Source organism: Vigna umbellata, chromosome 11 (assembly GCF_029865625.1).
Source record: "Vigna umbellata cultivar VRB3 chromosome 11, Vumbellata_1.0, whole genome shotgun sequence".
In the NCBI taxonomy this organism is placed as follows: Eukaryota; Viridiplantae; Streptophyta; class Magnoliopsida; order Fabales; family Fabaceae; genus Vigna; species Vigna umbellata.
In genome coordinates this window covers 7,626,584-7,698,672 of record NC_142175.1, presented here as the reverse complement: position 1 = coordinate 7,698,672, position 72,089 = coordinate 7,626,584, and the positions used below count along the sequence as shown (strand labels likewise).

General features: G+C 34.8%; 4 protein-coding genes and 1 pseudogene across 5 annotated transcripts; all 5 read left to right on the top strand.

Annotated features, from left to right (window-relative positions):
• Positions 1 to 14,570: 14,570 nt before the first annotated feature.
• LOC124821027 (WRKY transcription factor WRKY24-like) lies at positions 14,571 to 17,775 on the top strand. Its single transcript, XM_047292824.2, has 5 exons — positions 14,571 to 14,830; positions 15,227 to 15,403; positions 16,008 to 16,573; positions 16,690 to 16,857; positions 17,128 to 17,775. The coding sequence occupies exons 1-5, from the start codon at positions 14,642 to 14,644 to the stop codon at positions 17,504 to 17,506; spliced, it is 1,479 nt and encodes a 492-aa protein (XP_047148780.2). The 5' UTR covers positions 14,571 to 14,641; the 3' UTR covers positions 17,507 to 17,775.
• Positions 17,776 to 20,312: 2,537 nt separating this feature from the next.
• LOC148190909 (putative disease resistance RPP13-like protein 1) lies at positions 20,313 to 25,360 on the top strand. Of its 2 annotated transcripts, XR_015782975.1 has the most exons (3): positions 20,313 to 24,199; positions 24,710 to 24,847; positions 24,967 to 25,360. XR_015782975.1 is itself a non-coding variant. In XM_088101997.1 (2 exons), the coding sequence occupies exon 1, from the start codon at positions 20,439 to 20,441 to the stop codon at positions 24,177 to 24,179; it is 3,741 nt and encodes a 1,246-aa protein (XP_087958123.1). In that variant the 5' UTR covers positions 20,313 to 20,438; the 3' UTR covers positions 24,180 to 24,199; positions 24,710 to 25,360. The 2 variants fall into 2 exon arrangements, 1 of the variants encoding a protein (XP_087958123.1); XM_088101997.1 differs by having other exon boundaries at positions 24,710 to 25,360.
• Positions 25,361 to 47,497: 22,137 nt separating this feature from the next.
• Positions 47,498 to 49,665, top strand: LOC148190908 (putative protein phosphatase 2C 74). The gene is made up of 5 exons (XM_088102442.1): positions 47,498 to 47,734; positions 47,964 to 48,302; positions 48,395 to 48,512; positions 48,736 to 48,959; positions 49,089 to 49,665. Exons 1-5 carry the CDS (start codon positions 47,579 to 47,581, stop codon positions 49,275 to 49,277), a joined length of 1,026 nt encoding a protein of 341 aa, XP_087958568.1. The 5' UTR covers positions 47,498 to 47,578; the 3' UTR covers positions 49,278 to 49,665.
• A 3,333-nt stretch (positions 49,666 to 52,998) lies between these two features.
• LOC148190907 (putative WRKY transcription factor 33) lies at positions 52,999 to 53,577 on the top strand (annotated as a pseudogene).
• Positions 53,578 to 65,862: 12,285 nt separating this feature from the next.
• LOC148190906 (uncharacterized) lies at positions 65,863 to 71,508 on the top strand. Its single transcript, XM_088101208.1, has 4 exons — positions 65,863 to 68,386; positions 68,510 to 69,386; positions 69,572 to 71,285; positions 71,410 to 71,508. The coding sequence occupies exons 1-4, from the start codon at positions 65,863 to 65,865 to the stop codon at positions 71,506 to 71,508; spliced, it is 5,214 nt and encodes a 1,737-aa protein (XP_087957334.1).
• Positions 71,509 to 72,089: the final 581 nt, after the last annotated feature.

The window sequence follows — 72,089 nt, the reverse complement described above, 5'->3', positions numbered from 1 at the left end:
TTTTCCTGTAGAAGTATTCATTTTTAAACCTTGAAGTTTATTAACTTTTAATTTCCATGTTAAAAAAAACTACATAACTGTTAGAAAACACAGGAATTAAATAAAAAAAACCAAAAAACAATGGAGAATGTTTTTGAAATTCATAACTGTTAACATTTTCCTCAGGATTTTACATGAACAAGAAACTACATTAAAAAAAACACAGGAATTAAATAAGAAAAAACAGAAAAACAATGGAGAATGTTTTTTAAATTCATAAGTGTTGACATTTTCCTCAGGATTTCCACTGTGCCTTCATCATTAGAAAAGAAATGTCTTCATTTAGTAGAGGAACTAATGGCAATCCTAAGGAAAAAGTTAACATGAGTTTGGTTACGGAAGCTCTGTAGTGTAGGTTTTCAAAGGGCAGTTCCAAAGGATCCGAAACTGTATTTAAAGAAAATGCTGGGAGCCACTAATGCGCCGCCCAACTACTACGGTGCCCATCAAGTCAATCCTTACATTGTCAGAGAATAAAACGTCGAACCCTGTAGAAATTCCTCGTTGCTGAAATTATTTTATTGGGATATATAAGATTGAAAATTATATTGTCAGAGTTCCGCATAATAAAACGTCGAACCCTTTAGAAATTCGTCGCCCATCAAGTCAATCCTTATATTATCAGAGTTCAACTTCAACCGCAAAATAAAACGTCGAACTCCTTATAAATTCGTCGTTGCTGTAATTATTTTATTGGGATATATAAGATTGAAAATTTTAGTTGGGCCTGAAATTGATAAGATTTGATGCACAACTTTATAAATACTAGATTTGAAAACGCACTCAGTGTTTTCTAAACTGAAGAGTTACAAACCCTAGAAATGTGAAAGACGTTCCAGAATCTGATCAGAAATGGCTTCTTCATCATCATTAAGAAGAAAATGGAAGGTTGTCCGAATTGCAAGCAATGCTAATCCTACAGGTTGGATTAGTGATGAAGACATGCGACGGAAGCTTTTTAGTCTAAGGAAGATTAAAACCGTGGTTTCTCACAGATATATGAAACTGGTGAGCGTGTTCTACTCCAACTTAAAGATGAGTGATCAAACATTTTGTAACAAAGTCAAGGGGGTTGATATGAAGCTGATCAAAGAGGTTTGAATTGGGATTTCGTTTATCAACCGATCAACAAAGAAGGCTTTCTCTTTCAAATTTGGATTGGTCATCAAGGACTTATTGGATTCACCAAGAGAAAAAATGATGATCATCAGCAAGTTTATCCCATATCTGATTCTTGGAGTGCAAACAAAACAGATTCGACAAAAACTGAAGAAGATGAGTGGGTAGATGGTTATGTGGTGAAAATAGATTGTATGTCAGAATCGCTCAAAAAGATTCTTTGGGCTCAAGTAAATTGAAAGCTGACTGCAACATAAAAATATGGATTTTCGTTATTTGATTTTAATTTTGTAATCAGTGGCTTCTTAAGCCACTTTTGTTTTGCTGGTTGTAATCATCTTTTGTATGTCAGAATCGCTAAAGAGATTCTTGGGGCTCAAGTAAATTGAAAGTTGACACAGTCATTGACAAAAGACTCTAAGGATTGAAAAATCACCGACAAAATGGAAAGGAAGGTGATGTGAACAACCAGAAAGTGATCAACAATAATTCTGCAACAAAAGAATATGGATTTTCGTTGTTTGATTTTAATTTTGTAATCAGTGACTTCTTAAGCCATCTTTTGTTTTGCTGGTTGTAATCAATCATCTTTTGAATATTAATAAAATTCTCTTTTTGCACTAACATTAGTGAATGGTGATTGAATTGTTTAAATTGATTAAATCACTTGTATGATTGTGATTGAAATTTTTAATGTTACATCATTACATTAAATATACCATTGCACTCTTTTTATTTTTTTCTTTTAGAACACTAATAGTACGTCGATTAGTAAAGCTAATCGACATTAATAGAAAAGTTATGAAACGAAGAGGTTAACGTCATTTCTCAGACTTCGACGTATTATTGTCAGCCAGATTACTCCCTTTTTATTTCTTTTTCCTTTAAACCAACAACAAAATGTCCAATTTCTTGGGCATGTGACGTATTATTCGTTAACCAAACCCAAAGGACGCTCCCTTTTTTTATTTATCCTTTTTAAATTCAAATAGAACGTCCAACTTTATTTGGGAAAACGCAGTTGGTTGGGCTTGATAAATGTTGTGTTAGAAACAAAGAGATCCACGTCATATACTGACACCACTCGACGTCCAGGTATATGGGAAAAGACTATTGGCAGGGCATGATAAATGCTAAATTAAAACAAAGAGATACACGTCAATATTGACACCACTCGACGTCCACGTTATTTAGGAAATACGTAGGGACGTCCACGTTATTTGGGAAATACATAGGGACATCATTTTCCTTCAGTATTCGACGTAAAATTATTTGAAGGATTTCTAAAAGAAATCCATTATTACGTAGGTTCATAAATGGAAACGAAACAAAGGAAAAACATAATAACACTAAACATAACAAACAAAATGAAAATCAAACGACGAAAAGATCTGCGAGATTGTTAAAATGTAGAAGGATTTTTGTGAATGGAGGTTGTAGCGTTTTGAAAGGGTGCAAAATCCAAATCTTTCAACCTTTTTCTTTGGATTTCTATCACTCTTTCAAGCTCTTCGCCATGACGCACTCTTTCAAGCTATTCGCCATGACAAAGAATCAAACCACAAGGAAATTACTCGCTTTGGTGAACTTGAAATAAATGATAGAGAAACAGAGAAGAAAGTTAATAGATTGTTACGAGATATTTGGTGAATGGAGGTTGTAGTGTTTTGAAAGGGTGCAAAATCCAAATCTCTCAACCTCTTTCTTTGGATTTCTATTACTTTTTCAAGCTTTGCACAAAGAATCAAACAACAAAGAAATGACTCATTTGTTTGACCTTGGAAGAAATAATAGAAACACAAAGAAAAGAAGTTAACAGATTGTTAGGAGAAATTTTATGAATGGTGTACAGGTTATCGAAGTCTCCGAAACTGTATTTATAGAAAAGAAAAGAATAACTGCTTTTGTTATAGAATTAATGCGCCAAACTACTATAATGCCAATCACGTCAAATTAGGAAGCGGTTCGGCGTTAATATACAATGGGACGTCAAGTTCTACAAGGGTTCGACGTAAAACTTCTTTTACATGGAAAAAAAAGAAAAGCATAATAACACTAAACATAGGAAAAAAATGAAAATCTAACCACGAAAAGATCCACGAGATAGTTAAAATATAGAAGGATTTTGGTGAATGGAGGTTGTAGCGTTTTGAAAGGGTGCGAAATCCAAATGTATCAACCTCTTCTTTGTGTTTCTATCACTCTTTCAAGCTTTTCAACAAGACAAACAATCAAAACTACAAAGAAATGACTATTTTTTGTCACCTTGAAAGAGTAGATTCACGTCAATTATTAACAAAATTGGACGTCCGCTATAGAGTCTGTTTTAAATTCACAAGTCTTAACATTTTCCTTAGGTTTGCTACCATGCCTTCATCGTTAACAAAGAAATGTCTTCGTTTAGTAGAGAAAATGGCAGTAAACCAACGAAAAAAAGTTAACACGAATTTGTTTACGAAAGTTTTGTAGTTTAGTAAAGGAGGAGTAGCGTTTTGAAAGGATGCGAAATCCAAATCTTTCAACCTTTTCCTTTGGTTTTCTATACTCCTTCAAGTTTTTTCGTGTCCTTGATGGAGATAACAGAAAACACAAAGAAAAAAATTAACAGATGGAGTTCATAGCAGAAATTTTATAAATAGATGTCTACAGGTTATCTAAGGCTGTGAAACTGTATTTATAGAAAAAAGAATTACTGTTGGGAAAGGCCTGATGTGGGGTGACCTTTGGCTTCAATAATAAAAGGTAGTCTGAAGGCAAAAGGTCGCTCCTTTTTTTTCTTTTCCTTTTTAAATTCTCATAGAACGTCGAACTCTAGGGGACTTCGACGTGAAAGGATTGTGAGAATTCATTTTGTGCTGTTACCAGAGGTTTTGAATTGACTCTATAAATATAATGCTTAACTCTATACAATTGCACAATTTGATCGTTTTTGAATAACTCATTTTATCGGATGTTTAAAAGAAAAAATTAAAAACATAATTTCTGGCAAAAAAAAGTCGTTATACGCGTGACGTTTGTCGTTCCTTTTATGGGCCTGATATGGGCTTCAATAATAAAAGACAGTCTACTTAAATGATATATGGGAACATGCAGTTTGCTGCTAGAAACGAAGAGGTTGATGTCAATTTCTTCAGACTTCCAAAGTGTCTGTTTGGTTTAATTATTTTTTATTTTAATCCAACACTAAACGTCGGATTCCTTGGGTATCTGACGTATTATTCGTTATCCAAGGCAAAGGTCACTCTGTTTTTTTTCTTTTTCCTTTTTAAATTCCCATAGAATGTCTAACTCTAGGAGACTTCGACGTGAAAGTCATTGGAGTGGTTCTCTGTTTTGTTATGGGATGTCGAACTTTGACGTTATATGCGAGTACGGCACGGCAAAGCCAAATACCCACATAATTTGACTTCGCTTAATAAAACGACGAAGCCACGAGTACAAAGATGTTTTTTCGTTTGGTTTAGAAGAAAAAATTAAAAACATAATTTATGGAAAATACAGCGTCCAACGCGAAGAAGAATTCGATGTTCTATGGTTGGTTTAAAAGAAAAGAAAAAATAATAAAAAAAGGAACTAAGTAACAAATCGTCTAAGCCAGTTTAAAACCGACATTTTATGGGTTAATTTAAATGAAAAATAAACAAATAACTGCTAGCTGTAATATACAACTTCCTTCTTTTGTTACGGTTGACGTCATATTAATTAAATCAATATTTAGTATTTATTTATTTTGTATTGGATGTCGACTGCTTCCTTATGGACGTTATGTGATTACGACCAGCACGTTGATACGCTGTCATTGAAGCTATCAAATTAATACTACTTTTCAAGGCAACTTCAGTATTGCCAAGTAGTATTTTAAGAAAGTAGATAGGGTCAAAGTAACCCTGAGTCGTCTCCCTACGAACACAGAATTGCTTTCGAATATCTGACTCTTATGAATGTTATGCAATGCTTATGAATAAAAGTAATGTTTGGAGAATGTTTAAAGAACAAATAAGAAACTTAAAAACAATTATGATGAAATAGGCTAATTCCACTGCTTTTCCAAGATAGATTCATCATTGGTTATTCACAAATCATTGTTCAATTGATTATTGTTCAAGTTTCAAATTAATTAAAGTACATTCTTAATTAATTTAAGGGCGATCATGCAATTAACCAAAGTAAATTCTCAATCAAATGCAAAACCTTTCTAGATTATTCACAATAAATTCAACCAAAGTACATTCTCAATCAAATTATATTGTGTTTAATCATGTCTATTCTTAAATCTCCTAACCAGGTTAAAAGTTAATCAATCAAAGTAAATTCTCAATTGATTATAGTTGAAATTATTACTACCAATCAAAGTACATTCTCAATTGATAGTAAAAACCATTTAATCATATGAAAGTTCCTAAATTAAATCAAAGTAGATTCTTAATTAAACCTAGAAACCCTAGAATTCATATAATCAATATGCATGTAGATTCAAACATATTATGATGCAAAAATCTTTGCTTTTAATTTGATAGAGAGATGAAAGACATAGAGAAAGAACAACTTAAATCAATAATCAAAATAAATAATTATATTAACTCAACCTAACCTCAGAATCCATAATAAAATTACAGTAGAATAGCCCTAGATGCTTAGCTCTCAATGAATGGAGTTGAATACATGATGAAATAAGAGAGAGAGAAGTGGTGAATGAATGAATGAAGTCCCCTTTTCTGCCTCCCCTGGGTCTCTTTATATAGGACTTGATTGGGCTTGGACTCTGAATATTCAGTTGACATAATCTTTTATCTTATATCTTCCAAATAACTAAAAGATTTAGATAATTATAACATTATTTAGAAGATATTTTCTATTGATATTCCTAAATTAAATTACAACAACTGAATTTTATCTTTTAGCTTTTCTGGCTTTCCAAAATTGCACAAATGCCCTGAAGTTTCTTCTATCTGCACTTTAGCCCCAACTGAATTTCTCAAAATTGCACCAGAACCCCTGTTTGACCAACTTTGACCAAACTTAAGCAGTGTTGACCAGCTTTGACTGAGGAAGGACGTGGCCAATGAGAGCTTGCCACCTGGCAACCCCCTTTCTCACCCAATTAGGGTTTCAGATTGGGGAAAGGGCTTCCCCCTTTGCTCCTGCTTCTACGCTGCGAAGGTTGTTCCTAGTGACTTTGGATTCGGCGTGGGCAGCCATGGCGATGCTAGGGAAGATGAATGGAATTGATGTCCCCTACGATTCTGAGTGGTTGGTTCACGCGAACAGGGAGGCGCGGTTTTGGGGTTCACAACGAAGGTTGATGCGTGTTGATGGTGGTTCGAAGATGCGACTCGATTCTCGTTGGATGCGAACTTGAAGATGATTTGGGCGTTTAGTGTTCACTTGGGTTTTGATTCTAGTTTGGTGATTTTTCCTTGCAGGTCGCGAATGGAGAAGACGACCATGCAAGGAGGAGAATGGTGGCCGTTGATGCGAAGAAAATGATGAAGTTGATGGCACGATTCTGCGGCGGCTGGTTGACGGCCATGGATGTGTGAAGTTGAAACTGATTTACAGGTGTGTTCATGGCGAAGAAGATGAAGATGATGGCGCGATGATTGATGATGAACTCGTGATGAAGGGTGATGCGATTCTGGGTGGCTCTACAACGGCGGCTGGGTGGTCGACGGTGGTTGTTGTGCGACAGCGGCTGTGTGTGACGGCGCTGGCGATGAGGATGGTTGTAGTGGCTTGAAGGTTGACGGCAAGGTTGATGGTGGCCTGGGTTTGGTGGCGGCGGCGCAACGTGGTTTGGGAATTAAGGTTTCTGTGGGTGGAAGATGATGATGTGTCAAAAGTTGATGGGTCTATTTGGTGTGTAGAGGATTAATGACGTGACAGATTCTAGATGGTCAGATATGTGTGTGAGGATTTGGACACGTGGCAAAATCTGGTGGAATCTGATTTAGGAGGAGTGAGAGTTGGAAATTAGGAAGGTGTAGAAGAAAAGGGTTACTATTGGGCTTTATTATTGGCCTGTTTAGAAAAGAGGGGTGTATGTAGGGAAATTTAGGAGGTCGCAAGGGTAAAAATTGCCTGGTTGGCCCATTTGTATATTATTTTCCAAACAAAATCTGATTTTGGGCCTTAATTTGCAATTTGGACCAATAAACTTGTAATTTCAGCTGCACAAATAAATGTAAGAATTTCCAAGAATAATTTATGCAATTAAAATCACTTTTTAAACCTCTTTTATTTTCAAACACAATAAATTCAATCATCACAACTCCTCTTCAAAGAACCCATTTAAGCACAATTATCCCATCAAAAATTTGAATTTTAAAGCATAAATGTGGGCATAAATATGCACTCATCACACGACCAACCCCAACTTGTTCGACGTTCTATATTGTTTTAAACGTCGACTCCATAAAGTGTGGGACGTTCTGTTTGGTTTATAACATAAAAGAAATAAAGAATAATTAAGGGATTTACTCTTTGGCTTCATGCTGGCATATAAAACGTTGAATATTTGTCATGGTTGATGTCAAATGTGGGTAGGAGTAATACTACTGGAAGCAAACCACTATTTCGTTATTCTTTTATTTTAAATTGAACGTCAGATGTTTCTTAAGTTGACGTTATGTGATTCTAAGGTCATTGTTTTACGTCGATCTTGACCTTATTTGACGTTAATACATTTTAGATTACGCCGATATGCTTCTTGTTTGGCGTTAATACATTTTAGACGGCGCACTACTTTAGTAATGGACGTGGAGTGAATCAATTTATTTACGACAATGTCACCGGTCATTTTTAACGTTGGATATTGAGTGCTACGACGTTGAACGCGTGACGTTATACGTTGTTTTTGTACCAGTGACTTGGTTGTCTTAAACTTGCAAACTTTATTATATTCACCTTTTTTTTTTCAAAATCACGAATTAGACAATACTTGGCCTTTGTTTTGGTTAAGTTGTGTCTTTATGATGACTACCCATACTAGAAGGATATGTTGGCAGCCTTATAAAAGATATGCTTCCTCAACAATGAACTAACCTTCCATCCCAACCATGTTTGGATCTTCCTTCTACACATGGTGAGCACTCAACCCTTTAGAGACCGAGGTTTGATACCAATTGAGAAAACGGATCAAAATATAAGAAGGGGTGGTTGAATGGTATTTTAAATTTTTTCACAAAGTTTCATTAGATAGACACTAACAAATGAAGTTTATATAATAGTATAGATATAGTAAATATAATTAAAAAAATTAAATATTGTAATAATTATTAAAATTAAAGTTATTATAAAAATTATAAAATAAATATTTTTTCTTAATTATATAGTATTTGAGGATAGTTATTATTTATCTATTAGTGTAATAGCGCCGTGTATTATTTTAAATATCTACAAATTATTTAAATTTTAAAAATAGAAATTAAAAAATTAGAAAAACAAAAAGTATTTAAATATAGATAAAATAAATTTTATTTATTAAAATAATATTATAAATAATGTTGTATAAATAATTTTTTATTATCAGAAATTATTTTAATTTTAAAAATTGGTTGATAAAAGAATAAATAATTATTTTATAATGAGTAATTATTTAAATTAAAAATGTAGTTACTGATAAAATTGAAAAACAGTTTTTTTGTTATGAATTATTACTTAAATTTAATAGTAATTAAGAGAATAAAATTGGAAAAATAAAAGAGATACCAAATATGTCTATTCTTTTTATATTATAAAAAAGGGAACATGCGCATCTGTGAAAACACATGGGCATGTATTTTGAGTAGTTGTATACAATAAAGTTAGTAAAATGAGTTATACTACTTAGAATAAAATTGATAGAAAATTTTCATAGTTATAAACTAAAATATTATTTATTTGTATTTCATTACTAAAAAATATTATTCTGGTTTAAATTTAAGTACTTATATGTTTGTTATAGTTTGAAAAATCTAGAATAGTTGTTAACATAATAGTAGATATAGTTTTTAAAATATGAGAGTTAATTATTTTATTACTAAAATATTGAATTATAAATAGCTTTTTATAGTCAAGTTTGATTTTATAAAAATATTATATATTTTTTATAAGTATCCTTAAAACTTCGTCTATATTTCTTCTAGATTTATGATCCAATTACTATTAATTACGATAGAGAGTTCTTCTTATATGTTGGATTGTAATTGAAAACAAAGTATATTTATTTTTGCTCTACTTTTAGAGGCATTTTAGTGTTTTAGGGTACATAAGGTAGGATGACCATACATGTGTCTTAAATGTGTTCAAAAAGTGAATTTATGTTAAAATTTGATCTTAGTGATATATTTAATTTTTGGATCTGTGTAGGTAGTTAGATGATCCTGTGTGATTTAGGGCTTTAGGAGCATCTATAGAGAAATAATGAGTTTTTTTTACAAGGAAACTAGTGTTAATTTATGATCATATTAATGAATGATGAATTATGAGTTATGTGATGATGATTTGTGATGATTTAGGTGAGTGATGCCTATTCTAGAGTGATAAATTGCATGTATGAATTGTTTTGTTGAATTTGACTTATTGGTTTGTGATTTTCAGATGTCTACCTTAATGTCATATGTGAATTTAATTGTGTAACCTAATTGAACTTGTCTAGGGAAAGTTTGGTAAACTTATGAATGTTCTAATTTAAAATAAGTGAAAAGCCTAGATAAGTTGGTTAAAGATATTGTAACATAAACTGATTTACATAATTATGTAGATTCATTAGGCGAGCACATGGCTCGCGGAGTGAGAGTGCATAATTTGCAACTCAAAAAGCTCTAAAATTTCAAACTCGTTGCGTGAGAAGGTTTCACTCAACAAACTTATAAGGAATTTAGTCTTATTACTCTCTCGCTAAGTGAGCTTGTAAGTTGCTCAAGTAGAAGATTTTAAGCAAAGTTACACAGCATCAAAGCCTTCTCGTTAGACGAATATTGTGGTTGCTAAGGGAGTCTCCTCCAAGGTGATACTCATTAGACGAGACATGATTTCACTAAGCAAGACTTACTAATTTGAAATAGTATAATTAGTTTAATTTTGATATATCTATTAGGATTTATTTGAATTGTTTAAAATGAGGAAATAATGATTCCTATTGTAAGAATAATATCATGAGTTAGTTTTGTATGGGGTGCATAGGGACTAAAATGAACTCATCTTGACTTTATTAGTAATTGGATTCATATAGATGAGAATAATTAGTTATGAGAGTCAAGAGAGGTTCATATCTAGAGTATCACTAGTTGTCAAACTTGTGAGATATATAATTTGCCTTGTTGCGCTTTATGGATCAGGAACGACCTGTATATAGTATAGCTATAACTTTTGAGAGATATAAGTGATTGAATAATGATAGGTACATAGTCTTAGAATACTAGTCAATACACCACTTATTCAAAGATTGAGTTTATAGTTTTTGGTATATGAATAAGTTATGAGAGTTTTCATACTTGAATGTTGATTGTATAATTTGTAAAAACTATGTAATCATTTTCTGAATTGCTAAATATACTATCTTTTTAATTAAAATTATAAGTTTTAAATGATTTCTAACTTAACTTGTATGTATTTATGTAAAATTATTATCCATCTCTTATGATTGTCAACATCACGAAAATAGAAGATAATGTAAAATATGAAAAGCAAAGTCTATATCGAAAGTAAAATATATAAATAAAGTAAGTAAAATATATAAATAAAGTAATGTAAATATAGTTTGTAATAATATTATGCACTAGTTATTATTGAAATACTATATATTCTATTTAATGTTAAAAGAAGATTGTACATAACATTATTAACTTTATATTTATTCATTTGATATAATTATGTTATTAGCTTTTGATAGTAGTTTTGAATACTACTATTGAGTTGTTACACTACTCTATTTAATCATATATATATATATATATATATATATATATATATATATATATATATATAAACTAAACATATGTACACAACATATTAACCTTATAATTATGTTAATATTAGATTTTAACTTTATTATTAATTGAACATATGGAACGTCCCAGATTATATAGAAATATAATGTAGTAGGTCCACATTTTTATATAATAGAACAATTAGAATAGACTTGCAAATAAGTTGTTAAGGTTACAGTCATCTCAAATTAAGCCATAATTTAAAACTTTAATGCATTAGAGTATTTTCAAATAAACAGGAACAACTAGGAATCCTAACTAGACTAGGCGGCATCGTCATCTCCCTCCAAGGCCTGCTCCAGAGGCACCTCATCCATCTCTACTCACATCCAAGTGGATGATCATTGCAAAAGAAAAGCACACACAAGCAACACAAACACAAAAGCAAGGGTGAGCTAGATATTCAAAAATCATGTTATAACAATCACACACAACATGCAAGTTTAATTCAAAGTTAATGAACCATACAACACCTCTTGTTACACTTTACACTTGACTCGTCTAGACTTAGAATGATTGCTGAGCTATGGCGGGTCATGCACTCGTGGTGGCTTCTACTGCTTTGCAAAGCCATTGCCAATGGGTTTCACCCTACCACACTCACGAGGTTAGTCTGTACCGCGCCTTGGAGCACACTGGGAGCCTCCAAGACTAAGACCTCCTGCTACTGCTCATGACATGATTCAATCCTCTCTACTTGAGAATGATTGACCATTGTAGTTTCAGGATAACCCCTAAGACTGAGCTTCCATGCAAATCATTCTAAACGCACTAAAAAGGCACCACCATGTATCCCCCCTTGAGGATCATGGAATTACGTCCAATACTGATACTTTTCACTTTAACACCAACATGATAATGCATACATAAGCCCTTAAAGCAATTGGAACAATTAATTAAAATAGCATATTGGGATAAATAGAAATATAGGCCGAACAGAACACATCAACACATAATGAGCAAGACCGAACACCCTGTGAATGGTGGAGACCGAACGGTATCTCACTTCCCAAAGGACAGGACCGAACGGTCCATAAAAGATAAGATTGAAGAAGTGGCCGAACACTATTTAGGACCGACCACTAAGAGAGACCGAATACTTCATATTAAGATCAAACCGAATAGAAAACACCCATAACATGTAAATATGACCGAACGATAATTTAAAGAGTAAGGCTCAAACATGAGCCGAATATAGTCTAAGGTCAAACGCTACCAAGACCGAGTGCTACTAAGACCAAACGCTACCAAGACTGTGTGCTTCTAAGACCGAACGCTACCAAGATCGAGTGCTACTAAGACCGAACGCTACCAATACCGAGTGCTACTAAGACCAAACGCTACCAAGACCGTGTGCTACTAAGACCGAACACAAGAGGAAGACCACCCACACTTAATACCAAACGGTCATGAACTGGTAAGGCTCTAAAGAGATCGACCCAGTTATGACCGAGAGCAAAACAAGGCCAAACGGTCAACACTAACCATTTCAGCGTTCTGCATAATTCTGTAGAGCTTCTGCAGAATTATGAACAACACCTAACATAACCATTTCTAACCATTTTTACTAACTTCTAACACCCTTAATTCTTGTTTTATACTTAATTAAACTTATCTAGGTGATTCTAAACATTCCTACTACCATTCTAAAGTGATTAAAACTCAATTTCAACTTTAAAACACCAATTTTCCCCAACTTAGGGATCCAAAACCCAATCCTACTACTTTGCACCTATTTTGATCAATTTAGTGACTCAAACAAGTCACAATACACTAGCTAAGACTGGCCCAACAGCCCAATTGCGCTTTAGGCCCCAAATGCCCAAAATCACTACCTCACTTCCCCCAATTTGCCCTAAAACACTATAATTTCACTTAACTTTCCATTTCATTCAAGCTATAACAGATTTATCACTCCAAGCACTTCCAACACGCCCAATTACAGCAGCTAGATTCAACCAATTCAGTTTACAGACCTCACGCTACAGTTTCATACACCACACGCATCAACATGTATGACCCAATTTACTTTAGAGCTTAAACAAGCAAACCAAACAGCACACTCATTAAATAATTTAACATTCATACAAATAATGGAAGCAAATTCAAAATAATATCTAGCTCCCCTTACCTTAGGGTTTCACAACTAAGCTCACAACTTGATTCAACAGTGCCTGACTTAGCAAGAACTCAACCAAACCCTACAAATCACCCAATGGGTGATAGAACAGCTCTTTAGATCTATGTTTTGACAAGAAATTGAAGGAGAATGTTTCTAGTTACATGAAATCAGTAGAATAGCACGCCCTAGGTTCCAAAACAGAGAGGAAAAGGGAGAACTACTTACCGGTCCGAATGAAAGAAGTAATCGGTTCAAAATAAAGCCCTCTACACTATGGACACTAGGGCACCACCTAAATGGACATGCATTAAGTTAGTGAGTGTGAAGGTTAGAGAGAAGGCAGAGGAACTTGAAATTTTGAGTTATAGAGAGAGGTTGGGTGTTTATGCTAATGAACCAAGATATATTTATAATCCATTTATATTAAAATAAAATCTGGTCTCATTAGTATAATAAACATATTCACTCTTTTAACCTCTTTTCCAGGTTCTCACAACATATACAGAAAAATATAATTTTAAAGGCTAAATAATTAAACGTCCGTAGAAAAATGAAGTAACAAATTGAAGTAATTTTTAAAAGAAAAAGTCTAGAAAATAAATTTCATTAATTTTTTAAAGTTAAAATTTGTTTAGATTTATTTAATAATAGTTAACAAAATTTAGATTTACTTAATAATAAAAAATAATAATGTATATGTCCAAATAAAAAATTACGCATGGTTTTAAATACATCATAATAAGATTTCATATTACTATTATTATATTTCTTTTGAATAATATTTTATTTGATAACTTGGTAAAAATTTATTTGATAAAAAAACCGTGTCGTTGCTGAGTCTGCAAATTCCATGTAGAAAAGATGCCACATAAGGAGACAGATGGCGAAATTTCAGGCTACATTTTCTTATAATTAGAATTTCCCTGCCTTCAGCATTAGCATGCACTTACTCTATCAATAAATCGCAGGGGTTTGATTTATCGAACGACCATCCATAAATTAAAATTCAAATACACAATTGAAGTGCGAATCATCTGATCTATATTAACGGTCATGATTCATCTAGTGCACGAAGATGTAACAGAGTAACCGCAGGGTCAATATCCTCTGCATGTTTGAGCCGCCACTTTGGCAGTGCTGTGTAATAATTATGATAGGTAGCTGAGTCAAGTCAAACCCGCAACCCTTGACCCATTTTTGATGTGCTTTTTTTTCCACGGTCAAAGGTCAACCTTTGGCTACTGAGTCGTAGCTTCCAAAGACATGGGTGGTGTGCATGCCATAGCACACATAAATAAAGTGCATCACTTCCTCTCTTTTCTCTCTCCATTTTCAAACTCAACAACAACATCAAAAGCATCAACCTTCTTCATTCATACCTCATTTCTTGAGCATGTCTTTCAGTTTCACTGACCTACTTTCTAACAGCAATAGCTTAACCCTGGATGATGATCCTTTTGGACTTGAATTTGCTAACACTTTCAAACAACTTCAACCTCTCCCTTCTTATTCTGAGTTCCCACCTGGTTTTGCTCCAACAACACAGTCATTGAACTCACCCCTCTTGTTTTCTTCTCGAAATGTAAGTTTTACCATCAGTTATCGCCATTATTGTACCTGATGAAAAAGTGTTTTTCCTTTGGGCATAGTAGTTCTGCCACCTGTTTATCGGTGATAGGATTGACTTTCATAAAAGTTATCTGTAGTTTTGTGCTAAAGTACTGTCGGAAGAATTCTCCTACACAATTTAATAAAAATAAATATGAAATCTGAGTTCCCTCTAAAGATAGCATGTAATAATAGTAATAACTAATAGTTCTTGTTATTGGTCAATGAAATGTTTTTTGTAACGGTATGGTGTTCTTGTTTTATATGTTGGTTTAGAATTTGAGGTGGTCTTTTGTATCACTCCAATGTTATGTTCTTTTGGAAAACTAACTGTGGGGTATTTTCGTTTTGTGTGTTTGGTTTGGTTCAGGTTCCTGCATCTTACTCAACTGAGTCATCTTCCAGCATGAACTTCAACATGAGAAACAGTTCAACTGTGGACCAGCTAGGAAACAAGGAGGAAGAGAGAAACTACTCTGACTTCTCTTTCCTAACAAAAGCAAACCACGTGCCTCTCTTTCAATCTTCCACAAGCATGTTTCAAGTGGTAAGTTGTATTGTTTTTCTATATAAATTTGACTTAAAAGAACATAATTTGGGGTGTATTTCTTTTTCTGGTTATTTATTTGATGATTCAGGGGTGTGAGACCATTTCTTGTTCAATCTGTTTACCTTGACTTGCTTGGACCAATTTGTCTCATTAGCATATGCTATTTATTTCATTACCATATGCTATTTGTTTAATCTGCTGTCTTCTTTTAGTTCTTCACTTTTCTTGATTTATTTAATTTTGAATTTTGGTTGGTACAAGCTTGTTTGAACAATTCAAAACTTAGACTACGGTATTCCAAGTTGACTGAATCAAACTTGAAAGTATATATGTCCGTGCATGTTCTCAGAAATTCTTACCTACTTTCAATATATATATATCTCTTATTTTATGCCAATTGATATAAATTTTGTAGGTCATTTCTGTCTGCATAATAAAACGTTTCTGAAGATCACTTGGCTAAAATTAAATGCCATTGAACTTACTTAACACATAAGAACTTATCAGCAAGTTTCCAAGTTGTTGATTCTTTGGAATGGAATATGTTACTCTTGGATTTACTTAATTATGTTTTCTAATCTTTGTTCCACTTGAACAACAGGAGCCATTAAAGAAACAGGACACAATGATATTCAATGAAGCTGCAAAGCAAACAGATTTCTCATCTGAGAGGACAGAAACAAAATCTGAATATGCAACAACTCAGGGCTTCTCCACAGAAGTTGTCTCAATCAAACCTGAAATACAAAGCAATTCTACTTCTGGGTCTGTTCAATTTAACTCCAACAATGCTTTTAAGTCCATTAGAGAACAAAGGAGATCAGAAGATGGGTACAATTGGAGGAAGTATGGAGAGAAACAAGTGAAAGGAAGTGAGAATCCACGCAGTTATTACAAGTGCACTTATCCAAATTGTCCAACAAAGAAGAAAGTTGAGAGGTCTTTGGAGGGACATGTTACCGAAATAGTATACAGGGGAAGTCACAATCATCCTAAGCCACATAATAGAAAAAATGGCTCTCAATCAATGCATCAAACTTCTTCATCCTGTACCATCTCTGGGATTTCAGATCAGTCTATGGGAGAGGAAGACTTTGAGCAAACATCACAAACTAGTTGCTCTGGAGGTGTTGATGATGATGACTTTGGTCATGAGGCCAAAAGATGGTAAGATAAGCAAATGAAAGATACGTCACTCAAATAATCTTGTATTATGGGAAAGAAACTACATGATGAGCTTGATTTCAGTGTGACTAATTATGATTATGATTCTCATTTTCCAGGAAAGGAGAGAATGAAAATGATGACTATTCTAATTCCTCAGCTGGGAGTAGAACTGTTAAGGAACCTAGAGTTGTGGTTCAAACCACAAGTGAAATTGACATACTTGATGATGGATACAGGTGGAGGAAATATGGACAGAAAGTGGTCAAAGGAAACCCAAACCCAAGGTATTTCCATTTTTCAGATGGTACTAGAAGAATTTAACTGTCATACAATGTTATTGTAAACATTTTTATTATGAAGGCCAATAAACATGTCATATCTGATGATCAGTCATACTCTCTTGGGCATTTCAATCATGATTATTCTGCCAAGTGAAGTTGAAATAGAACTGAAGAAAACAAGCAACACCCTTTTGCTATATGCCTTTTTTAGTGTTGCAATTCATCATTACCACCCCATAAGGTCATGATTTACTCAAAACATTCTTTCTGCAGGAGTTACTACAAATGCGTTGCCCCAGGTTGTCCAGTGAGAAAACATGTTGAGAGAGCTGCAAATGACATGAAAGCTGTGCTAACAACCTATGAAGGGAAACATAACCATGATGTTCCTTTAGGACGAGGAAATGCAAGCTATAACAGAGCTTCTCTAAACAACAACACCAGCAATGTAACAGCACCTGCCCCAATAAGGCCTTCAGCAGTGAATAATTATTCTAACTCAGTAAATTTCATCAATTCACTCCCAGACACAAAGCTCTCAGCATCTGCAAATCAAGAAGCTGTTCCGATGGACATGTTGCTGAGCCCTGGAAGCCTAGGATTTTCGTCTAATGACTCATTCCTTCAGTCTTTTTTTTCAAAGAACTTCTAAATTTGGAAGTGGACACTTGAACCTTACACGTGATAATATCACTGATATAGTGTTTTTGTATAGCATATAGGAATAGAATAAGAAAATCATGGGAATCTACTAATTTAGTGTACTAAGATTAGAGACTAGAACTGCAGTAAAGCTTGACAAAAGTTAGGCCTTATTTCAACTTTCAATTTAGTAATAGGAGACAGAAAACGTGTTGACTTTGAATTCCATTATTCTTTTGTTGCTTCTGTTTTATAACGAATAAAAGGTTTCTTTTGTTATGTCTCACTACATTCATTTACTTTCTAAAGTTTATGCTAGTCTTGGCAATTTCTAGTCTGGTATGCAAATGTCTACTACTATTATGTCTCAGTGATTTTTGTGTGTTTTTGTAACATTTCGATCAAAGTTCTGTTTTTTTTCAAATTATGAAGTATTCAGCTACTTCTAGTATGGCTATTGGAGTCAAGGGATGAAGAAAATTTGAGAAAGACCAATAAATTGAATTTGTAAAGATTTTGTAGTATCAAGTTTATGTGTAATTTTTTAATAATCCATTGATAAAAATTGTTCTCATGTTTACTCTTCAGGACTTTTCATCAATTGGCATGTGAGTCCATAATTCATCTCATGAATAATTTGTCAAACTCTAGAAGAAAAGCTAATATTATACTATTTTAACTATTATTATATTATTAGATAAACCTTGTATAAGTCCTACTAAATAATAAATGAAATTAAATAGATTAAAAAATAGCCTTTCATTGAACATGTGGCCATTAAAGGTCAAAGTATAATAATCAAAATTATACTATTAAAAAAAAGACAGTTCTAATGTTCATTTTTTTCAATCACTACAAAATCCCAAATTAGGGAAAACTATCAACACCATTACCAGACTGTATACTGGGACAAAAGAAATTTGTATTACAATCTCATATTATTACAACCTTTGCAAACACTCAAGAAAGAGAGAATGATATAAACATAATAAACATTAGGGGCAAATATATACAAGAAAACTCACTGCTTTTAACCTTAAAGCAATAAACAATAGGTTTGTTGGTCTTTTTCCATTTAGCTTTATCATTTCTATTCAATGTAGCATTCACACTCACACTCGAATTACTAACACTTGCAACACTTGAATTACTAACCATTGCAACAAGTGCAAAGACTTTAAAATGAAAGCGGATTTTAAATTTCTTATACTCAATAGAAAGTTCTTTACTTATATTCAGTGATAGGAGAAAAATTTAACTACTAAGGGTGCTTATGTATAAGTTTGTGTTGACAGTTTGTATCTTGATATGACAATTGATAGTGCTATACACCAGAAGGCAAAACAGGAGAAGGCAATGGCTGCAGCTGAAGAGTTTGTAAATATGCTGTCAGCAGTTTCCCTCGTTCTATTTGTTATTAGCGGAAGATGTTGATGATAGCAAGATATATGCTACAACCAGAAACCAAACCGTTTTCTAGCATTTCATAATGAAGCAAAAGACCACTGAGAAACTTATTTTTAATTGCAAAACAAAATCATAGTATTATTATGGTTTAATAGCCAATTTAGTCCCCACTTTGGTTGAAAAATCTCAATTTAGTCCCTCGTTATAAAAGTGTTTTACATTAGTCCTAACTTTTAAAATAGTGGGTCAAATTGGTCCCTTTCGTTAAATATAAGTTAACGAAATTAATGGATGACGATGTGACACAGCTTAAAGCTGATGTGTTAGATTGGTCCCTCGTTAGCTTTAAGTTATGTCACATCATCATCCATTAATTTTGTTAACTTATATTTAACAGAAAGGACCAATCTGACCCACTATTTTAAAAGTTAGGACTAATTCAAAACACTTTTATAACGAGGGACTAAATTGAGATTTTTCAACCAAAGTGAGGACTAAATTGGCTATTAAACCTATTATTATATTAGAAGCATCTTAAGTTATCATTGGTTGGTTGAAGAAATAAGTTTAGAATTTTGTTCCTTCCTAAAAGGATAACGCCAAAGAGAAGTATGAAGTTTCCCAATCCACACTTTTAATCGTTACTTGCAAGTCTAACTCACACTTGTTAGGTTAAACTTCAGTCTGCCACAGCCAAATAGGACAAAAAGCTTAATGAACAAATTGAAAACTTTCATTTTTTTTATGATCAGTGTTGTGAAACTGCTCACTGCACTTTGATTTCAACACTGAATTTGATTTTGAGAAATTGAATTTGGGTTTAGAAACAGAACATCAATGAAATGAATGTGATGGAAGAAAAAAAAATGCCAAACCTGATATCTAACAAAATCAATCAACCCAACCGATCTTTACTGAATCATGTTTTTCCCAGTGAAAAGTTCGTGAAGTTGACAAAATACTTGAACTTCACTTTATACACTAGATAGAATTGTCACGGCCAGCATGTATCTACAATCCAAAATTCCAATTTAACTTTAAATACTATATATGTAAAAGAAAAAATTAAACACTCAACTGATTAAATTCTATAATTATATTTCCTATATACTTGTAGGAAAGCAAATAAGCAAAAAGCTAGGTAAAATTAATTTAGATTAGAAATACTTCTACAAAATGAAAAACTATTTCATTTAACATGTCTTGATTCTCAGCAGTTGAATTTTTAATTAATATATCAATGGGAAGTTTTCAAGAGGCATCCGACCATGAACCCTATCTTTGAAAACGACAAACCAGTAGACTTTTCAACTAAGCATCTTCAATTTCAACCGTTAAAACTTTTAATATATATCCAACGGTTTATTTTGATGACAGGTACGGACGGAGCTTAGAAAATAGAAATGAAGAGAGTTAAGAGAACTCTCCTCCTATCAGTTCAACTCATCCAGAACCAGCCCAGTTTCTTGCAGCCAATTCCTTTCCTTTGCGTTTTTGTTTGCTACTCCGATCATCACTTGTTTTGTGTTGAGATCATGGCATTAGCTGTGGTAGGTGGTGCGCTCCTTTCTGCTTTCTTTGACGTTCTTTTCGACAGGCTGGCCTCCCCTGAGGTTCTCAACTTTATCCGAGGAAAAAAGCCTGACAAGTTGCTTCAAAAGGTGAAAACACAGCTCATAGTTGTTAGAGTTGTGCTTGCTGATGCCGAGAAGAGACAAATCACAGACTCCAATGTCAAAGACTGGCTCGATCTTCTCAGAGATGTTGTCTATGAGGTTGATGACTTACTTGATGAAATTTCTACTAAATCTGCTACTCAAAAGGAGGTAAGCAATTCATTTTCTCACCTTTTCAAAACGAAGAAGATTGTTAGTATTACTAAGTTGGAAGACATAGTTGAAAGATTAGATGACATTTTAAAACAAAAAGAGAGTCTTGATTTGAAGGAGATTCCAGTGGAGAGCTACCAGCCATGGAAAGCTCAGCCAACATCTTTGGAAGATGGATATGCTATGTATGGTAGAGAGAAAGATAAGGAGGCCATAATGAAGATGGTGTTAGAGGATAGCACCAATGGTGAAACAGTGTCTGTGATCCCTATTGTAGGCATGGGTGGGGTTGGAAAAACCACTTTGGCAAGATCTGTGTTCAACGATGGCAAATTGCAGCAGCATATATTTGATTTAAAGGCATGGGTTTGTGTTTCTGATATATTTGATATTGTGAGGGCCACAAGAACCATGATAGAGGAAATTACCCGAAAGCCTTGCAAATTGAGTGATCTAAATGCTCTTCAACTTGAGTTGATGGACAAACTGAAAGGTAAAAGATTATTGATTGTGTTGGATGATGTTTGGATCGAGGATTGTGACAATTGGAGTAGTCTTACAAAACCATTTCTAAGCGGGAATAGGGGCAGTAAAGTTCTGATCACAACCCGCAATGAAAATGTAGCGGCTGCAGTGCCTTTTCATACTGTTGAAGTATATCATCTAAACAAATTGTCAAATGAAGATTGTTGGTTGGTGTTTGCAAACCATGCATTTCCTCTCTCAGAAGCCAGTGAGAGTAGAGGAACTCTAGAAAAGATTGGAAAGGAGATTGTTAAAAAGTGCAACGGGTTGCCGTTAGCCGCACAGTCACTTGGAGGAATGTTGAGAAGAAAGCAGACTATTAGGGATTGGAATAATGTACTTCAAAGTGACATTTGGGAACTTCCTGAAAATCAGTGTAAAATTATTCCAGCACTCAGAATCAGTTATAATTATCTCCCTCCACATTTAAAACGGTGTTTCGTTTATTGCTCATTGTACCCCAAAGATTATGAATTTGAAAAAGATGAACTGATCCAGCTGTGGATGGCTGAAGATCTTGTAAAAGCAGCGAAAAAAGGAAAGACTTTAGAAGAAGTTGGTCAAGAGTATTTTGAGGATTTGGTTTCGAGATGCTTTTTTCAATCTTCAAGTCGGCGTGGGGGTGATTACTTTGTAATGCACGACTTCATTCATGATCTAGCAACATTTCTTGGTGGGGACTTCTATTTCAGAACAGATGAACTTGGGAAAGAAACCAATATAGACAGAAAGACTCGGCATTTGTCATTAACAAGATTCAGTGATCCAGTCTCGGATATTGAAGCTTTTGACACAGTAAAATTTCCTAGAACTTTCTTGCTAATCGATTATAAAGATTCCCCATTCAACAACGATAAGGCACCGAGTATTATAGTGTCAAGGCTTAAGTACTTGAGAGTTTTATCGCTTTGGAAATTCCGAAGTCAACTTGCTCTGCCTGATTCCGTTGGTGAATTGATACATTTGCGTTATCTAAATCTCTCTCGTACAAGTATAGAAACTCTGCCGGAGTCACTGTGTAATCTGTGCAATCTACAGACTTTGAAGTTGTCTTATTGCTCTGAGCTGACTAAGTTGCCTAGTTCCATGCAAAATCTTGTAAACTTGCGTCATCTTGAAATTGTTGATACTCCCATAAAAGAGATGCCTAAAAGAATGGGGAAACTGAATCAATTACGCACCTTGGATTGTTATGTTGTGGGCAAGCATATAGAGAATAGCATCAAAGAACTGGGAGGACTTCAAAATCTCCATGGTAGGTTTTATATTAAGAAATTAGAGAATGTTACCAAAGGCGAAGAAGCATTAGAGGCCAGGATAATGGATAAGAATCATATTAGCCATCTACACTTGGTATGGTCTATAGCTAATGACAATAGCATCGACTTCCAAGTTGAGTTAGATGTACTCAGCAAGTTAGAACCTCACCAAGATCTGGAAGCGTTGTCCATAATCCGTTATAAAGGAACCAGATTTCCGGAATGGGTGGGGAATTTTTCCTACCTCTACATGACAAGTATAGGTTTATATAATTGTAACAACTGTTGCATGCTTCCTTCACTTGGGCAACTACCGTCTCTCAGGAACCTTCGTATTTCAAACATGAACTCGGTGAAGACTATTGATGCAGGCTTTTATAAGAAGGATGATTGTTCATCTGTGACTCCCTTTCCATCCCTTGAATATCTACTCATTTATAATATGCCTTGTTGGGAGGTGTGGAATTCTTTTGATTCAGAAGCTTTTCCTGTGCTCAAGAATCTGTGTATAGAAAACTGCCCCAAACTAAAGGGAGATCTGCCAAATCACCTTCCTGCTCTGCAAACACTCGGGATTAGAAATTGCGAGCTTCTTGTCTCTTCTGTCCCAGGGCCTCTCAGCCTTCGGACAGTAGAGATACATAAATGCAAGAAAGTAGCGTTTCGTGAGTTTCCTCTTTTGGTGAAAAGTATAGAAGCGGAAGGAGGCCCAATGGTGGAGTCCATGATGGAGGCCATATCTAACATCCAACCTACTTGCCTTCAAACTTTGAAATTACAAAATTGTTCGTCAGACATATCTTTTAGAGGTGGTCTTCCTACGTCTTTGAAAACTCTTGATATCAGAGGTATAAACAAACTGAAATTCCCGTTGCAACACAAACACGAATTACTGGAATCACTTTTAATAATTAATAGTTGTGATTCGCTCACGTCCCTTCCATTGGCTATCTTCCCAAATCTCACTAGTCTTCAAATCACAAACTGTGAAAATATGGAATCACTTTTGGTCTCAGGGTCAGAGATTTCGAAGAGACTGAACACTTTTGCGATTGACCACTGTCCCAACTTTGTATCATTCCCGGGAGAAGGATTGTGTATGCCCAATTTGACTCGTTTCAATGTTTATAATTGTGAAAACTTGAAGTCGTTGCCAGATCAGATGGGAACTCTTGTTCCAAAGATGGAATATCTTAAAATATCCAACTGTCAACAAATTGAGTCATTCCCTGGAGGAGGTATGCCACCTAACTTGAAAACAGTTGAGATCAGAAATTGTGAGAAACTATTAAGGGGCCTAGGATGGAAATCGATGGACATGGTTACCTCTCTCATTGTGTGCGGTCCATGTGATGGCATCAAATCCTTCCCAAAGGAGAGTTTGCTGCCTCCCTCCCTTGTGTCTCTGGATCTAATTGATTTGTCTAGTCTGGAAACGTTGGATTGCAAGGGCCTTCTCCATCTCACATCACTCCAACAATTAAACATTGAATGGTGTCAAAAGCTGGAGAATATTGCGGGAGAAAAGCTGCCTCTCTCTCTAATAAAATTAACGATATATGAATGTTCCTTGCTGAAACAACGATGCCACAAAAAGGACCGTCAAATTTGGCCTAAAATCTGCCATATCCGTGGGATAAACATTGACGGTAGATGGATTTAACGAGCATGGATAATGAGAAGGTAATTCTCCTTCTTTCCTTACATCATCAACCTCTAACCATGAAAAACTATTTTTGTCTGTGTTATCTTTTCATTTCTTGTCTTTCTCCTTTCAAATTTGACTTAATTAATATTGCATTCAACCAGTCTTAAGTTAGTTAATTGTTCAGTTTCATTGACTGGAATCGCAAGTTTAAAGGAAACCTAATATTTTGTATATATGTTATTTAGCGTGAGCATTCATGTCATTTTCTATTAAACGTAGTCACTGCAGAAGTGAGTAATGGTCTTTTATTTTTCTTAACAGTCTTTTTCTGTGTGGTCAGTGTCAAGATTCTGCTTAGTACTATAGTGAATATGGGAGACAGATAATTTTCACTGAAATTTCATATAAAGGGGGTAAATTGAAGTAATTTTATCCATTCATGTTTCCTAAACACGAGTTTATAATTGTCTTATATAAAATTAATCAAACAGCGTGTTGAGGTCAAAACTAAATTCATGACTAGAAATGTGGTATTTGTTTTTCAGACATGCTGTATTGGCTTGGAGAAACTGCAGCTGTCCATTGTAATGTACTGCCCTCTACGAGGTCATCACTTTTGTGTTTCACTTATGGATTCGAGTTGAATACATCTGAAAGCTGTATCGCATATGGATTGAGTTCTGGCAAGTAAATTCTGTCTTTAACGCCAATTCAGACGACATATATTTATGGAAGTCAAATAAATTTTAGAATGAAATTCAAGCTCAGTTTAATCATGGCCATGAATTTCTTTTCTTTTCAGGATACATACTTGTAACCAGCCAAACAGTTCAACCTTGCGTAATTTTTTCATAGTAGAATAGTAAGCATCAAGTAGTGTGCTGAGCTTCATATTATATTCGTAGCCAAAGGCCCGTGAACCAACTTATCAATTGCACCTCAGGTGATTTGAAATGATAATAAATTACAGTTGCTGTCTATTATCTCTAGGAGAATTTCCAAAGAAAGAATTGTAATTAACAGGGAAATAAAGAAAAAGACAAAAAATTGGACAGTGCTCTTTTCACATTTTTATATTTTATTCTTCTTCCTATGTCTAACATCAATTTTGTAACTTATGTATATATCATATGGGTTCTATTAAAGGAAGTCATTGTAATTTGAATGACTCTACGACGGTGGACTAAAACTTCTCACATTTGTTTATTCCCCTCACCCGTTTCCTCTCCCGAATAATTATTTGCAAATTTTATGTTTTCTTATTGATACTGAATTCAATGATATATGTGAAAATGCAAAGTTACCAACATTGACATTATACCTTTTTCATAAAAAGTTGTTTGTGTGGATCAACTTTAAACATGTTCTTTAAAGGATCTTTGATGAAAACAAAATGTTACAAGGTCCTTATGAAATAATGAAGAACCAAGCATTCCAAGTATAAAATAAACATTTATAAGCTTGATGTATATCATAAAATACTTATATTTCTCAAACAAAATATATTTGTTGTCTGAGTAAAATCTTATTACACGAAGTATGCAATTTCGTATTTGTTCAAGCAAAAATTTATTAAAGCGCTTGCATTTATCCATATAAGCCTAGTAACAAATAGTGCCTACGTCTGAGATGAAACACACAACAAATAGAGCTTACATCTATGAAATATTAAAATGTAATAAAAGTTCTAGAATATTGTAGAAAAATCTAAGATAGAAAGAAAAAAATCAAAAACATTCTGTATAGGTAAAAATCTAAGACATTCCACATAAGTTGTGGCTAACATGTTTTAGAATAATCTATGGATCTATAAATACTCATGTACTCTATCATTTAATGAAGACAAAAGTTGAAGGAGTTGAAGGAAAACAAATAGAAGGATTCAAGGGCTTAATTTGCTCTTCAATAAGTAGTTGATGAAACAATTTTTTCAAGGATAATTTGATGGCATACCGCCTAACCATGGCCGAGCACTTTCAAAAAGAGTTGAAGTCATTTGTAGAAGATGGGTCTAGACTCTATCTCTTGGGCCATCATGAAGCTTTTAGAGTTTTTGGCCTTGTATTTTGAGCCAAGTAATCTAGAATTTATTTAGGCTTTGTATTATAAGCCTAATAGTGTGGATTTAATTTGGGTCTTGTATTTTGGAAGTAGAATGGAAATCGATGGCCATGGTTACCTCTCTCAGTGTGTGGGGTCCATGTGATGGCATCAAATCCTTTCCAAAGGAGAGTTTGCTGCCTCCCTCCCTTGTGTCTCTGGATACATTTGATTTGTCTAGTCTGGAAACGTCGGATTGCAAGGGCCTTCACCATCTCACATCACTCCAACAATTAAACATTGAAAAAAAGCTGGAGAATATTGCGGGAGAAAAACTGCCTCTCTCTCTCTAATAAAATTAATGATATATGAATGTCCCTTGCTGAAACAACGATGCCACAAAACGGACCGCCAAATTTGGCCTAAAATCTGCCATATCCGTGGGATAAACATTGAAGGTAGATGGATTTAACGAGCATGGACAATGAGAAGGTAATTCTCCTTCTTTCCTTACATCATCAACCTCTAACTTCTTAAAAACTATTTTTGTCTGTGTTATCTCCTTTCTTGTCATATTACCAGTCTTAAATTAGTTAATTGTTCAGTTTCATACTTGACTGGAATTGCAAGTGTAAAGGAAACCTAACATTTTGTATGTATGTTATTTTCCGTGAGCATTCCTATCATTTTCGATTAAACGTAGTCACAGCAGAAGTGAGTAATGGTCTTTCAATTTTTTTGACACTTTTTCTGTGTGGTCAGTGTCAAGATTCTGCTTAGTATTGTGATGAATATGGGAGATAGATAATTCCACTGAAATTTCATTTAGAGGGGTAAATTGAAGTAATGTTATCCATTATTGTTTTCTAAACACAAGTTTATAATTGTTTTCTATAATAGTTAATAAAACAGCTGGTTGAGGTCAATTAAATTCATGACTGAAGGGTGGTATTTGTTTTTCAGACATGCTGGATTGGCTTGGTGAAACTGCAGCTGTCCATTGTAATGTACTGCCCTCTACGAGGTCATCACTTTTGTGTTTGATTTATAGATTTGGGTTGAATGCATCTTGAGAGCTATATCCCAGCATGCAGAGGTTGAATATCTCATTGTGCTTATTATTCGCCCTCCTATAGTTAACGTCAATTTTGTAACGTATATGGGAAGTCGTGATTTCAATCTTTACGTAGAATGCAATTTGTCTTTATTCTTCCGTATTGTTATTACTTACTTATCCTCCTTCGATTTGCTTCATTGTTTCTTATTTTCCTTAGTCGAGGGGTGTTTTCATCAGAGCTCATGAAGTTCATTGATAAGCAAAAATTAAACTTTGCTCAAAATCCATATGTATATACATATATGGGTTCTATTAAAGGAAATCATTGTAGATTGAATGTCTTGTCACGAAGGTGGACTAAAACTTCTCACATTCTTTTATTCCCCCTCACCCATTTCCTGTTCCGAAGAATTATTAGCAAATTTTATATTTTCTAATTGAATCTGAATTTAATGTTATATATGAAAATGCAAAGTTCGCAACATTGACATTCACAAAAGTTGTTTGTGTGAATCAACTTTAAATATGTTTTTTAAGGATCTTTGAGGGCAAAATGTTACAAGGTCTTCTTGAGAAATGAAGAAACAAAAGCATAAAATAAACATTTATAAGTTTGATGTATATAACAAAATGTTCAAGATCTGTATTTGTCAAAGAAAGTATATTTATTGTCTGTTTAAGCAAAATCTTATAAGAAAAAGTATACACATTTGTGTTTGTTCAGGCAAAAGTTTATTAGACGAAGAGCATAAGCCCTTGCATCCATCACATAAGCCATATAACAAATAACGCTTGCATCTATCATATGAAGCCCTTAACATAGCGCTTACGTCTATGAGATGAAGCACCAATGAATGCCTTTGATCAGCCACACAAGGTGTCCATTAATAAAATTTGGTTTTACAGTTTGTTGTTTAAGCATAAAATCAATATCAAACAAAATCTTTTGAATTTTGATCTAACTACTAGTTGGATTAATACATTATCAACTTATGTTTCAACATAGAAAGTCGTATACAAACAAATGATCTAATATTTGTTATATATTTATGTTTTGTATGTGAGGTATAGGGTCACAATCAAAACACTCCACATCACACTTTTCTCGAAAACTCACAATGTCGCTTTCATAGTCTTGGGTGCAAGGTTATCCTAAGTCCTTAATGCTTCTTTTCCAATTTGTACGTGGGTAGTTGCTAAAGGTATTTCGATACTCAAGTCAGTAATATGATCATTCAGTTAGCACAATAAAATATTAAATTCCCAATAAATGCAATCATCTATCTTCTTACCTGAAACTCATATTTATAGGTTTTAAGACGAGATTATAATTAACATAGGGTTAATCATGGCCCAATAACCGGCAAGCACACTTTACCTATAAACTTGATTATTAGAGATATTTAAGCATTTGGATGATCGGTCAGCTAGTCTCTTGACTGAACAGTTGTTGGAGTAGCAGGGTTAAGGTACATTTTGACATCTTCCAACTGTAACACACCATTTGATCGTTTGGATAAGTGCTGACCATACGATACACATGCCCCAAAGCTCGAGCCTATATCTGGCGTTGGGGTTTGTGAAAGGATTCCTTGTCTTACATGGCTTAGCAGTTAGCATAGGTGAGCCAGTCGTTCCTAACAGATCAATTACTCTTCAAAAGTGCATAAAAGTGACTATTGGTTAGAAACACGTGCATCACTTGGCATTTTGCATCTAGAGGAAGTTGTAGAAGCGCACAATCTGAATCGTCAAATGCAACCATATCTAACGGTGGGTGGCCCACGATGGTTAAGAATTATTTTCCTATAAATAGGAGTGGTCCCTCCTCGTCAATTTTACCATTTTTCTCTGTTTTCTCTGCATACCAAACGATCTTTCTTCATTTTAAGTAATAAAAATGTCAATTGTTCAACTATCTTCGTCTAAAGAATCATCGGGAAGGGGTGGTAGGAGGCTTGTGCTAGTTTGTACTATGATGGGTAGAGATTGATGCCAGAAAGAAGGGGGTGAAATGTCAAGGAGCCTTGTGGGTGATTATGGGTTATGGGTGGGCTCCCCATGAAGTGGACGAGTATGTTACTTATTTTCACATGGGAAGGAACCTAGAGGACTGAGTCGAACGGATGCACCCACTTATAGACTATGAATTGGTCTTATCTTTAGTCGATGTGAGACTTCCAACAAAATTGTTGGTATGTAAAGAGAATGAACAGGTTTACCACGAGAAGGGAAACAATGTTAAAGATTTTTTCTTCATGTATATTTTCCCTTTCGGCCAGCTGAGGGAGTTTACCATGAGAAGGGAAATAACTACTGCTCTGCACTTACTCCAATGCACTGAATGGGAAAGAACCGGAAGAAAGGATATCTTCCATTCAAAGCTTTTGATGCAAAATATCATACTGTAGGTGTGGTTTCATCAGTGGTAAATGGTTCCACTGGGTCCTCAATGATCAAATATGCATAAGAGAAGCTTCAATACCTATGGATTGAATGCTGACAAGTAAATTTTATTTTTAACGCCAATTCAGATGACATATTTATGGAATATTAAAGTGTAATGGAAATTTTAGAAGAATATAAAAAGTGTTAAAGATAGAAAATATAATATAAATTCTAATTCTAGAATATTGTAAAATGTTTAAAATAAAAAAAGATCAAGAATATTCTACCTAATTAAAAATCAAAAACATTTCGCATAAGTTTGATAAGCTTTTATCTTCCAAGCTAAAGGCCCGTGAACCAACTTGTCAATTGCGCTTTTATCTTCCTGGCCAAAGACCCGTGAACCAACTCATCGATTGCACCTCAGGTGATTTGAAAGGATAAATAAAATTACAGTTTCTGTATATTATAGCTTTAGGAGAATTTTCGAACAAAGAATTAACAGGGAAATAAAGAAAAGACAAAAAATTGGACAATCTTATATTACTTTTATATTTTATTTTTCCTCATATGAATGCAGTTCATTTCCTATCCTGATTTTGGGAATTTGTCTTTATTCTTCCGTATTGTTATTTCTTATCGTCCTTCGATCTGCTTCATTGTTTCTTATTTTCCTTTACATTAGACGCACAACTTTTGACGCTTAACATCAAAGTAGAGGGGTGGTTTCATCAGAGTTCATGAAGTTCATTGACAAGCAAAAATTAAACTTCACTAAGAATCCTTATATCATATAGGTTCTATTCAAGGAAGTCATTGTAATTTGAATGACTTGCTACATAGGTGGACTAATCCTTCTCACATCCTTTTATTCACCTCTTACCCATTTCCTGTCCCGAATAATTATTTACAGATTTTATGTTCTTATTGAAACTGAATTCGATGTTATATGTGAAAATGCAAAGTTCGACATTGATATTCTGCCTTTTTCACAAAAGTTGTTTTTGTGGATGTTCTTTAAAGGATCTTTGATGAAGACAAAATGTTGAAATGTCCTACATTTATAAGTTTTGAGTGTATACCATAAAATCCTCAAGACATGTATTTGTCCAACAAAATACATTTATTGTTTGTTCAAACAAAAATCTTATCATATGAAGTATACACATTTGTGTTTGTTCAAACAAAAGTTTATCAAATGAAGAGCATAAGTAAAGCGCTTGCATCCATCAGATAAGTCACATAACAAATAGCGTTTGCGTTTATCACTTGAAGCACACAACACATAATGCTTACGTCTATGAGATGAAGTACATATCAAATGCTTTTGATCAACCACACAAATAATGTCCATTAGGCTAAACTGGACAATGTCATACACAAACAAGATCTAATACTTGTTAAATTATTAATATTTGATGAATAAATTAGATCATTTAATTTGATAAATCTAAAGAATTAATTTTAAATTGAATGTTATTGTATCTTTAGCTAGCCCTTTATGTAACTAATATAAACAGAAGATTTTCATTGAGATTTGTTATATGCTAACAACATTTTCATATTTATTGCCAATAAACTATATATTAGTACAACAAATATGGTATTTCAATCAAAACGTTTATATGCATAAGATAGAAAAATTAAAAAGCACTTAAATATAATTTCTACCCTTCGAAACAGAAACACTTTTAAATAAAATAACAAATTTTGTTATATATTTAGAAATATACAAGTTACTGTTTTCTTATTGATTTGATAGCAACAAAAAATATTGTTAACTAAATGAAATATAAGCTTGATTCACAAATTTGGATATTTTCAATTGTGTACTTATTAAATTTTTGGATTGAATATATTTTTAATTCCTGTGAAATTAAAATCAGTTCTTCTTCCAAATTTTGGTATATATATTTTGACCTCCAAACTTGAATTGAATGAATATGATTATTTTAATTTAATAACATTTATTTTTTGAAACTTGTTAAAGAGTGTTCCAAACTCACATTTGACTAGGAACATGTCAAAACAATATAAACAACTTAAACGTCAACTTAAAACACATTTGATACATAAAAAGAAATTAATGTAGTTGGATCAAAAAGACTATATCTATTTAATTTTAAAGTTTGAGAACCAAATTATATCAAATTTTAGGATAATAATTAATAAATTTTAATTTCAAAATTTATGGACTAAAAACTTATTTAATCCTAAATTTATTTGTTGTATTACTAAAAAATTTATATCTTTTAATTGTGTCTCTATCGATTAATTTTTTCTATTAATTGGATTATGTGATATTTATATTTACTTTTCATCTTCATGTATTAAGAAATATGAGGTTTTAATGCTAAGCGAGAAACAAATTGAAAACATGTTGGATAGCAAAAGCCATTATATAGAAGTCATTGAGAAACACCGTAATTTTGTTATTCAACATATTTTCAATTAAAGCAATAAAAATTTGTTTGTCGTTTTATATAAAGTCAAATTTTAAATAATTCTTTCATGATTAATATTTCTTTTAAAACAAATACTCATATAAGATTCACTAATAATTATTGTTTGATCTACATGTCGGATATCATGATACTTGTCCTTGTCTCATCAGCAAGCGAATAATTAAATATGGTATTCATTACTTGTAAATATATATTACTTGCATATATCCATTCAGAATATCCAGTATCTTTTGTAAATTTTATATGTTCACATCGGTTAGTACAATGTTTTTTTTTGTCATTCTTATATTAAAATGCAATATTATTTATATTAATCACAAAATCTTATATTTTTTAACATGTGGAAACAAGTAAACAAGATAACTAAAAAAACTTAACAATCATATTACTTGAAAAGATTAAATAACAAAATTTCTTTTAAAAAACGTTAGTATATCTTAAGTGTAATTAATAAGAATATAGGTAAAATACTTAAACGATTTTACTATTTATAATCTAATTTCTATGTTTGTGGGTCTTTACCTAAATGGGCTTGAACTTAGGCCTAGTAGATTAGTCAGACCCATATTCAAAAAGGAAGAAAATTTTACCCATTTTTCATGTTAATGCATGATTTTCGATATTTTCACCTCTTTCACATCCAAGTAAGATAAACGTTTTTCTTCACGTACACTAGTAGCCATGTCAGATCTTATTATAATCACGACAAATCGTATATCATAAGTGATCCATCTTACCCATTCAATTAAGTGCTCACGAAAACGAAAGATTTCATTTGTGGTAAAATTATTTGTCAAATCTCCCTCTACAACTTCATTGATGAAAGAAGAGAAATCCTAAATAAAACTAGAATGAATTTGAGAATCCATATGACGATATTCATCCATTTTAAACAATAGTCACCTATAAAATTATAATCACTCTCATTAACATAATTCATAATTAATTAAACAAATATAAAAATATTAATATAATTAAACTATATAATTCATATAATTAAACTAATTCGTATTTTTTATATAATTATAAAATTATTAAACATAAAAAATAGAAAAAGAAAAATATATATCTACATAATAATTAAATTATTAAACTAACATGATAGATAATCTAAAATTAATAACATTAAACTAATATACTAACATTATTAACTAACAACCAAAAAACATTAAATTAATAAACTATTCATATATAATAAATAATTAACAACACATTAATAATTTAATAGTGCTCGAAACTGATGTGGAACCCTTCAAAGGATATGTAAATTCATCAACAGATATCAACATCCATTGAAGGGAAAACGAATGTCCATATATGTTTTCCATTCAACGGACACTAATATCTGTGGATAGATTTGCATATCCGTTAAAGGGTATAATTAAACTAATTCATATTTTCTTATAAAATTATAAAATTATTAAACAAATAAAAAAATAGAAAAACAAAAATATATATCTACATAATAATTAAATTATTAAACTAACATAATAAATAATCTAAAATTAATAACATTAAACTAATATATTAATATTATAAACTAATGCTCAGAAAACATTACATTATGTTTTCTAAACTGATTCAACGGATGTTGATATCCGTTGACGAATTTTCATATCCGTTGAAGGGTTCCACGTTCGTTTTTTATTGCTTTCGCACCTGAGACGACCTACTCCTTCTCCTGCCACCACCACGGCTACCGGACCACCTTGTTGCACCAGCACCACCACCTCTGGGCCACCTTTTTGCACTCACAACTCTTCTAGGAAGCTCTGTCACCTCCAAACAACCACAACATAGTAACACACCACCACAAAGAAGTCCACCACCAAAAGAAGCACAATGACACAAATGTTGAGATTGTTGATAGGGGGAGCACTGGTTTAGTTGAACCCACAATCTTAGTGATATATGAGTTTTTGATGATGACAACACATAATTAATAACACACATGTATTTGGTGTTACATGTTATATGTTTACATGTTATATGCGTTTTTTAGAACATGATTGTGTTGTTTATGTTGTTCATTGCATTTCACTGTGTTATATATGTGATTTTATACATGAAAGCATGACACATGTTTTTGAAAAAAAAAAACCACAAGCACTTTTGTAGAACTTAAATTGTATGGCAAAACAACATTTTTAAGTCGTTTTCATTATGGGTGAGTCGATTAAAACTCGTGTCTTTGCACAAACTTTTTCAGTGTGCTGTGAGAGTTTTTCAAAGAGAAAAGTTCTCAAAACTGTTTTACTAAGTTATTAAGTCGATTACATGCATGTTACATTCGACTGAGTTTGTTATGTTTTGAATAACTGTTAATGTTTGATATAACTGTCACAACGACTATATTTTTAAATATGTTGACCAAGCATTAAATGAAATTCGACTGCATTAATTGTACATTCAATTAACTGCATTGATTACTGCTAACTGCAATAACAAAATTGCTATATTCGACTGCATTAGTAGCTTAGTCGATTAAAATGCGTCAGAGTTGTGTTTAACTATAAATTGAGGCGAATTTGATTTCTGTAAGAACTTTTATGAATCTAACGGTTTGTGATCTTTTTTGCAGAAAGTGCATTCTTACAGAAAGAGAGAAAGAGCTCCAAGAAACAAGAAGTGACCGTGGTGATCATCTACTTGTGGATTCTTGAAGAGCAAATTAACTACACGTACAAAGGATGATCATATCTGCACATTGGGTGTAATTGAGAGATCAGGGGCTACAATCTTGTGAAGATTGGATTAAGGTTCCCTGTTGTGATTACAGGAAGAAGAGCGTGTTGCGTTCTTGACTTTGAGGGTGACTCAAAAGGTTTGGACTACAGGAGAGGGGATTCTTTCTGCTAATCTGTTTGTATATTGCCTATATTTTGATTAGCGGGTTAGAAAGGTGTTTTATATTTTTGACGTGAGATCGTTATAAAAGCCTTGTTGTAAAAACCTTGATTATTATAGTGCGTTGGCTTCCTATGGTTGAAAGGACACTGGATGTAGGCTTGGTCGAACCAGTATAAAAACTCAGTGTTTGATCTTTCTATCCCTACACTCTTTTATTCAGTCGACTTTTTACTTTACTCAATCGATTTAATTTTCGTTGCATAAACAAGTCTTTTACCTTGCATTTCAAGAGAGTTATAAAGGCATCACTTTTGGTGAAAAAGATTTTGAAAGTTTTAAATTTTATATTTCACCAATTCACCCATCCCTATTGGTGTGAGAAATTGAGTCATTCTTTTTTAACAACAAAGAAGGAGAAATAAGAGGAAATGTGATTTATGTGGATGTGGGGGTTCATATATATAGTAGGGACCACTTTAAATGAGTTTAAATGAGGTGGTTGAGTTTTGGTGAATAACAAATTTTTTTAACCACCACCGTTTAGTTGAAATTTTTGCCAAGGGTAAATAGGGAATGGAGAGGTGAAGGGAGAAGGGTGTGGTGGTGTAGGGAGAAGCTCTCTCACTAGAAACACAACGTTCGGCCTACTAGACCGAAAAGGTCCACTCTAAATTTGCCAAAAACAGAGCTGCCAACGCTAGCCACTGTGACACCCACAACCACCTCCATCTGCACCTCTCTTGCCATCACTCACGCAACCAAAAAAAAAACCAAAAACAGAACAGAACTCTCAATCCTAGATACAACCCCAAAATATAGCCATCAACTTCAATCGCAAACGCTGAATGATCAAGAGCACAAAATCTTCCAACCAAAAAACCCTAAATCCCCATTTCAACCCCTAGCCCCCATCACGAGATCAAAACTTGCAAGTAAGAAACAAAAACCCCATTCAAACAACACGAATTGAAAGTTTAATTAGGGTTCTAGGATTGAAATTTCAATTTAGGGAAAATTAATCAATGAGAAAACTTATTAGGATTTTAATTAGGGTTTAGAAAATAACATTTAATAAAAACAGCCTTAACGCATACCACTTTCTTATTATAATTCATGAGAAACCTAAATCCTTAATTTAATTCTAATTATAATTAAATCAAAATCCTAACTTTTAATATATCATTCATATTAATAAATAAAAAAATCCTAATTTCAATCTATTCTAGTTCAATTAGGCGAAAACCATATTTGTATCAGCATAATAATACGCCAATGTTTATTGGTCTAAACAAAATATAATATATAAAATCTACCAAAAATATAATTTATAAAATCTACTAAACATTCAAGAACCAAATGAAAAGGCTTAAATGTTTACTTCGTCCCCAGGTTAAGAGGTGAATTTCTGTTTAGTACCCGATTTTAAAAATGAAGACATTTGGTCCTAAAGTTGTAAAAATCGTATCAATCTTATCCGTTAAATGAGCATCAACAACCTTAACTTTTTCTCTTTTCTTCTGTCCTGTTCAATTTTTTCTCTCTCCTCTTTGGTTTTTTCTCTCTCTTGATCACCTCCATCTCCACCTAAGATCCCCACGCCTCCTCTTCTCCTTCCTGTAAGACGCCAATGCCAACATTGAAAGCGTCGCCGGGGAGAAGAATGTTGGGTAGGTGAGAGTTATTCAAATGGGCAATGGAGTAAGTGGGAACCAGCCTCGTCGACGAGATGCTGGCGAGAATTCCGGTCGTCGATCCAGTTCACCGGCTACCCGCATCGACAGCGGGGCAGCTAGATCCATCGTGGGTCGTAGTCCGTCGGCAAGGAGAACAATCAATCACCCGTATGGGTGAGAGCGGCGGCGATAGAGAGCGCTGGCCGGAAACTGGAGAATTCGAACATGGAGGGTAAGTGGCCTGAAGTGATTTGGTGAGCAATTTTATTGAGTGTAGGAAGGTGTAAATGGATGAAGTCATTGGTATAGGATAGTGAGTTATTATTGGAGGGAAATGAAAGGGTGGTTTCGTTGGATAAGTTGAATACGTAAATGTTGAAAACTAAAAAGGAAAACAAAAATTGACTATCTTTCTTTAATTGCAGTATTGTTTTCTTCTTCTTTTTTTCTACCCGTTCCAGTACAATTTTTCTTCTGCTTCACCAATTGGCAGGTTTGGAAATATTGTGTTTCTGCCATATACAATTCAGTCTGTACATAAGATGAGGGTTGCATATTGTTTGGTCAATAATTCACAAATCAATAAATTTTTGGAAACAAAAAGTTTTTTAAGATAGTATATATATCTTGGTCTCGTCTATTGTGCGGTGACTTTTTTTCTTTTTTTTTTTTTTTTCTGTTTTGTGTTTTTTGTTGTCTTTTGCCTTGTTTAATGATTTTGGTGAACTCTATGTGTTTCTCCATTTTGTTTTACTCTTCTTTTTTCTTTGTGCATAATGGATCCACGTCTTTTACCTTCAATCCAATCTAGTGCCTTCTTCATTGTTTTGACTCATGAGGAATCTTTTCCAGAGGAATATGAATTTTTTGGTGCAAAATTTGAGGAGGTAAATGGCCGGTGAAACCATTCTCAGCTGGTAACAAGGATTTCCAGCTAGTAATGTCATTCAAGCCGCTTTTTCAAATTTCCAACTATATCAGGAATTGGTCCAGAGAGTTTGTTTGCTTGGAGACTAAGGGCATCCAAATTCATCAAATTACCTATAGAGGGAGAATTGATCCAGAAAAATTATTAAAGCCTAAATACAGCGTGGTGAGCATTGTCAAGTTTCAATGGTGGCAGAATGAGGAGAGAGAGGAGAGAAGAGAGAAAAGAGAGAGAAGAGAGAAAAAGCTGAGTGTTACTGTAAAGCAGAAGAGAGAGAAGGGAGAAAGTGCTCCACGTCAGATAAAGTTAACGTTGTTATTGTAAATTTAACGGAGAGGACTTCATTCAAACAATTTTTACAACTTTAGGACCCAATGTCTTCATTTTTAAAACCGGGTATTAAATAGAAATTCACCTCTTAACCTGGGGACGAAGTAAGCATTTAAGCCAAATGAAAACATAAACATTCAACCATGAAACATGTCAAATTAAATTAACAAATAAGTAAATGTAATAAAACATCCATCATACCTCTAAAGAAAATCAAAGATATATCCACATTCATCATATAATAAAACATTAAAAAAAATAAGTTTTCCCATAACTTGGTCAATCATAAGGCTTTAATCTCTCTTTACACTAAAAGTTTTTTGTTTCTCTTTCTATTTGATCTTAAATTTATAGGGTTTCTAAACATAATCAACCATTTTTTCTATATCGTAATATTTATAAATAAACTCACTCTATCTTTAATATTTTATCTCTTATTATAATATATATATATATATATATATATACACTCTTTTTAAAAACCATCTCTATCTAACCTTTTATTTTATTTATTTATTTCCAGCTCTTTTACTTCCTACATTCCCTTATTTAATTTCTACACCAATTAAATAAAGGTAAAAAGACTATTTTGCCCTTCTAAAAAATAAAACAAAGGTTTCCCTTAACCTTCTAAATCCCTAGGATTGAACCCACACTCATTCACTTCTAAACCACCCTTCCATTAAAAAAGCCAACACATCACATTGATAATATCACACACACAAATCACCCAATTATCATGTATCAATCATGTGTTGTACTTTAATAATAAAATAATGAAATAATTAACATAGTAATTGCAATTCTAAAATACACCTAAACTTCACACTAATTACCAAACAATAACATTCAAAACTCTAATCACTTAATTCCCTAATTACTACATTTTCTCAGGTCTTACATTCATTCATCTTGTTTAAGTCAGTGTTTGATTATATTTTGCTAAGTTATAGAGTAATAAGTACCTATTAGCTCTGGTGGACCAACAGGTAATCGATTAGACCGCTTAGTGATAGTCATCACTATACAAATTGAACATGCTTAGGTGCAGGTACTTAAGACATATTTGGTTTTGTTATGTGTCATATCATCCTAGGACGAGATCAATATTGATGTGGCCGAAAAATAATCAACTATATACAATACAGCTCTACGACCACTTGAAACAAAAGGAGGAAAATTACTTTTTTTTTTTCATTTTGCTGAAAGCTTGAGTTTTAAGGAAAGTGGTTTGAAATCAACAAGTCATTCTCGACCTCTCTCATTTTTCATTCTCAACACACATAGAAAGTAAACCAAGTTTTTCTTTCTTCTTCCTCATATTTTTGTTTCATACTACCTCTTCTTCTAATTTAAGGTAATTTTCTTTCCACTATTTATTTTTTAATCTCAAGATTTTATGTGTTCTTATTAGGAGAAAAATAATTCTAGAATTATTTTTTAGTATATTACTACCAAATTCTTCTAAAAATACGGAAGCTTGACATCATATTGTAAACTTCATCTTTGTGATTTTATTTTGTAAATTTTGAATCTACCCTATTTTTTTGTAATATTGTGATGGCTATTTGAAATTTAGAATCCAAAACTGAATTTAGGTACCAAAACTTGTAATAGTTTGTTAAGATATAAATCTAACAAAATTTCATTTTTTGAATAAAAACGCTGTATAGATTTGCTATAAAATTATTATATATACATATTTTGAAAAGGTTAAGCTACATCAATTTGATAATTGTTTTGGTATATATTTGTGTATGGCTGAGAGACTAACCTTCCATACGTGCGCTTCCTTCTTCCAACCTCTAAATCTCCTACCATGCACTCTTCGACTCTTAATCGGGGGGAGGTACCTGGAAAATGTACTTTGACGCTCAAGTTAGGCGTGGGCTTAATGATTTGTTTATCACAATGGATTGTTTTGGATCTAGTTCAACGTACCTAGCTTGTGGCCTTGTCATTGTATTTATAAGTGTTTCATAGATCAAATAAAAACAAACTTATCTTTTGTCCAGTCGGTTGTTCATAAATAGCTTATCAATATCTTTAACTAGATAGTGTTAACATCATTAAAGTATTATTTTATTACCTGCCGAATCATATCATTGGCTCATTGGCCCTATCTTGCTGGATTTAGCACAATTAAACTTATTAGCCCATTCCTGCCCTAGTTCTGTTACGGCCTAATACGAGCCACTCAACCTTTGGCACAATTACGGCCCAATGTAGACATAACGTTTAACTAGACCGATCGGCTCAATACTCCAACTGCTCGGTCTAGACCATGTACCATACATATGCCCCCCCAAGTTCGAGTTAACTGTTTGGTTGTATGGAAGGGTTAACTATAGGACTTATGATAAGCGTTCGGTGTTAGGACCTCTTACTGTGCACTGTTGGATGAGGATGTGACACTTTTTCAGATAATCATTTGGAATTCCCGCCTTCGAGGCAGTTGTAGAGTCTCCTAAGCAAGACCGCAAGATCAAACTTAATCCTACCTACGACGCATATTTCTTTTAGGCATGTCAGTTACCCCTCATAAATGTGAAAAGATATTTGAAATCATTTGGTTACTCAACCGTCACTTTTTTGGAAAACTTCCTTCTTTCTCAAATCTTCGGCCATTTTCTCTCCATTCAACTCTCACTTCATTTGCACTCTTTAGGTAATAATGAATCCTTCTGTAATTTTAAATTGTTTTTCTGAATCTATGGGAGGAAAGGGGCAGGGTGACGTCATTGAGGCACCAGGCACCGTTGAAGTAGCATCAGTCAGAGTTCATTGCGACACCACCATCATTCTTAGTGGTGAGAGTGCCTTTGTTTACGACAATGTCGTGGCTGAAGGCCTTGAGCAAGAAGAAGATTTATCTTCATCTTTGCCCAACGTCAACGGATACGAGTGGGTCTCTCACGATGTAAGTGATTTCCGTAGCCTATTTTGTAATAAATTAACACTACGAGATTGAGTAGAAAACAACTGCATACTTAGAACCCTAAAATGTAGCTCCTTCATTAGGTTGTGTACCTGTAGAGGAAATGAGAGGGTTTTCCACGGCAAGGGTAATTCTTTCGCTGATTTCTTTTTTGCTTATTCTTGCATGTTTTAGGATATGTATATAAGGCTTCCCTTTATTGAGTTCCAGATAGGTGTATTGCAGGTGTTAAACGTTGCCTCCTCACAATTGCATCCTAACAATTGGGGATACATTCAGGCCTTTGCCCTAATGTGCCAAGCGCTAGCCATTAAACCAACCCAGCTATATTTCTATACTATTTTCGTACTCGACCGAACGTTAGGAAGGGGTGAGTTTCTTTGATTTCTGAGCCGGGGAATGCTCTACTTGAACTGTTTTCTCAATCGTTTAAAGGATTTAAGGATAAATTCTTTAAAGTGAAAATAACCGACGTAAGTCGTTCGCATTTCTTTGACGAGGATGACAAACCCAAATTTCCCCTCTACTAGACCCAAGATCCGACTAGGTTAACCTCCTGGCCTCAAACCGACATGACGCCTGAAGAATTGGAAGCATCAAATGTTCTAAACGAGTTGCCTCGCCCCTTTTCCTCCCATAAGATAATAAACTGCCTTGAGCATGATGACTTCAGCTCTGGGTGTTCAGTATGCTACTTTTTTCTGAATTATTTTTATGTTTTGTGACTGTAATTAACCCACATTTTGTATGACTTTCCCCAGACATCATGGGAGGAAAAAACCCTAAAAGAAACTGATTTAGGATTATGACCGAGAAGGAGGATAAAGGGGACTACTCCCTTCCAACACCGAACGTTGTGGGTAAAGCACCTACCCTCAATTGAGCAGCTCCGACAAACAAGAACACTGAAGCGCATACTAAAGAGACTATTGTTACTCCTTCAAAAACCATTCGGGCCCCCTCGCTGGAGATGATCGTTTTTTAGACCGCCGTTTTACACAAAAAAGGAAAGGTGGACTACGCGTTGAGAAAGGGGATGTCGCGAAAAAGGGCAAGAGTATTGATGAACCCCCCCCTCTCCCCCCGCTTACTCCCGGACGGTCTTTGGAGCTCGGCCTTTTGTCTAGGTCACAAAATAGACTTCAACATGGATGACGTCGAGAGGGGTGTGATTGAGAACATGTCAGAGCAACAATTGGCCGATAGTACTATAGAATTAGCTTGTCGAACGACACTGACAGTTTGACACCTGGTTTACGCCTCAAATAGAGGTACCCTGAAAACTGAGCTACAAAATGCTCAGGCGCAACTGAAAGAATCCATCGCTGCTCATTCTCAGTGTGAACAAAAACAAAAGGATTTTGAGGAACTATTGACAGAAGCTCGACGCATAATGGAGAATGTTCAAAAATCCAATGCTGCATTGAAGAGAAAATACGACGACCTTGTTGTCGAAATGGAATCGCTGAGGAAAGAGAACCAGGAACATAAAGCGACTAATGTGTCGTTAATGGTTGACAACAACACTCTCATGAAGCTCAAAAAAAACTTTGGCACAATTGAACGAGAAGCTAAGGATGAAAAAAAATCCTGCGCAAAAAGGTTGAAGAGGATAAGGAGTTAATAGAGGAGATGGGAAAGGAGATTGTTTACAATCACACCCAAGGCTTTGAGAAGGCGTTGAGGCAAGTTCCCTACCTCCTGAACGTGTCTATTGAAGGTGTTGGTTTTGATGTGAAGAAAGATGTTTATCAGGGGGAACTTGTGCCCCTAAGAGACATTCCCGAGGAGGAGACTTGGAAGCTATGCCACCCTTAGTGGTTGGAGCAAGGGTTGAAGGGGAGGTCATTGCAAAAGCAGTCAATGTTGAGAGTACTGGAAAGGAAGATCCAACAGTCACATCAAAGGATTACCCCTGTAATTATTACATAGTGTAGATTTTTATGTATTATCACTTTGTACACTTTGAACGCTTTTACCGTTTATGTTGTGATGCTTTCTGCTTTATCTCTTGTAATGAAATGCCTTCGTTTTAATCCTTGATACCTGCAAATCTTAAAGGATTCCGTTTTTTATTTAGTATTGATTACCTTGGAACTATTTAGTAGGTGGTTTGATTGTCATGTGATTCTTGATGCCTGAGTGTGCACTTCGTACTTTGTTTGAAGCGTTTATCTTGACAAAAGAGTTCCCGCGTAACATGTAGCATGTATGTTACCAATGAGGAGCATTGGTATCTTGAAGTTACTGTGAAGTTTTGATGATGATAAAAGCTGAAGAATTGAAGACTCTAAGTACATCTTTGTTAAACGCATTTTGTAGAAACAAATGTATAGGATAAATTGTAATGATGTAAAAACTCTTAGAAGTTTTCGTATTTAGTGAGTCATTGTGCAAATAATCGATTATCAAGAGGAATAATCGATTATCACGAGCCATTTTTAGAAAAAAGTTGCTCACGCAAATAATCGATTATTACATAGAATAATTGATTATCACTGTTTCATTCAATATTGTCCAAGTCTCTGGAATAATCGATTATTCCTCAGGATAATCGATTATCACATTTTGAAAACCCATAACAGACACAAATAATCGATTATCACTTATGATAATCGATTATTAGTGGTAGTTGGGATATGTCTTTTTAGTTTTTGTCCCTGCACGAAACTAGGCTTATAAATAGAGGTCTTCACAGCTCTTAGAAAAAAACTTTTTTTGAGAGTATTAGAGCTTTGTGCCTAAGGGAAGCTCTCTGTGAGTGAAAAGGATCTATGCCATTTTGAGAATATAGTTTGTCTGAGGAAGTTCTTAAAGTGATAGAGTGCTTTTGCCTGGTCTTGTGAATAGGAGAAGCTCGCGCTTTGTGTGTCAAAGGTCGGAGCGATTCTCTTCAAGTTGGCAGAGTTGTTGCTTCCGGTTCATGCGTCGAAGGAAGCTCTTCCGATTCGTTTTTCGAAGGAAGTTACTTGTTGCACTCTTCTGGTTCGTTTGTCGAAGGAAGGTGTTTTCTATTCTTTGCTCATTTCATTATCTTGTAATCTGTACAACTATATTTTTAGTGAAAAAGGTTAATCACTATTTATAGTGATTAACAACTGGACGTAGAATCTTTTAATTCGAACCAGGATAAAAATTTTGTGTTGATTTTCTTGATCCCTAAACTCTTAGCACATCAATTGTTCGATAAAAGTTCGCTAAGAAAATCAATTTTTGAAACCGACTATTTTAACTTGTGTTGTGATCGTTACACACTTTCCACTATCTATATTTTATTCCGCTGGGCGACTCTATAACGGTACCGATTGTTCCGACACTGTATTGTGCGGATTTTGGGAATGTGGTTGCCCATCTTGAATGTTATCCTCCTCCTTGTTGTTTTTTTCTTGAGTTTCACATGTCCTCAATATGAATAAACTCAGTGATCCTTTTCTGAAGCTCATTCATAGTCTTTGGTGGTCTAGCATACAACTTTTCAGCAAAATATATCGGTCGTAATCACGAAGGCAAATTATTGATGATAAAAGTGTGATTCACATCTTTAACTCGTCGGGCGGCTTCATTGTACCTTTGTATGAATGCCTTCAATGTTGCATCCTTCTCTTGTTTGGTGTTTACCAATTCGCCGGTGTCATCTCCTGTTTTTGATTGGAGGCGTACTCTCTTCTAAAGAGAGTTTCCACGGTGGCGAAGCAATCTACTGTGTTTGGGAGAAGAGTGTTGTACCATTCCAACACCTTGTCCCTTAGTGACAAGGAGAAGGCTCTGCATATGACTAGATCATTGTCCGTGTAGAATGTCATTGCATTGGTGAAGATCCTGAGATGATTATCAGGGTCTGTCGATCCATCGTACTTCTCTAATGCAGCAGGAGTTTTTTCCGGCATAGGAGTTTGCATGATGGTCGTCGTGAACGGAAGTAAGCTGGTAGGTCGAATAGTTTGTAGGGGCGTTGGTTCCCTTCTTCCCTGACCGTTTGGGTTGGTATGAATGGATGGCTGTCTACTATGACAGCCATTGTTTGCACCTTCCCGGTTTGAGGCGGACAGTTATGGAGGAACTCGTTCCGCCCTTTTGTTGCAATCTCTTTTGTGTGCTTATGCTGCATCTCTTGTTGTGCTTGCACCTGTGCCTGTATAGTCTGCGCTTGTGCCTACATATGGGCTTGCATATCTCTGATCAGCTCTCTGGTGCTCTGTTGCTCCTCCATATTTCTCGTGGTCACCATTGGGTTACTTCAATTCTCTCGGCCCCACGGTGGGCGTTAAAATGATTCAGTATATATTTGTGTAGGGCTGAGAGACTAACCTTCGACACGTGCGCTTCCTTCTTCCGACCTCTGAATCTCCTGCCACGCACTCTTCCACTCTTGATCGGGGGATGTACCTGCAAAATGTACTATGACGCTCAAGTTAGGTGTGGGCTTAATGATTTCTTTATCACAATGGATTGTTTTGGATCTAGTTCAACGTACCTAACTTTTGGCATTGTCACTGTATTTATAAGTGTTTCATAGATAAAATAGAAACAAACTTATCTTTTGTCCAGTCGGTTGTTCATAAACAGCTTATCAATATCTTCAACCAGATATTGTTAACATCATTAAAGTATTATTTTATTACTTGCAGAATCATATTATTGACTCATTGACCCTATCCTGCTGGATTTATCCCAATTAAACTTATTAGCTCATTCCTACGTTAGTCCTGTTACGGCCTAATACGAGCCACTCAATCTTTGGCCTAATTACGGCTCTATATAGACATAACGTTTAACTGGATTGATCGGCTCAATATTCTAATAGCTCGGTCTAGACAATGTAACATACAATAATTATATAACATATTCTTTATGATGAATTATATAACATATATTTTATGATAATATTGATGAGAATTATGAGATTATGGATTTAGTTCGAAGTTCTGTGTGTGATAATTGTAAGCTAAATATGTGAAATATATTGAAGTTAATAATTGTTTTGTTGTTATTACTTGAAAATAATCGTATTTAAATATATTGTGTAAATTGATTCATTAGTTTATTTAGTTGTGTATGTGTGCATTAAATTCACCCTCATAGTCATTTATCAGGAAATGGGTACGACGACTCAATGTAGAAACAAAAGTCTAACTAAATCACAGTTTTCCATAATATCCATTGATGTTAATATATCTTATGGAGCTTCTTTTAACCAGCGTACGTGATGGAAATGTTGTTTCCTCTGAATACTTAATGAGATTGTTGTTGTTCTTTCTTGTTATAAATGCTATTCATATTGTAATATAACTACTATTTCTATTTTTTATTAATTAGTTATTCTAAACAAATAAATTTAAAGTAATAGCTAACAACGAGTTAGGATGTTATAACTAAGCATATTGATGGTTCAAATTACGTGAATAACAAATTAATTTAGAGGAAAAAATATAATCAATAATATCTCAAATCAGATTATTATGTATCTGGCTTTTTAGTTAATTATAAATTAATTATTCTATAATTAATATATCGGCAAACTGTTATCGTAGGTTAATATCGAATGAATTTTATTTTTGAAACTTAAACTTTTTATTATATTTATATAAATACAACAATTAGTTTATTTTTTTAAACTGTAATTTCAAACTCTTTTGTCAAAGGAATATAATTTCAAACTTAATATTAAACGTTAATGTCATCATTGGTACAGTTAAAAATGCAAAATAATATTATTTATTTACTTAATAATTTATTATTTTAGTATCCAAATTTATACTTGTGCGTTAACTTTTTAAAATAACATTACATATCTCATACGTTTATATTTTACATTTATTATGCTATTAATATTTTATTTCAAAATCAAATGACCTTCTTTATTAAAATAATATTAATCATTTATTAAAATACAATATATATACTTTTCAGCGCAATATCATCTATACTCTGTTTGTGGCAGAAAAGAATAAATACTTTAGTAAACTCTCTTCGTAAAACTCAGAAAAAAAAAATTAAAAGGATTTTTGGGTCAAAGTAATCAGAAATAAATAGTTAAATTCAGTTGTTCTAATTTTAATTATTTAAAAGTTATTATAACCAACTACTATAAATAATACATTTTAAAAAATATCAGAATTTTTTAAATTTTGAGAACAGTTCGAGTTGAATTAATGATAAAAAATATTTATTTTTATAAAAAAAGTAAGCATGATTCATATGGTAAATATTATTAAACTGGGCATAAAAATTATTTAATACAGCACAAAAATTTAAAAACTATTTTCTACTTTATAAAAAAACTAATTATGTATTACGGGTTAACGTACTAGTTTTAACTTGTAAAAAAGAAAACATTTTCTTTTTTCTTTTTGGTTACTTGTCAATTCGGATTATTTGTAAGCTTACTCACAAAACAACTGAAATATAGTTGTCAAATTAGCTTTCAAATCCATATTATCCTCAAATAAAGAAAATACAGTGGATAGATTAGGATGATATTGATCTAAATTAGAATTGAACCAGTTCAAGTAATCAACTCATAATCCAAATTAAGTTCATTGCGACAACTTAATACGAAAATTAACAGACTAAACCAGTGCGGATAAAAGGCAAAACACCAACATTTTTTTCTCATTCGAATTCAAGGTCTAATCATCCTTTGTTCTAAAGAAAACAAAAACAACCTCCTTGAATGCAATTTTCCTTCACTTGTTTTCTCTCCGGAAATCTTTGGCAATTGTTCTTCTGCATTTGAGATATCATCATGGGAGGGTGTTGCAGTCGTGTTTCAGTACATGATGATGGTGCATGTGAACACGGTGGGGACCGTATCATGTCAAGAGGGTCCTCTGAATTTGTATCAATGTACAGCAAAAAGGGTTCAAAAGGAGTTAATCAAGATGCATTGACTGTGTGGAAGGTAAGATTCTTGATGTATATGTTCGCAATTTGGCTTCATTTTATATTTCCCTTTCAATCAATCTGCCTGGAATTGTTTTCTTAAAGTCTTTAAGGTTGAAAATTACATTTTAGAAGGTGAAATTGCAGATATAAAATTAACTTATAAGGGGTTTCCATCATTAAAACATAATGGTTCGTAGTGAATGAATTCATGGTTTGGATTAATGGTTAATATGATACGTTATCAGGACTTCACTGCAAAGAAGGACATGATCTTTTGTGGGGTGTTTGATGGTCATGGTCCTCTGGGGCACAAGTTTTCACAGTCTATACGTGACAAACTACCCTCAAAACTCTCTGCATCAATCAAACAGTCACAACAAAAGGTCATCAAACACAATGATACTAATGCTACAGATGGAAGTAGTCATAGTAAAGTGCATTTTGAGGATAACCAAAATATGTCCTTTTCTTCATGGGAGGGAAGCTTTATGAAGTGCTTCACTGAAATGGATGAATACCTTGCTAAGAACATAGACTCTAAAGGGTTTTCTGGAGGTAGCACTGCTGTAACTGTTATCAAACAGGTACAATTAGACATTCTCAATTTCATTATCTCATTGTCAATGTTGCAAGAATGTTATAATTAACCACATTCTTTCCCCTTTTTAAATTTCAGGGTGACCAATTAATAATTGGAAATTTGGGGGATTCACGTGCAGTTCTTTGCAGAAGAGCAGATGACAACCATCTTATTCCTGTTCAACTTACTGTTGACTTGACCCCAGATATTCCAAGTAGGTCTTGGTATTAACTGTTAATCTAAGTTTTCTGATCTTAAAATTTGGTTAAATAGATTAGTTAAGCCCTTATTCATTAAGAACTTATCAAATCAAAGGAGAGGTTATTGATAAGTTGATTCTAAACCTTATTGAAATAAGCTAAAAGAACTTATTTAGATAAGACACTCTTTGAAATGTCCCTGTGTCTAACTTGCTTTTCTTCTTCAATGTCACTCAGGTGAAGCTTTAAGAATCATTAATTGCGGAGGTAAAATATTTTCTGTAAATGAAGAACCAAGAGTAAATAGAATATGGAGGCCAAATGGGAGTCGCCCTGGACTGGCTATGGCAAGAGCCTTCGGAAATTTTTGCCTAAAAGATTATGGTCTCATCTCAGTCCCTGATGTATCATACAGAAAACTTACAGAGCAGGATGAGTTTGTGGTTCTGGCTTCTGATGGGGTAAGCATTTTCGTATCAAGATCTCAAACATTTGATCAAATAGAGCTTTCAAACAATAAACAACAACCAATTATCATTCCCCAAATTATATCTCAATCAAAAAAGGTCTAAAATTTCTTTCTTTTACAGGTATGGGATGTGCTAACAAACAGTGAAGTAATAGACATTGTTGCTTCAGCACCAAAAAGGTCCATGGCAGCTAAATTGTTAGTGGACCATGCAGTTAAAGCATGGAAACGTAAGTATGTTTCCATGGTTGATGATTGTACAGCCATATGCTTGTTCCTGAAGGATCAAACTGTTTTAACCCAATCCTGACACAATGTGAGTGTGAGCAACAACATCCCTCTGAAGCACCTGCATCGGTCATAATCTAGAGATGTAAATACTGAATGTAACGAAGTGTAAATGGCACGAGTAGTTTTAGAATCAAAAGGAAGAATTTGAAGCTCTTGTAGGTTATCTGGATTCAATTTTGAATCATAATAGCAATGATCTCAGTAGCTTAAGGGGAGTTGAAGCTGATCCTAACTCAATAAGAACTGTACAAATCAAAATGTATAATGTTATTGGGAGGTGGGGGGACTAGAGCAACTTACAATGTACAAATAGTATAGCCAGAAGGTTTTGTTTGGACATAAAAGCAGAAGAAAGCAATTATTTTAGCCTTCTATTCTGGTTTGATTTCATCTACAAGAATTTTCTTTTATCAGCCTAGTGCGATGAACTTTTAATAAATTGTAACACTTTTTTCTGGCTTGGATACTACAAAGTTCAATGAAGAACTATGCATACCTCCTTTTCTATTCATGTTCAATTGTTTCTCAGTGTGATGTGTTAACTCTTCCACATATCTGACAAGAGAATAAAATAATTTTGGGATTCTACACATACCAATCAAATTATACTGATAATAGTTTTCTAATGATTCAACGGGTTATTGAGCAGAATCGAAGGTTAAGGTTAAACACCGACAAAAGTTATTATTGAACAATGATCATGAAATGTTATATCTTCATAAATTATGCATATGCTTGGATAGGGATGACAATGGAGTGGATAATTTCGTTAACATCTCAAGAGAAAAAAATTATCTCCATCCTTATATCCTCATTCAACTAGTATCAAATTTGTCTTATTTTCATTTTTACCAAATATCGAGTATATATTCATATCCATACGTGCTTACTTACTATTTTAATATTAATTAATTAATAAAAAAGAATATGGAAAATAAAACATAATATTATCAAATATTTAATATAAAAAAAAATTCAACTCTTTAGTATGAAATATTTAGAAAGAAATTATAATTGAATATATTTCAAATTAGAATAGCAAATAAAATTTCATGAGAAGCAAACATTTATTAAAATTACAAACATTAATTAAATCAAGTTGATAAAATTTAAAAATATTTTTAGAAAAAATATAAAAGGAAAAAAACTCAAATTAAAAAATATTTTGAATGTCTTTTTACTTCAAGTTTTTAAATTCTAATGAAATATCTATTTTTATACACTACTAAAAATTATAATAATCACTTAATCAAAATTACACAAAAAATAAAGATTGAATTAATAATAATTTATTAAAATTTAATATAGAGTTTTCTGATAGATGGTTCGGCAAGTGCACCGAATCGCTTCAAGTAATAAATCATGGTAAGACTAGGTATCATTTTCCCAAGAAACTCGTAATACTAAAGAATTGTGCGATTAACAACTTATTTAGACTCAAGAACGTAACATCCATTTACAAGCATGTGCAAGAAAGATAAATTTACACAAAATTACATGGTTGAAATTTGGTGTTTAAAGGCACTTAGAAATGGAATAGACTAGAAATGATATGAAATGACATTGTTAAGGTTAGGTTTCACCTATTTCACTCTTGTGCATACACAATCTCATCTCTTCTCCATCAATTTACTAATGTCAATCCATAAAAACACTCTAGTCCTAATCTCTTAGGTGAAAGAGCCTAGGTTTTCTCCATTCAACTCCAATCCCTTGGAAATTCTAACAAGCAAACCTGCATTAAAGAGCTAGGATCTTAAAGACAACATGTGAATCATCTTCCATCCTTAGAATCAATGACCACAAGGACTCTTGTTTCAGTTCAAGGTTCCATCTTACATACCCATAATCCATGAAACCCCAAAATCAAGTCATGAACATTCCTATTACATGCAAGCTTTAAGATCAGAAACAAGAATACTAGCAATTGATAGAAAAGGCATATATATAATCAAATTATTCAACAAATACACAAGAATTCAGAGGCTACATCTATCCCCAACAAGATGGATTTGGCTCTCCATTTCCATGGAGAGCCTTTAAGCTTACAAAATGGCCATGGAAGAAGATGGAGAACCCAGGAGGAAGAAGGGAGTGTTCCCATGAGCCTTAGCATCCCTTCAAGCTCTCCTCTGAGTGAGATGCACCTCTAAAGAACCAAAGACCCCTTTCCCTTCACGTTTTAGGTCTAAATAGATCAAATTTTCCACATGAGCATCGTCACCGCTCAGTTGCACCCCACCTACAGCCCACCTGTGACATTCCAGAGGGGTGGCGCTCAATTGCTGCCCAACTGCAACTCAGCCGCAGAATTCCAATGATAGAGCACTCAGCTGCACCCCAGCTGCACCTCAACTACAACATTCTAGAGATAGATATAGCTCAGTCGTAGCCCAACTACAGCCCAACTACAATATTCCAAAATTCTCTCTTTTTGTTTTGCTTGCTTTTGTGGCTGGTTAAGCTCTATACATTGGTGAATGTTCTTCTAAGCATAAAATTACCTACAAAATAAGGGGATTAGTGATGATATTATATCAATGTAGCCCAAAACACACTTATTTATAAAAGCAAGATAAAAGAGAGGATTAAGCAAATTTCAAGCTAGAAAAGAGTTGATTTTGCTACTAAAATAATGCTTAGGTAATGGTAAGAATTAGCATTATCACTTTCATCTTTTCAACTTCAATATATGTTGGATGGTGATAAAAAAATATTCATAACAATGATAATAAATTATTATATTATAATAAATAAAATTTATTTATACAATTATAGTGATGAAATTACACTTATGATAATAACTTATTAAAAATAAATAAATATATAAAATATCAAAGCAGTATTTTACATTATAAAAGTAATCAACAAATAAAAATATTAGAAAAATGTTCAAATATATGTCTCAGAAATAATTGGATAAAAATGAAGTAAAACCGCACAAAGGAAAATAAATATATAAGTAGGGGTTTGATAAAATATCTTAGAAATGTTAGAAGATTTTTTAAATATCAACCTAGTTGAACTAGAAGAGATAACGAATATTGAAAAATTAATTTTTCAAATGAAATAAAAATTATTAATAAGAGAATAAAGAAGATAAGATTTTTATATTACCTAATAAATGAAAGGTTTGAACACTTAAATTGAAAGTTAAACATTTTCATGTGAAAAAAAAATACAATAAATAAAATATTAAACAAAAATAGAAATATTCAAATATGAAACATAAAAATATTTAATTAACATATATCATTTGAATATAATTACAAAAAAATTATAGTAACAGGAAATAAGGATAGCAAAAATACATCTACTTGAAATATCCGTAGATAAAATCGACGGATAGTTGGTACCCATTGATATTTATTATATTTGAATAGTGAGATTAGGTATTTTAATATTATTTTTATCTTATTTCTATGTTTTATCTTTAGTTAGTTGACCTTAACCTATATTTGTTTTATTATAATAGAGTACATATGTGTATATTAGAAGGAGATTATTATTAGCTTTTCATTATATTCAACATAGTTCATTTATGTCTGCATGATAAAACTCTCAAGATCACTTGGATAAAATTAAATGTCATTGGACTTACTTACCACATAAGAACTTGTCAACAAGTTTCCAAGTTGTTGATTCTTTGGAATGGAATATGTTCCTCTTGGATTTACTTAATTACGTTTTCTAATATTTTTCAGCTTGAACAACAGGAGCCACTAAAGAAATAGGACACAATGATATTCAATGAACCTGCAAAGAAAACAAATTTCTCATCCGAGATGAAAGAAACAAAATATGAATATGCAACAACTTAGGGCTTCTCCATAGAAATTGTCTCAATAAAACCTGAAATACAAAACAATTATACTTCTGGGTCTGTTCAATTTAACTCCAACAATGCTTTTAAGTCCATTAGAAAACAAGGAAAATCAGAAGATGGGTACAATTGGAGGAAGTATGGAGAGAAACAAGTGAAAGGAAGTGAGAATCCACACAATTATTACAAGTGCACATATCCAAATTGTCCAACAAAGAAGAAAGTTGCAAGGTCTTTGGAGGAACGTGTTACTGAAATCGTATACAGGGGAAGTCACAATCATCCTAAGCCACATAATAGAAAAAATGGCTCTCAATTAATGGATCAAACTTTTTCATCCTGCACCATCTCTAGGATTTCAGATCAGTCTATGGGAGAGGAAGACTTTGAACAAACATCACAAACTAGTTTCTCTGGATGTGTTGATGATGATGAATTTGGTCCTCAGGCCAAAAGATGGCAAGATAAGCAAATGACAGATACATCACTGAAATAAACTTGTATTATTGGAAAGAAACTACATGATGAGCTTGATTTCAGTGTGACTTGTTGGAAGTCTCACATCGACTAGAGATAAGGCGAATTTAAAGTATATAAGTGGGCGCAAACCTTACCTTACAAGCCAGTTTTGTGGAGTTGAGTTAAGCTTAAAGTTCACTCCTTAACTTGGTATCTAGAGCTTTTTTTCTTACGGGACCTTAGAATGGATTCTGAAACAAGTTTTTCCCAAGCAACTCTTCAAATTTTCAATAGGGAAAACTATGATCTTTGGGCTATTAAAATGGAGGCTTACCTAGAAGCTTTAGATCTTTGGGAAGCAGTAGAAGAAGATTATGAAATCCTTCCGCTGCCTGACAATCCCACTGTGGCCCAGATGAAAAATCATAAGGAGAAGAAAACCCGAACAAAAAAAACAAACTCATGTCTTTATGTTGGCATCTCTACAACCATCTTTACTAGGATCATGACTCTTAAATCAGCAAAAGAAATTTGCGATTATCTGAAGAGAGAATATACTAGAGATGAAAAAATTCGAAGCATGCAAGTGCTTAACTTGATGAGAGAATTTCAACTTCAAAGGATGAAAGAGTCTGACACAATCAAGGAGTATTCAAATAAATTTTTGGGTATTGCCAACAAGATAAAATTATAAGGAAGTAATTTCGCAGATTCCAGAATTGTTGATAAAATTTTGGTGACCGTACCAGAAAGGTATGAAGCATCTTCTTTGGAAAATACAAAGGATATTTCTAAAATCACTCTTGTTGAAGTGATACATGTCTTCCAAGCCCAAGAGCAACATAGATTGATGAAGGAAGATTGTGCTACTGAAGGTGCTCGCTCTTCTAGCCAAAAGCCAACAAGCAAAAAACTATAAGAAGAATCATCCAGTCAACAATCAAAGCAGTGCAAATAATTACAACAAAGGAAAGGGTGAAAAGAAAAGTTACCCTCCTTGTCAACACTATGCCAAAATGGGTCTCCATTCATATGTTGGAGGAGCCCAGATGCCAAATGCATAAAGTGCATTCAAATGGGACATGAAGTTGTCATATGCATGAGCAAAAATCAATCACAAGAGCAAGAAGCTAAAGTTGTTGAATAGGAGGAGGAGGAAGATCAATTATTTGTGGCCACCTGTTTTGATAGAAGTAAAGAAAATGAAAGTTGGGTGATTGATAGTGGTTGCACAAACCATATGACCTATGACAAGGAGCTTTTTGAAAGATTTAAAGCCAACCAACATCACCAAAGTCAAAATAGGCAATTATGATTATATTTCAGTCAAAGGAAAGGGAAATGGTACAATAACAAGTTGCTCAGGTATAAAGTTAATTTTCGATGTCATTTTTGTACCAGAAATTCAACAAAACCTAATGAGTGTTGGCCGATTGATTGAAAGAGGCTTCAAAGTCGCTTTTGAAGACAATTTTTATTAGATTAAAGACGCACCCAGTCAAGAAATGTTCAAAATCAAAATGAAAGGAAAACGTTTTGCTCTAAATCCATTGGAGGAAGAGCAAGCTGCCTTTCCTGTCAAGGAGAACATCACAGAAGTTTGGCACAAGAGGTGTGGGCATTATCATCACCAAGGGTTGCTGAAAATGTAGTCTAAGAAAATGACAATTGATTTTCAAGAACTTGATGATCAAATACCAACATGCAAGACATTTCAATTTGGAAATCAAAAAAAAATTCATTCCTAAAGCCAACATGGAGAGCCACTCACAAATTGCAGCTCATCCACACGGATGTTTCAGGCCCTCACAAAATGCCTTCCTTAAAAGGTAGTCTTTATTTTAATACCTTTATTGATGACTTCACCATAATGAGTTGGATTTTTTTTCTTGAAGTTTAAATCAGAAGTAGCTCAAGTTTTTTGGAAGTTTAAGACAAGAGTTGAGAATGAAAGCAACTGTAAAATTTAGATTGTAAGATCTGATAATGAGAAGGAGTATACTTCAACAGAATTTGATAGGTTTTATGAAGATTCAGGCATAAAGCATCAACTTACATCCCCTTACACACCTCGATAAAATGGAGTTAGTCAAAGGAGAAATAGATACATCATGGGGATGTCAAGATGCATGTTGCATGAGAAGAATTTGCCAAAAACGTTTTGGGCAAAGGTAGCAAATACAATTGTGTTTCTTCAAAATAGGCTTCCAACAAAGGCAATGAGAGAAATGACACTATTTGAGGCATGATATGGTTATAAACCATTCTAAAATTTCTTAAAGTATTTGGTTGTTTGTATTTCACTCATGTTCAACAGAGTAAGCGTGACAAGCTTGATAAGAGAGCTTCACCAGGCATTTTTATAGGCTACAGTTCGGTCAGTAAAGCCTATAAAATTTTCAAGCCACAAACTAGAAATATTATTGTCACCATGGATGTTTACTTCATGGAGAATGAAGAGTTGAACCTGGATGATGCAGAAAAGAAGGGTCAGAACATGGCAGAACTGAAACTCAAGTTTTCTAGTTCAAGCATTGAAGAAGAAGAAGATGACTGACAAAATCAAACAATGGATGATGCTTATGTGAGAGGAACAAGGTTGCTCTCAAATGTTTATGAAAGGTGCAATATTGCCTTATGTGAACCTGCTCACTATAAAAAAACAAAAAAGGATCAAAGGTGGATAGATGAAATGGAGGAGGATTTGTCAATGATAGAGAAAAACAAAACTTAGATCCTAGTGGATAGGCCTCATGACAGGAAGGTAATTGGAGTCAAGTGGGTGTTTAAAATGAAACTTAATGTTGATGGCTCAATCAACAAACACCAAGCTAGACTGGTGGTTAAAGGGATGCCCAAATCTTTGGTGTTGATTATTCTGACACTTTTGCTCATGTTGCTAGATTGGACACAATCAGGTTACTCCTTGCAATAGCTACACAAAAGAGCTGGAAAGTGTTTCAGTTGGATGTAAAATCAGCCTTCCTAAATGGTATCCTACAGGAAGAAATTTATGTTGAGCAGCCCTAAGGATTTGTGAAGGAAAGTGAGGGAGATAAAGTCTATCTTCTCAAGAAAGCCCTTTATGGTCTAAAACAAGCTCCAAGAGCTTGGTATAACAAAATTAATGAATATTTGCTTAATTTTGAATTTGAGGAAAGTCTATCAGAAACAACCTTGTATGTCAAGCACAATGACACTGATTGTTTCATTGTATATTGATGACCTACTAGTTACAGGAAACAATATAGAGCATATTCAAAACTTCAAACAGGAGATGATGAAGGTGTTTGAAATGACAGATCTTGGAGTTATATCCTACTTCCTTGGCATGGAGATCAAGCAAGGGCAAGGTACAATTTTCATATGTGAGAAAAAGTATGCAAAGGAAATACTAAAGAAATTTCAACTGGAAGAATGCAAGGCAATAAGCACTCCAATGAATCAAAAGGAGAAGCTGCACAAAGAAGTTGGTGCTAACAAAGTTGATGAAGGATATTTCAGAAGCTTTATTGGTTGCTTAATGTACCTCACGACACAAGGCCTGATACTTTAAATGTTGGAAGTATTCTGTCTCGATTCATGCATTGTGCAAGTGAATTGCATCTCAAGGCTGCCAAAAGAGTGATTCGGTATGTGAAGGGTACAAGTGATTTTGGTGTTAAGTTCACATGGAGCAAAGAATTTAAGTTGGCAGGTTTCTCTGATAGTGACTGTGGAGGTTTTATGGATTATATGAAAAGTACTTCAGGCTATTGTTTTACTCTTGGATCAACTGTTTTCTCTTGGAGCTCAAAGAAGCAAGAAATTGTGGCTGAATCCATTGTAGAAGCTGAGTTTATTGCAACTACAGCTACAGTCAATCAAGCTTTATGGTTAAGAAAGATTTTAATGGATTTAAGTCTGGAGCAAAAAGAAAGTACCAAGATTTTTGTTCACAACTGTTATCGCTATTTCCCATGATCATGTATTTCATGGGAAAACTAAGAATTTCAACATCAAGTTGTTTTTTTAAGAGAAGTGCAGAAAAATGAATTTGTGACTTTGATTTATTTCAAGTCTGAAAACCACTTTTAGATAGCAAGTTCGAGCTTCTAAGGAAAAAAGTTGGTGTTTGCAGCTCCTAAAGCAAGGAGAGTATTAAAAATTGCTTCAGCACTGAACTATGTCCACCTTTTAATTTTTTTTATTTTTTTATATTTTTTTTCATAGTTTTAAGGAATCAGTTTAGGTTTGTTATTTTTTATTCCTGCATTTTATTTAATGGTTTAATTCTAGGAACACATTGTTAATGGGTAGTTATTTTTAAATTTTATAAATTGTAATATTTCCTGATTCAATAAAATAAGTTTTCATTGTTCTCCTTCCATATATTCCTTCAAATTTTCCCTTTCCTTTATGTTCATTTTTGTTCCCGGTTAAAATTCTGTTTTTTTATAAACACCAACAATTGATATCAAAGCTATGGTTAGAGCCTATCCTAATGATATTTGTTGTTTGTTGGACATATTGTTCCACCCATTATCGGGCCACTATTAGACCATCCAATAATGTCCAGTCCCACGCTCGATATGCATATACCTCGGCGTGAGGGGGTGTGTTGGAAGTCCCACGTCGGCTAGAGATAAGGCTAATTTAAAGTATATAAGTGAATGCAAACCTCACCTTACAAGCTAATTTTATAGGACTGAGATGGGTACAGTTGGAGGAAGTATGCAGAGAAACAAGTGAAAGGAAGTCACAATCCACACAGTTATTACAAGTTCAATTATCCAAATTGTCCAACAAAGAAGAAAGTTGCAAGGTCTTTGGAGGAACGTGTTACTGAAATAGTATACAGGGGAAGTCACAATCATCCTAAGCCACATAATAGAAAAAATGGCTCTCAATTAATGGATCAAACTTTTTCATCCTGCACCATCTCAAAGGAAACCCAAACCCAAGGTATTTCCATTTTTGAGATTGTACTAGAAAATTTAACTGGCATACAATGTTATTGGAACATTTTTAAATTGTCAATCAATCATAAATTATCCATGTACAAATTTGAAGTAATTATCATAAAGGCCAACAAACATATCATATCTGATGATCAATCATACTCTCTGGGGCATTTCAATCAAACCCTTCATAGAATTGATCTTCCTTTATGAAAACTATAATATTTGTGTTTAAATGATTATTCTGCCAAGTGAATTTGAAGTAGAACTGAAGAAAACAAACGACACCCTTTTCCTGTATGCCTTTTTTAGTGTCGCAATTTCATTATTACCACCCCATAAGGCCATGACTTACTCAAAACATTCTTTCTGCAGGAGTTACTACAAATGCGTTGCCCCAGGTTGTCCAGTGAGAAAACAAGTTGAGAGAGTTGCAAATGACATGAATGTTGTGCTAACAACCTATGAAGGAAAACATAACCATGATATTCCTTTAGGACGAGGAAATGCAAGCTATTATAGAGCTTCTCTAAACAACAACACCAGCAATGTAACAGCACCTGCCCCAATATTATTCTAACTCAGCAAGCTTCATCAATTCATTCCCTGACACAAAGCTCTCCGCATCTACAAGTCAAGAAGCTGTTCTAATGGACACGTTGCTCAGCCCTGGAAGCCTAGGATTTTCGTCTAATGATTCATTCCTTCAGTCTCTTTTCAAAGAACTTCTAAATTTGGAAGTGGAACACTTGAACCTTACACGTGATAATATTGCTGATATAGTGTTTGTGTATAGCATATAGAAATAGAATAAGAAAATCACGGGAATCTACTAATTTAGTGTACTGAGATTAGAGACTGGAACTGCAGTAAAGCTTGACAAAAGTTAAGCCTTATTTAACTTTCAATTTAGTAATAGGAGACACAGAAAACTTGTTGACTTTCAATTCCATTATTTTTTTGTTCACTACGTTCATTTACTTTCTAAAGTTTATGCTAGTCTTGGCAATTTCTACTCTGGTATGCAAATGTCTACTGCTATTACGTCCCAGTAATTTTTGTGTTTCTATAACTTTTCGATCAAAGTTATGTTTTTGTTCAAATTACGAAGAATTCAGCTGCTTCTGATCTATTCAGGAATAGGCTATTGGAGTCTAAGGATGAAGAAAATTTGAGAAAGAACAATAAATTGAAAACTATCAACATCATCACCACACTGTATACTGGGAAAAAAGCAATTTGTATTACAATCTCATATTATTACAACATTTGCAAAGACTTAAAAAGAAAGAGAGAATATAAACATAAAAAACATTAGGAGCAAATCTATACAAGAAAACTCACTGCTTTAACCTTAAAGCAATATATTTATTCATCTTTTTCCATTTAGGTTTCTCATTTCTATTCAACGTAGGATTTACCCTTACACTTGAATTACTAACCTTTGCAACACTTGAATTACGAACCATACCATTGCAACAAACGCAAAGACTTTAAAAGGAAAACGGATTCTAAATTTTATACTCAATAGAAAGTTTTTTACTTATATTCAGTGATAGAAGAAAATTTTAACTATTAAGGGTACTTATGTATAAGTTTTTGTTGACAGTTTGTATCCTAAAATAATAGCTGATAGTGATAGACATCAGAAGGCAAAATAGGAGAAGGCAATGGCTGCAGTGTAAATATGCTGTCAGCAGTTTTCCTCATTCTATTTGTTATTGGAACAGCTGATGTTGATGACAACAAGAGATATGCTACAACCTGAAACCAAAAAGTTTTCTAACATTTCATAATGAAGCAAAATACCACTGAGAAACTTATTTTTAATTGCAAAACAAAATCATAGTATTATTATAGGTTTAATACCTCTTTTGGTCCCTTGAAAGGGGGCAAATGTTCAATTGCGTCCTATGTTTTTTTCGAAGTTCAATGTGTTCGCGACTTATGAAAAAAATATGCAATTAAGTCATTTTTGGTAACGGCGTTAATTTTTTAACGGGCCAGCTGTCAATACCCAATTTCGTCCGGGTAAATAAAATTCATCACAAAAATAAATAATAAAAACATAAAAAAAAAAAATGAAAAATGAAAAATACTATTTATTTTACTTTTCGCACCCCAAAGTTTCTTTTAAACATTTAACCCAATGGCCCAAAATAATCTCTTACTTTTTTACTTCTTCACCACCCTTTTTCTCTTATCACACTCCACTCTCCACATCATCATCCACATCACCCTCCACATCATCTACCTTTATCATTTATTTTTTCCACATCATTTCCATATTAATTTTATATATCAACTTTTCTAATTATTCCACTTACATTTTTTTATATATCTTCTCCATCAATATTTTTTATTATCCATTTTTTCTCCACCTTATTTCTCCACCCACTTTTTATATTATTTCTTTCACTTATTTTCCACATTAACTTTTACTATTCACTATATTTTATTTCACCTAATTTCTCCATCAACTTTTTATATTATTTCTTTCACTTAATTTCCACACCTAATTTCTCCACCCACTTTTTATATTATTTCTTTCACTTATTTTCCACATTAACTTTTACTATTTACTATATTTTATTTCACCTACTTTCTCCACCAACTTTTTTATATTATTTCTTTCACTTAATTTCCACACCTAATTTCTCCACCAACTTTTTATATTATTTCTTTCACTTAATTTCCACACCTAATTTCTCCACCAACTTTTTATATTATTTCTTTCATTTATTTTCCACATTAACTTTTACTATTTACTATATTTTATTTCACCTACTTTCTCCACCAACTTTTTATATTATTTCTTTCACTTATTTTCCACATTAACTTTTTCTATTCATCTTTTTTTTAATTATATTTTATTTCATCTAAATTTTCCACCAACTTATTATATTATTTTTATTCATCAACTTTCTTCATCCTTAACTCTATAAATACCCACATTTTCTTCACACATAATTTACATAAGATCTATCTCTTTTCTCTCAAAATATCTCCATTCCATCCCAAAACTCTACTTCATTTCTCTCTCACATTTTACTATTTCCTAATCTCTCTATACATAATAAATCCCATACCCCATTTCTACCATAAAGTTATCTTCTTCATCTTCCATCTACCTCTTCTCACAACTTATTACAAGCAAAGTCTTGCTTCATCTTTCAAATCTTCAACAAGGTACACATTTTCTTTTCATTCTATTTATATTCATTTTGATCATTTTTTTAGTTTATAAATTTATCCTATTTTCTACCACAATTTTATCCTATGCTTTTTGATATTTTTATGTCATAGATATTTCAATTCACCTCTCTTCTTAATAAAAAAATATATAAAAAAAATATAAAACTTTAAAAAACATGTAATGATATAAATATCGGTGTGAGTACTCGTGCGATCGTACGCATCAGCCTAGTACTCATTACCCAAAATATAAAATAAACAAAAAAGCCGTGTGAGTGCTCGTGCGATCGTACGCATCAGCCTAGTGCTCATTACGCAAAATCTAAAATAAACAAAAAAAGCCGTGTGAGTGCTCGTGCGATCGTACGCATCAGCCTAGTGCTCATTACGCAAACAATAAGAAAAAAGCCATGTGAGTACTCGTGCGATCGTACGCATCAGCCTAGTGCTCATTACGCAAAAAAAAAAATCTAAATATTTTATAAAAATACCAAAAATATTAAGCACATGTGTGATCGCACGCATTGTCCTTGTGCTGAAAACATTTTCTGTTTATTTTTGTAAAAAGTACCAAAAAAATATAAAATCTTCAAAAAACCAAAAACATCAACATTTTCAAACAACAAACAGTCTTGCTTGCCAGAACTACGTGATCCTTGATTCTCCATCAAAAGTGGAGATACGTAGGAGCAAGGCCAGTCCTTGTCAGGTTCACTTTCCCAAAAATCCAAATTTATCCATAATCATTTTCCAAACAAATTTTCTAAACAATTTTCAAACAAATTTTCAAGCAGTTTTCTAAAAGAACTACGGAACCCTGATTTCTCATTCTTAATGAGAATACGTAGGAGCAAGGTCAATCCTTGTCGGGCTCAAAAAACTAAAAAATACATGTTGTTTCTTTAGAATCTTATTTTAGGGGATAATTAAACATTTTGAAAACCACATCATATTCGCATATTTAGTTAAAGGTACTGCCTTAGGGCAGGCGTTGTAGGGTGCTAATACCTTCCCTACACGTAACCGACTCCCGAACCAAGAATCTCAGTTTCGCAGACCATGCCTTATCATTTTATGGTTTTTCCGTAGTTTTCCAGAATAAACTATGGTGGCGACTCCAAATCTTTTTTTTTTTCAAAACCATTTATTTTTCCACGGATCGTCGTCCCGTCGCGATCCCGGTTGCGACAGATGGCGACTCCACTGGGGATCGCTAGAGAGTCAGGCCATTTAATTAGGTATGCGAATTCGATGTGGTTTTTCTTTATGTTTTTTCCCTTTTTCCTTATCTATGATTGATATTTGAAATAATTGCATGTGAGTTTCTTTTACTTGTTCTTTATGTTTGAAATAATTGTTCCTTACCTATTTTTGATATGTCTACTTATTTGTGTTTATTTTTGCAATTGTTGTTTTACATTATAATCTCCCTCTTTACATTATGCATATCATGAGTGGGGCCCTATACCCGGGTCTGAGCGCAACTTAGAATTAGAGGGGTTGTGTAGCGGTGTCACTCTGGGATGTACTTCCTGTTTGGCTATCGTGAGAACCCCAACTAGAGTTTGTTCTCTTCATTTGTGTCTCCACATCTAGTTGATTACTCTGACTGTTGTGGAGAGACAGTGAAAAGAGTCATAGCTCTGGTGGCCTTGATTTAAGCATTAGGGATCTATCCTTGTGAGTGCATATATTTGGCCTTAGAACTTTAGGCATTCAACCTTTGATAAAGCACAAAAGGGAGAATGTATATTCTTGTAACTCTCACGCTGTTTGTTCTTCTTCGAAAATAATGATTTTTTATTCTCCTACCATGCATGCATTTTTTTTGTCATGTTGTTTTACTTCACTTTATGCATCATTCATCATTCGATAATATACTGGTTTTAGGGGAAATCACTAGCGTTCACTTGATATCATACAAAGATGGAAGTTGATACAAGATCTGGTGCTACACAACATACTGATTCTGTCATGTTAAGAAATAAATCTCGCCTGAGGACTCATGGTGGAAACTTGACAAGTCTGATAAAATTAGGCAAAAGGTTAAAGACCATAAAGAGGGAAACCTTCAAGAAAAAGTATGGAAATTTGTTGAGTCTAATGGAGGTGGAAGTACAATTGCCAGCTATCACAGCCCTTGCACAGTATTACGACTCTCCACTAAGATGCTTCACCTTTCAGGATTTTCAGCTGGCGCCAACTATAGAAGAATTTGAGTACATACTCGGATTGCCACTAGAGGGTACCACTCCGTATCAGCACCTGGAACATCACGCCTCTATCCCCACCATTGCCGCCATAATGAAAATACATCCCAAAGAACTTGAACACAGGTTGGTAACGAGGAATCAAGTGTGTGGACTGACACAAAAATATTTGGAGCAGTACCTACATCATCTAGCTGATAAAGAAGAGTGGGAGACTTTCATGGACGTATTAGCCCTTACCGTGTATGGCGTCGTTTTGTTTCCCAAAGTAGAAGGCTTTGTGGATTATACCGCAATAGATGTCTTCGTAGCAAAAAAGACAAGATCAGAGAACCCTGTAACAGCAGTCCTCGCAGATGTTTATGGGACCATGAGTTTTTGTCATGAAAGGAACGGAAAGAAAATTCTTTGTTGTTTGCCGGTGCTGTATGCGTGGATGACTGCGCGCGTGGGTAAAGGGGTAGTTGATTGTCCGTTGAAAGGTCCGTCACACCAGAGGCTTAAAGACAGAGGAGGAAATGAGTGGGCCCATTTCTTTGCTGGTTTGAATGGGGAAAAGATAAAGTGGCGTCTTCCTTGGCTCGAGCTTAAACCCTCCATCCATCATTGTGGCAGCTTTCCCAATGTACCCCTCATAGGTACCAGATATTGTGTCAACTACAACCCCGTTTTAGTCCAAAGGCAATTCGGGCATCCCATAAGAGGGGCGCCTTCACCGGACTGTCTTACTACACTATTCATCTACTATGAGGACGGACGTTTTGCTGAAATGTTGAGGAAGGTCAGAAATGCTTGGGAAAGCGTGGTGCGGGCTGAAAGGGATTTAAGGGTTGGAGTAGTAGATAGCAAGGTCAGTTACCACACTTGGATTTTAGAAAGGGTAAATGAAGTCAAACTCCCTTTCAAGACAATCAATGATCATCTGGTCAAGGAAGGGCAACCTCAGGACGTAGAGAGTGAAGAGGTGAGGCAATTGAAAGCGGAGATGGAAGAACTAAGAGAGAGGAATGCCAGGTTAGAAATCGAACTACAAAGGATGCACAATGATTTTGTGAATATGAAGAATGATAAAGAGGATAAGTCGCGAGCCTACGAAGAAATGATTAAAAGTCGAGAAGCTGAAAGAGGATATACACTCCGATTGAAGCAGGATCTGGCGGCCGCAAGCAAAGAACTAGCCGTGAGAATAAAAGAGAAGAATACAGCTTTGGAAGAAGGGAAACAGTGGGAACACCTCTACGAAGAAGCCAAAACAGGTAAGCGAGAAGCCATGAAAAGACTAAGAGATGCCCAAATTCAAGTAGAAGAAGTAGGGCATCAGATGAAGGAAATGGCTACGTCGTTTGAGGCAGATTTGAACCAGGAACGGTGGAAGCGGGCAAGAGCTGAAGGAGAGCATCGGGACATGTTAAAACAGATGGAGGGTTATATTAAGGAGCAAGAGGAGCGATGGAAAATGATGGAGTGCGAAGAAAGTCATCAAGCCTTGATTAAATGGATGGAAGATCGCATTGCAGAACAAGAAAGGGTTGTGGATCATTGGAAGGAAAGTTTCTCCCAACTGGCTGCCTTAGCGAACGGAGCAATTGAGAATGTTCCAAGGATGGTGTCGGACGCCGAAGCGATAACTCACTTTTATAATCCGCCTGAAGAGATAAAACTTTTTATCAGCCATTGTAGATGGTTAGTAGGCGAAATGAAAGCCTTCATCGCTCGAGCCAGGGAGTGATAATTTGTTTATGTCTCGTTCTCTTCCAACAATGTAATGCAGGACCTGTGATGTTTTGTATGATATCGATTTGTATTAATTTCCATCATTAATGTCATCGTGATCCTGTGATTTCCACCTATTACTAGCATGCATCATGTTTTTTTTATCCTCGTCTAAATTCAAAAATTAATAACAGAATACAAGTAAGAAAAACAACGGCCAATCCTCCACGACATCCCTACAGGACTCGAGCCAATTTAAGGGTCATGGAAAGCTGGGAAGAGTCACAAGAATCCATCAAAGCTGATGTGAGCGAGTTGAAAGACCAGGTTGGCCAAATCTTGGCTGCCCTTGAATCCCTGAAGACTACTAGAGAGTCTTCATCTGCAGTGGCTGGTGGGAATGCCCATTTTTATCCTCCGTTGTTCAATGCTGTGGGCCCATCAGTTCCCTTCCCATTGTATGGGTTACCCCCGGGATACACTCCTCCCGTAGGAGAGTACTTGGAAGGAGAACATGTGTCATTACCCATTCCCACAACTGTTGATGTACCGCCAGTCGTCACTCAGGGACCTGTCTCTGTGACGGCTCCCTTGGTGAGTACACACATGAATGAAGCAATTACAGTTGAAGGAACACGAGTAACTACAATGCCACATGCGATTATTCATCATGACTCTTCAGCCAAGGCCACTTCGCATGCCGCGATGCATGGGGAAATCAGTGACGTTGACGGAGCTAAAGGCAGGCTGGAGACTTTGGAGGAAAGATTAAGGGCTATTGAAGGGGTGGAAAGTTATGGGTTTGGAGATGTTGCAAGACTAAGCTTAGCTCCTGGTGTGAAGATACCGTATAAGTTCAAGGTGCCAGATTTTGAGAAGTATAAGGGTAGTACATGCCCTAAAAGTCATCTGACCATGTATTGCAGAAAGATGGCTGCACATGCCTACGATAACCAGCTACTTATCCACGTCTTCCAAGATAGTTTGGCTGGGGTAGCCCTAAACTGGTATACCCATTTAGACCCATCTCGAATCCGCTGTTGGGCAGATCTGGCTGACGCCTTTGTGAAACAGTACATATACAACACACATGTTGCACCGGACCGTCTGCAATTGCAAAATATGGGGAAGAAAGACAACGAAACTTTCAAGGAGTATGCTCAACGATGGAGAGAATTAGCCGCGCAAGTTGAGCCGCCTTTGTTTGATAAAGAGATGGTGGCAATGTTTGTAAATACTCTCCAGCCGCCGTTTTATGAACATATGGTGGGGAATGTGTCCGTCAATTTCGCTGATGTCATCATAATTGGCGAAAGGATAGAAATTGGGTTGAAAAATGGGAAAATTATGTATGGCCCGCCCGCAGCTGCAAACTTAAAAAAAACCGGTCTCAATCCGGGAAATAAGAAGGAAGGAGAGGTACATGCAACCTCGATGATGCCTGTGTGGAGGGGTCAAGCTCCCACTCATAATTATCGACCATACTTGGGTCAACTTCCCTATGCAGCTAATGCGTCATTCGACCATCAAACTAGACCCCAGCAACCACAAGGGTATTATCAACCACAGCGAATCCCAACTGAAGCATGGAGGAATGGGGCAAATGCCGGTCTGAATCCAAATGCGGGTCAAAACACCAACCCGAGAAGGAATCAATTTGTTAGATTCACCCCCGTCCCTATGACTTACACGGAGTTATTACCTCAACTCATAAAAAAGGGTCTGGTTGCCATTTGCCCGATGAAGCCTGTACAACCTCCATACCCAAGGGATTATGATGCAGATGCCAAGTGTAGTTACCATGGAGGAGGCGTTGGTCACTCAATTGAGCGGTGTATAGCCTTCAAGTATAAGGTACAGGCTCTAATCGACTCTGGGTGGTTAAAGTTTCAAGAAGATAAGCCTAGCATCGAGGATAACCCATTGTCCGGGCACGGGAGTACCTCGACGAACGCCATCATGGCCGACAAACATGAGTTGATAAGAGACGTGAGTGAAATCCGGAGTTCTAGGAGGTTTATTTTCGAGGCATTGTTAAAAGTGGGCCTAGTGAAAGGTGATTATGATATGGGTATATCATGTGCAATTCATCCAGATGCTGAGCACTCTATTGAAGAGTGTTTTGAATTAGAAGGTATGCTGCAAGACCTGCTTGACAGAAGTTTGATGCAAGTATGCCGCAAGGATAAAGAGGAGGAAGTGTTTGCACAAACTGGTGGGGAACCTGATGTAACTCTGCCGGAGCCATTGGTGATCCATTTCACTAGAAACACCCCTGCACCGGTGATTGAAGAAAAACCGACCGTTGTTATCTGTGTGCCATCCCCCTTTCCTTACAAAAATGAGAAAGCTGTCCCTTGGAGATATGGGGCATTTGCGTTAGAGGAAGGAAAAGGTGCAGACCCAACTATTGAAAACATATCAGGCATTGGGGGAATGACGAGAAGTGGTCGAATCTTTACACCACCAGAGTTGACAAGAGAAGGAGCCAACAATAACGAAGCAACAATGGCCGCAAAAGCGAGGGAGTGCTTGAAAGGGAAAGGTGTACAGGCGGAAGAAACCCCTGACAAAGGAGAGAGGAAAGAAATATCCGAAGAAGAGGCTTGCGAATTTTTAAAGTTCATACAACAGAGTGAGTACAAGGTGGTGGAACAGCTAAACCGCATGCCTGCTCGGATCTCCTTACTAGAATTGCTCATGCATTCTGCATCTCATAGAAAGTTGTTAATGAAGGTACTTAGTGAGGCCCATGTGGAGCAAGATATTTCTCTGAACAAGTTCGAGGGCATTGTTGGCAACATTGTTGCTAATAATTACCTCACCTTTACCGATGAGGAGATACCTATTGAGGGAAGAGGGCATAACAAGGCTCTTCATGTCTCTGTGAAATGCCTGGATCATGTTATAGCACGTGTCTTGGTGGACAATGGCTCCTCTTTGAACGTCATGCCAAAAGCGACATTGGAGAAACTACCCTGTGATGGAATGCATATGAAGCCAAGCTCTATGATTGTGAGGGCATTCGACGGCAGTAAAAGGGAAGTGATGGGAGAAGTGGAACTACCGGTCCAAGTCGGTCCGTGCGTCTTTCAAGTGACATTCCAAGTCATGGATATCCTCCCGGCCTATAGTTGTCTGTTGGGTCGACCATGGATCCATTCTGCAGGAGTTGTACCTTCCACACTACACCAGAAGCTGAAATATGTCATGGAAGATAAATTGGTGATAATATTAGGAGAGGAGGATCTCCTTGTGACTGGGCCATCGTCCACACGCTATATTGAGGCGGCTGAGGAAGCTCTCGAGACAGCTTTTCAATCATTAGAGATTGTAGGAAATGCCTATGTGGAGCCATTCCTAGTAAGCCCGCGTATGTCGCATGCTTCTATTATGATGGCCAAAGTCTTTCTGAAAGAAGGTTATACGCATGGTAAAGGTTTAGGCAAGCATGGGCAGGGGCGAGTTTTCCCTCTAGAGGTCATTGAGAATAAGAACAGATATGGCCTAGGGTACAAGCCCACCAAAGAGGACAGGAAAAGACTGATAGGAGAAAGGAGAGAGCGTAGTCTGGCTCGTGTAGAAAGACGGGAACCCAAGATGGAAAAGATTCGTATTTGTGACATCAAGGAGAGTTTTCATAGCGCAGGATGGGTCAACACTGGCCAAATAGCAGCTGTGGAGAATGAAGAAAGATTTGAGAGCTCAAGTTTCGTGTGGGCCGGCTCCCCAGATGCACCACTCAACAATTGGGAAACCCTGGATTTACCCGTGATGCTTAATAAGATGTAATAGTCTTAATTAATCCTGTAGCTTTACCCGGGTCTTTAGGATTCATGGCTTACGGGTTGACGTTTAGTTTTTGTGCTCAGTGTGATAATAAAGTTGTGTTTGTTTATGTTTTATCATCATTTGGCATTCTTCGTCATTTTTCCTCTTTATTTATTCTTTTTCCAATAATTAAATTATGCAGACATGACGATGAATGTTTTGAAAATAACAATATCGATACTCCTAATTTTGAGCACCCTGTCAATAATACGGAAGATGATTGTGAAGATGATCTGGAACCCTCCCCGGAACTATTGAGATTAGTGGAACAAGAGTCTAAAGAGATAAAACCCCACCAGGAAGAGATTGAAATACTCAACTTAGGAGATGAAGATGAGATAAAAGAAGTGAGAATCGGTACTAGCATGAAAGAAGAAGTGAGAGAAGAGTTGTGTCTCCTATTGAAGGAGTTTAAGGATGTGTTTGCTTGGTCGTATAATGATATGCCTGGTCTGGATACCAACATTGTGCAACACAAGCTCCCACTTAAGCCGGAATGCCCCCCAGTCCAGCAAAAGTTAAGAAGAATGAAACCAGAAATGTCCTTGAAAATCAAGGAAGAGGTACAGAAACAATTCGATGCAGGATTTCTAGCTGTGGCAAGATATCCACAATGGGTAGCAAACATTGTACCAGTGCCTAAGAAAGATGGTAAAGTTCGAATGTGCATTGACTATCGTGATTTGAACCGTGCAAGTCCAAAGGATAATTTTCCATTACCGCACATCGACACTTTAGTTGATAATACGGCCAAATTTTCGCTATTCTCATTCATGGATGGTTTCTCGGGATATAATCAAATCAAAATGGCGCCGGAAGATATGGAAAAGACAACCTTTATCACGTTGTGGGGAACTTTTTGTTATAGGGTAATGTCATTTGGGCTCAAGAATGCTGGGGCAACATATCAAAGGGCAATGGTAGCACTTTTTCATGACATGATGCACAAGGAGATCGAAGTTTATGTGGATGACATGATTGCGAAGTCCGAATCGGAAGAAGAACACATTCTCAACTTGAAGAAATTATTTGAGAGATTGAGAAAGTATAAGCTCAGGTTAAATCCCGCCAAATGCACGTTTGGAGTGAAATCTGGGAAGTTGCTGGGTTTTGTTGTTAGCAGAAAGGGAATAGAAGTTGATCCTGACAAGGTGCGAGCGATAATAGAAATGCCCGCACCTAGAACAGAAAAGGAGGTTCGAGGTTTTCTGGGTAGACTAAACTACATTGCTAGATTCATTTCTCAATTAACCGCTACTTGTGAACCGATGTTCAAGTTATTACGAAAGAACCAGGCTGTAGTGTGGAATGAGAATTGTCAAGCCGCTTTTGAAAAAGTCAAACGATACCTGCAAGATCCTCCAGTACTACGTCCACCTGAACCAGGAAGATCGCTCATTTTGTATTTGACTGTATTGGATAAGTCAATGGGTTGCGTGTTGGGTCAACACGATGAAGCTGGGAAGAAAGAGCATGCTATATACTATTTGAGCAAGAAATTCACAGATTGTGAACAAAGATATTCGTCGTTAGAACGAACTTGTTGTGCATTGGCGTGGGTTGCTCATCGATTAAGGCAATACATGCTGAATCACTCTACCTGGTTAATATCCAAGATGGACCCTATCAAGTTCATTTTTGAAAAACCTGCTCTTACGGGAAGGATAGCTCGGTGGCAGATGATGTTGTCAGAGTATGATATCGTGTATGTTACTCAGAAATCCGTCAAGGGTAGTGCTCTAGCGGAATACTTGGCCCACCAACCCATTAGTGATTATCAGCCAATGCAACCTGAATTTCCCGATGAAGATATCCTGGCTCTGTTTGAAGAGGATGGGAAGAACCAAGCATGGACAGTATTATTCGATGGAGCCTCGAATGTGATGGGACACGGAATAGGGGCAGTGCTTATCTCCCCAGAGCATCAGTACGTACCAATGACAGCAAGGTTGTGTTTTAATTGCACGAATAACATAGCAGAATACGAGGCCTGTGCCATGGGTATTCGAGCGGCAATCGAATCTAAGGCAAGAATCTTGGATGTATATGGAGATTCGGCTTTGGTCATCCATCAGCTGAAAGGAGAATGGGAGACTAGGGATATAAAATTAATTCCTTACCAAGCTTACATTAGGGGATTAATGGTGTATTTCGATTCCATCACGTTTAACCACATACCTAGAGAAGATAATCAATTGGCAGACGCGTTGGCGACCTTGTCGTCAATGTTTGAAGTTCACCAAGATGCAGAATTACCGATGATTGAAATGAAGAGCCATGCAGAGCCAGCATATTGCCATTTCATTGAAGAGGAGTTAGATGGTAAACCTTGGTATTTTGATATCAAGCATTATCTTAAGACTCGTGAATATCCTGAGAAGGTGTCCGAAAACGATAAGAGATCGCTAAGGAGATTGGCTGGCAGTTTTATCTTAAATGGGGACATTTTATACAAGAGAAATTATGACATGGTTCTCCTCAGATGCGTGGATGCAAAGGAAGCCGAGCTGATACTGGAAGAAGTTCATGAAGGTACCTTTGGCACACACATGAATGGACATTCGATGGCTAGGAAGATATTAAGAGCTGGTTATTTTTGGTTAACCATGGAAAATGATTGTTGCACACACGTGAGAAAGTGCGAGAAATGTCAGAAATAT

What these genes read in the sequence shown, in the direction of transcription:
- LOC124821027 (XM_047292824.2), top strand. Translation starts at nt 14,642, where the DNA reads ATGTCTTTCAGTTTCACTGACCTACTTTCTAACAGCAATAGCTTAACC. An exon ending in GGTCATGAGGCCAAAAGATG is followed by an intron (nt 16,574 to 16,689) that starts GTAAGATAAGCA and finishes CTCATTTTCCAG; the next exon opens with GAAAGGAGAGAATGAAAATG. An exon ending in AAAGGAAACCCAAACCCAAG is followed by an intron (nt 16,858 to 17,127) that starts GTATTTCCATTT and finishes TTCTTTCTGCAG; the next exon opens with GAGTTACTACAAATGCGTTG.
- LOC148190909 (XM_088101997.1), top strand. Translation starts at nt 20,439, where the DNA reads ATGGCATTAGCTGTGGTAGGTGGTGCGCTCCTTTCTGCTTTCTTTGAC.
- LOC148190908 (XM_088102442.1), top strand. Translation starts at nt 47,579, where the DNA reads ATGGGAGGGTGTTGCAGTCGTGTTTCAGTACATGATGATGGTGCATGT. An exon ending in CTGTAACTGTTATCAAACAG is followed by an intron (nt 48,303 to 48,394) that starts GTACAATTAGAC and finishes TTTAAATTTCAG; the next exon opens with GGTGACCAATTAATAATTGG. An exon ending in TGGTTCTGGCTTCTGATGGG is followed by an intron (nt 48,960 to 49,088) that starts GTAAGCATTTTC and finishes TTTCTTTTACAG; the next exon opens with GTATGGGATGTGCTAACAAA.
- LOC148190906 (XM_088101208.1), top strand. Translation starts at nt 65,863, where the DNA reads ATGGAAAGCTGGGAAGAGTCACAAGAATCCATCAAAGCTGATGTGAGC. An exon ending in TTCTCTGAACAAGTTCGAGG is followed by an intron (nt 68,387 to 68,509) that starts GCATTGTTGGCA and finishes ATCATGTTATAG; the next exon opens with CACGTGTCTTGGTGGACAAT. An exon ending in GGAAGAACCAAGCATGGACA is followed by an intron (nt 71,286 to 71,409) that starts GTATTATTCGAT and finishes ATAACATAGCAG; the next exon opens with AATACGAGGCCTGTGCCATG.